This window comes from Rhamphochromis sp. 'chilingali' (assembly GCF_963969265.1).
Source record: "Rhamphochromis sp. 'chilingali' genome assembly, chromosome: 10".
Classification (NCBI taxonomy): domain Eukaryota; kingdom Metazoa; phylum Chordata; class Actinopteri; order Cichliformes; family Cichlidae; genus Rhamphochromis; species Rhamphochromis sp. 'chilingali'.
The window spans coordinates 38,442,549-38,514,418 of NC_137937.1; the positions used below are offsets into that span (position 1 = coordinate 38,442,549).

Sequence of the window (71,870 nt, forward strand, 5' to 3'; positions counted from 1 at the left end):
CTTGGCTGCTGCCTCAAAGCACATTGTGCGCTGTCTATCTTGCGTGCTGCACAATATCGTTTATTATTTAGTAACTATTGATATCTACTGCTAGCTAGTTTATTGTGATGGTGCTTTTTTTTTCTTATTATGTTGCTCTTTGTTGTTTGCTGTCTCCTCTGTTTTTTTTCTCCATACAGGTGACCCAGGTGTTTTGTTTTTTTTTCTCTCTTCCCCCCCTTCTCACCGTCTCTTCTCCCCTTTGGTTTTCTTTCTCTCCCTCTCTTTCTTTCATTCTTTCTCCCTGTCCTATCCCCCAGTCATGTCTGTCCCGTTTGTAGCAACTGAAAATAAAATAAATTCATAATTATAATAAAGGTCAATCAAATGGACCAATATGGCAAGGCCATGATGATCCACTTGGTAAAATAAATCTGCTTGGCATCTTTCTTGGCCTTAAGACAACAATTCTGATGGCTGTTTCAGAATAGAATTTCACTCACACATGTGCTGTACCAATGTACCTGCACATGTGATGTGACAATAAAAGTGATTTGATTTGATTTGATTTGATTTGATTTTGATTTGATTTTGATTTGGCTATAGATCCAAACGGGACAAAAAAAAAAACAAAACAAACAAGTATAACAGCATTTACTCATTTTTTATTATTTAAACTGATCACATATTGTAAAAAAAAATGCTTTAAAGCTGTTATTTACTCTTTGTTTATTAATTGTACAAGAAGAATTTTTGTTTCATAATTAATGGCATAACTAAGGTTGATTTTACTTGTAGTGTGGCTGTTGTTAAATGAAATAAACCATGTTAATCCACATTTGTGGACTCCACATGTGTTTCTTCATGTTACTAGGAGACACTGTCAAAGTGTAGCTTAGAATAATAACTCCATCTACACTGATGTATGTTTTCCTCTCCAGTAACATTACACAAAAACTTCAGTCAAGTTTCACAGAGCCTAGTGAAGAGCTCAGATATTCAAATAAGAAGACTAAGTCCATTATCAGTAGTATTGTAGTCTCTCTCTTTAAAATCAGAGCTCAGGTCTTGTTGGAAGATGTGTTCTTTGAGTGCCCTTCTGTTTTAACTAATGCAGCTCAATATATTTTACATTTCAACAAATCTATTTTGTCTGAAAATACTTTAAAAACTTTGTAGCCTGATGCTCTCAGTAATTTCTAATGTAATGGTTCAGGTCAGTACTATAACAGTGAACAGCTTTAGTGAGCATTAATGTGCCACTTTCCTGTACAGAAGCAGAACGACCAGGTTATCTTCCTTACCCGGCTCCACTTACCGTAACACTGGCAGTAGTGCTGGGTAATCACACAAAGGTTATTGCAACATAAAGGCTTTGTGCTGTAAAAGCATGTCACAGGGTGTTTCTAACCACCAGGGGGCGGTGTAGGAATATTGATATATAAACACCGACACTGAGTCCACCATTATCAATATGATATTCTCAAGGTCTAAAGTCCTTCTAGCAGCAAGTCCTGGCAGTCAGGTCCATCCCAAAAACCTCTGAGCACTTATTTTATGTAAATTGTGTTAAATTTCAATGATCATCACCTCCAGTTTCCTCTGTATGTTTAATGGTTATTTCAGCAACCTTAGCTCATTTATTTCAAGTAATTGTTATTTCTGTTAGTATCCAGCAGCAGGATTTTTGGTAAAATGTTCTTCTTTTATCCTCTCTCTTCTTTACTTCTCTGTCCTTCTGAATTATTTTGGTAGCCTTTTGTCTCTTGTGCTTTGTATTATATATTTTGTCTCAACTGCCATCATTAATTTCAGATGTGTCCCCCACCTGTTTCCTGCATTACCGCTTGTATCTATTGTCTCGGTCTCTTCTCGTCCTTCTAGCTCCAAGTTCCCCTGTGTTTGTAGTCTTTGTGTTTATCATTCTAAGCATTTACCTGAATTCCCTGTTTTCTGTCACTGGTTTTATATCACCTGGAAAATCAATATTAAAGCTTGCTTTGCATTCTACTCCTGTGTTTGTGCCCATAGGGCAATAAGACGATCTATACAGCTCACGGTGGTTATCTTGGCTAATGAAGAATTAACAATGGGTAGAGGGCTTTCAATGTCACGGTCCTGGGTCTGTGACCCAGTGTTTTCTGTTTTGTATTGTTAATCTTTGATTTCATGATGTATCTTTGTTTATTCTTGCGTTTTGGGCCTGTTATATTGTATCTCTAAGTTCAGTCTATGTATTGGGGTGTCTCGTGATGTCTGATTACTCCCAGCTGTGCTCTCCTTCTGTGTCTCATTTCCTCGTTGTCCCTCTTTGTATTTAAGCCTTGTGTTTTCCTCTGTTAGTTGCTGGTTTGTCTGCGTTATGGCTCTCCGGCATCTGTGGTCATTCCCTGCTTCATTCTGTGTCAACAGCCCACGTCTCCCTGCTTTGCCATTTCAGGTCTGTGTTTTGTTAGCTTTCTCCAGTTTAGGTTTTTATTAGTGTCCGTCTACTCCTTTCCCATTTCCGTTTGTATTCCACTTCATGAATAAACTCACTCGCATCTCAGCTGCCTGCATCTTGGGTCCTAATTCTCCAACCCCAAACGTCTGCCTCAGCGGACATGACATTGAAAGTGTACAGAGAATTGTTTCGAACTGTTTCAGTAAGACTCACCATTTTAAAAAGTAGATGCTAATTTTGGAGTGTTTTGGAAATATGAAATAAATTGATGTGCCCACAAAAAAGTTGTCTTTGTAGGTTCATTTTCAAAGGGGTCAAACAACAATACAGAGCACAGCAGCAGCCGTTTGGCATTTTACTTAGACAAATAACAAGCATAAAATCATTTATAGAGACAAGTTATCTACCTGCTATGGCCACAAAATTATGGCGTTATTTTTGTGCCACTATTCTGAGCGCACGTAAAAAACATTGTGAAGAAAGTGAAAAGAAATTTATTTTGAGCCAAGAAAAGCTAAATTTGAGTGAACAAAATTCATTGCTGCGTGCAAAAAATGGATTTCAGTGTTTGCTGTTATCCACACACACACACACACACACACACACACACACACTCGCTCAGTTCTTGCATTTGCGCTCGCTGTGTGTTGCTTGCGCTCTCAACATTTCTGCCTCTTTCTGTACACCGTTATATATATCAACTCCCGTCAGAGTGATCGCAGTGTGGTGGATTTACCCGAAACCAGACAAAACGTGTTCGCCTGAAAATGCGCTGCAGGTGGGTTCCTTCAAGCATTAAATGATCAGGTTAAAGAACAACTGGTGTCACGGGATGAGCCAGCTTCCTTCGAAGAACTGATCTCCCTCACTTTTCATATACTGACACACAGATGGGAGAGAGCGAGGCAGATAAAAGTTATAAATATCCCAAACCTTCTGCCAGAACAGATTCTGTCTCCCTGCCAACCCATGCTTCCCCCTCCACTGCCTCTGGCTTTGATGCCTCACACTCAAGGCGATAAAGGCATACTCCAGAGCAGAGAGAGAGTGGGGTGTTTTTACAGCGGTCGCTCAGGGCATTTCCTCACTACCTGCCAGGTGTCATTTTCCTGTGTCATTCAGTGGTGCATTTTGGTAATCTCAGTCTCTCACTGAGTGTTTCCCTGTGACTGGCAAGCATGTTATGGAGTGGGTGTGAGCTATTATCCACCATGATTCTTATCTTCAACCACATTCGCATTTCTGACACCACCTTAAGAGAGTCCAGCTCCGTCCCCACAACATCACTAGCCTTCTAGATCAGTTTATTGAGTCTGTTAGCATCTGCGACCCTCAGCCTGCTGCCCCAGCATGCATCAGCATAGAGGATAGCACTGACCACATCAGACTCTTAGATGGATGGATGTCACATCTCCGCATTTCAACCATCCAATCAAGTCGCTGACATTTAATTATCCCATATCCACCCGCACCTCATCTCTCCCTATCTGACTTACACTGTAAAAAATGTTTGTGAAATTAACAGTAAAATTTGGTGAAATCTTGTAATCAAAAAAGTGTAAATAGAAAAACAAAGCAATGTCTAATTTACATCAACATTTTCTAAATAATACATATTCGACTGTAAAGTACTGAACCAAAAAAGATGTTAATTTTACAAGTTTGTATTTGCACGTTTTTTCAGATAGCTTTGTGTTAGGACGTGTTAGGGTGGAACGTTAACTATTAATATTCAGTTATTCACAAATGTTTGAACACATGTAAATCTTCATCTGTAGATAATGCAACTGACATTTATCAAAATTTTACAACTAAAACGAACCTGCCAATACTGACACATGCACACTTAACAGTCACCACCTCCTCTGGAGAGCTCAGCTCACAGTTGTGATGGTAAATCTTTCTGAGTGAGAAGAAATAATAAATTTTCATTAAAAGAATGAAAGCTATCTTTGTGTTAGTTACTGAAAGGAAAAGAAAACAGACTTCATCTTGAAAAGGCGATGCACATCACACTGCAGGAGCATCAAAGACAGAAAACAGTCTGTCTGTCTCGTTTCCTGCCAGGCAGAATACCCTGCAACTGGCACCTTTTCAGCATCTTTCTCACAGTAATCTTTCCACCCACAGTTTCCTGTTTACCACAGGTATGCAGCTTCAGCTGTTCTCTGTTAAATCTGGGTCAGGCCATTCAAGAACAGTATAGAAAAAACATAAAACAAAGAAAACACAACATAAGAAATATTAGAAATTGAATTTTGAAAACCAAGTATTCAAAAAACAAATTTGTCACCACAATCACTGTGATTACTGTTACTCCCATCACAGTCTCAGAACAGAAAATAAAGATCTCATGAGCTCAGATTACTCAGTTTTTATTTGGTTTTGTAGTTTGTGTTGTTTTGGAGTCCTTTGGTTTGATTGGTATTTTGTTTTTTATCACCCAGGTCTCGTGACCATTGATTCACGGTAATGTACACAAACAGAATGTTTTCCAGGTTTCCATAGCAAAACTTTGCATTTGGTGCATTTGTCCTAACTCTATAATTTCCCTCCTGATTAATAGATTAAAAACAGAACCAGTTCAGATCTGTTCTTAGACGGTAGCAGCCTTACTTTTTTTTTTTTTTTTGTCCCGTTTGGATCTTTAGCATCAGAATTGTTGTCTTAAGGCCAAGAAAGATGCCAAGTGGATTTATTTTACCAAGTGGATCATCATGGCCTTGCCATATTGGTCCATTTGATTGACCTTTATTATAATTATGAATTTATTTTATTTTCAGTTGCTACAAACGGGACAGACATGACTGTGGGATAGGACAGGGAGAGAGAATGAAAGAAAGAGAGGGAGAGAAAGAAAACCAAAGGGGAGAAGAGACGGTGAGAAGGGGGGGAAGAGAGAAAAAACCCAAAAACACCTGGGTCACCTGTATGGAGAAAAAAAAACAGAAGAGAAAGCAAACAACAGCCTTACTGAGCACGCACCAGCATCAAGCCTCCTTCACTGTTGGCAGGAAGTCAAAACAGGGTTTTGTGGTTTTGAAAGAACGACGTCACAGGTAGAAGAAGCAGAAATGATCTTCCTCTGAGAAGTGTCTGTTCTCCCCAAAGCTTTGAATAAACTTTATTAAGTTGACATGTCTGGTAATTGGTGCCTGTGATGAAGATGATGTCCTTTGATTTATGTTTGTGGAAGCAGAATTTCCTTTTTTTTTCCCCCATAGTTTCTATCATCTTTCTCCACGTCCTCTCATTCAGCTGTCTTGTTCTGTGCGATGTCTTGATGTGCTGTTTGAAACCTCTCCATGTTGGCTTGAAAATTTAAGTTGAAAAATGAATAACTTGTTCACTTGAACAGTTTCAGATTTTGTGAGAAGCTCAGAATGTGACGTCTAAAATATATAACATTGAATGTGCATGTTAGGCAATAGTGTGCAATAAAAGGAAATACCAAGACCTATTCTGCTCTGCAGTGTGACAGCTACAGATAAAGTTTTGATATAATAGGTCTGTTGACTGACTCAGTGGATGTTTTTGTTTCCTGACTTCTTCCTGACTTTGAACAGGCCAAACTCTATTAATATTGTAGCTGTTTTTCAGTGTCACTGCCCATTTAAAGCTTTGAAGCATTTAAAGCTCACACTTTGATATAGTACTTTTAATACTAAACTACTGTACAAAGTAGAGATGGCACGATACCACTTTTTTATGTCCGATACCGATACCATAAATTTGGATATCTGCCGATACCGATATGAATCCGATATAGTGTTTTTTAATCAACAAAACTGTTTTTTAAATATCTTGCTGCATTTTGTATAAGTTCATACTCAAGTTTAAAACAACAACTACACTAAAGCTATTCTGTTATACCTGTATGCAAAAAAAATATTTCATAGTTCAGCAATACTGATCAATCTAATAAACTTAGACCTACACCATCCTCCCTATTCTGGTATTTTAAAGAGTACTTAGCGTAAATATTAAGCAACCTAACTAATAGGGTTCCAACTCCCAGCAACAACAAAAATAAATAAATAAAAAATAGGGAACCACCCCTCACGCTCCACCTCATGATGCTTAATCGACGTAATCAACCTTAATTTGATGCAGTGTGAAAAAAAATGCACAGAAATCAATTATTTTTCAAGAAATATTAAATAGATTCAACATCTTTCTTCAACAAAATTGCAGACTGCACAGATGGTACCTTCCCAAAGGAAAAAGTACTATAGCTTACTAGGGTATATATATTAGACTTAATAGTCACTATATACAGTAATGGACTTCTATACATTTTACATCAAATTAAAACTTTGGGTGTCAGATAATTATTTATTAAAAGCTCGACATTTTAAATGAGAATAAGAAAGAAAAGTATGTCTTTGTGCCCCTTTTCCCTGTTCATGCCCTATCGGCCCCCCTGGCTAAACTTTGCTAGATCCGCCCCTGCACAGTTACAGCCGTCAGCTACGTAGAAAAAGATCCTCGAGTAGAAAGTAATATTAAATAAATTCTAACAACAGCTTATCAAGCTTAAACGTGCTGCTGTTGTTCAGCCGCTGGTTTCCTCTTTCTGGTGCAAAGTGGGCCAAAAACAAACAAGAGAGACGATCAGCTGATCATTAAGCAGTTTCATGATTGAAGTAGCAGCAGGAGAGGCAGTCGCTTGTTAAGCTTAACGCAGGAATGCTTTACAAACATTCAGAGATGGACTTACACACTTGCTTTACTTCTCTCGGGATAACTTTGTCGGAGATGAAATGCCAGGTTGCTAGCGAAGCTCCAAATGCTATCCAGACCACCGACAGGTCCCGCATGCCACAGCCGCTCTATCACGTGATGCATACTGCTCCGACGTGCTAACGTTCTGAGGTGAGTTACGGCGTGCTGCAAGTTTTGTGAGGTGCTTTCGTGATATTTAATGGATCGGATTACATTTTTTATTTTTCTCCGATATCCGATCCAGTAATTTAGGTCAGTATCGGACCGATACCGATACGTAATATCGGATCGGTCCATCTCTAGTACAAAGCTTTTCCTCTCACACTGCTGATATATCTGCTGGAGCTGTGTTACTTTCATTCTTCATGTATGTGTGTAATCTCCTTATATTTTTCAGGAAAGATGTTGCTTCGTAGTACAAGGTGTCACGGGCTGTGGAGGCAGACTGTGTGTGGTTCAATGAGGACCCAGGTGCAGAAACAGGCGAGTAGACCAAAACTAACTTGAACAAAAAATGAGCCTTTATTAGGTGGCAAAAACAAAGCAGTAAGGACAGAGGCAAAGTTAAACTGGAACCTAAACTGAGAAAACTGAGTCTTAACTATGACAACTAGGAAGACAATGACAAGGAGACTGTGACAACTATGAACAGGACTTTGTGCAAGAACTATGAACCATATACATGATCAAGCAACACGAACTTGACCTGCACAGAGTCCTGAAGTACATAACCTGACGTGACATAAGGGAAGGTACACAGATGATGTGACACTGAACAAAAGAAGACGGAGGTCTTAAATACACATGAGGTGATCAGGGGAAGGGGACACACACGAGGAAACAGCTGACTAGAATGAACCTAATGACGCCACAGAGGAAGTGTAAACTAATCGCATAGATCATGGAAACAAGACTTTGAAAATAAACAGGGAACCTGATGGGGAACAAAAATGACCCGAACTTGACAACATGAACCATACAGAGAAAAAATAGGTAAGAGACACTAAGCAACAAGGAAGACTTAACACAGAGGAAAATCGCACAATCAATCTAAATGAACAAAGAACTATAACTAGGAAACCTAGGAGCTAAAGAAGACTAAATGAACCAAAACATAAACAATGAATATCAAAATGCAATGAAACACTAAAACACTGTGTCACACAACAATAATCCTGACACAAGGCCCAGTTCGGTGTATTTATAGTCCCATTTTCTCCTTGTTGAAGCTCCTCTGTATGTTTTCTGGTTTGTTCCCTGGAATTGGTTTGTTGGTTACTTATTTATTGTGAATCACTTGTACTTTTGACCTTTTGCATTCTCTTAAATACATTAAATAAGTATGTTTTCAGTCACGTCTGCGTGACTCCTGCATTTGTGTCCTGCAAAGTATATCAGGTGTTCTCTCTAAAGACTTGTCATATGTGAGTGCACTAACTCGGGTGAAGGTTTGGCTAAAAGAAAATTAGAGCTGTTAGTAATTCATTTTAAATTATGTATGTAATTATTGTGTTTTTGTTTAAGTTTTAAATCTTTAGTGTTGCGGTTTAGGGATAAACACTTTTCCAACTTGTCACTGAGCCACTAAGCACCGCTGTGTTAGAATGAAAATTGAACTGAACTAAATAAAAAGATATAGAACTGAGCATCCTTGATCAGGTCCTCAGAATATTCCTGCTGAGAGGCAACCACATTCCTGATCATCGACACCAGAATTCATTATACAAATATATATATGCACAGCGAGGCTGCTGGTCAGTACATGAAAGATTGGATGTGTAATTTAAAAGGTTTAATTTGATGGTGTGTTCAGTAATGTCAAGAAGCACATAAACACAGAGGTGAATGAAGATGTTTGACTACATCATAGTAACAGTAGAGAAAACTTTATTCATCATTTACAAAGATAATACAAAAAATTATATCTGAAAAAATGAGGACTCTGAGTTATGTAATTAATAAAAAGAATCATGAGACATTTCATGAAATAAAGAAAAATTTGGACATTACAGAAAAAAATGAATTTCTATTACAACTAATTTTTTACTGATAATTAAACATTTTAAAAATGGCACTTGTTCATTTATACATTTACAGTATAGGTTCAAAATATGCACAAAAATTAGGCTTATAAGAAGAGACAACTAAAAGGAAAATTATGTTAGAACTCAGGAACACAGAAGTGCATGTAACATGTAACAACAGCTAATTACTATACATGAGATGAATTAGTTTTACCAGTCAGAAGCATATTTAATGTTGGTGTAATGACCTGTAGTTTAATGATGACATTGCTGAGACTGATGATCACTAATCAGTTTCTGTGCTACTTCTAAATGACAGAAAGAGAAGAACATCTGACGTTTCATTTCATAAAATGCTGCAGGCTGATGAGCTGCTGATCTCTTCTCCCAAAATGTTTTTCATCAACTCATTTAGTTGATCTTTTTGTTTTTCCTGGAGGTCTTCTATGTCCTCCTCGGTCCGATTCTTCATTTGTTTTTCATGTGTTAGCATCAATTTCTTGATCCTATTCAAATTTTCAGTCTTTTTGGTCACACGTCTCACTAAGTCGTACATTTCCTTCTTATGTTCTTCCCTCTGAGCTGCTAAATCATCCATGTGTTTCTTCTGGGCTTGGTTGAACTCTTCAGCTTTCTTTCTGGCTTCCTCTTCATGTTTCTTCTTTAGATCATCCAGAGTTTTCTTATGAATTTCCTCCAATCCTTTTATTTCCTCTTCTCTTCTTCTTTGATCCTCTTCTTTTTTGGTTTTTTCACATTCCAGCTTTTCGTTATAATCTTCCTGTAGTTTTTCCATTTTTTCTTTCTCTTCCTCTCGTCTTTTGTCTTCGTCTTGTCGTTGTTTGTCCCACCATTCCTTCTGTTCTTTCTCCCACTCCTCTTGTTTTCTTCTCATCTCTTCTCTGGCTTCTTCCAGTTTTCTGTCCACATTTTCTTTTGCCTCTTTTTCTGACTGAATTTGTTTGTCCAGCTTTTCAAGTTCTGTTTCAAACTCTTGTCGACGTCTTTCTTCTTCAGCTTCCTTTTCCCTTTTCTCCTTTTCCCTGATTTCCTGTTCCTGCTTTCTCTTCTCTTCTTCTTCTCTAATTTTATTTCTCATTTTTTCGAGTTCTTTTTCTCTCTGTATTCTCTCCTTTTCTCTTTCTTCATCAATTCTTTTCTTCATAGCCTCCATTTCTTTTTTATATCTTCTTTCCATCTCTTCCTTTTCTTTCTGCATCTTTTCTTCCTTCTCCTTTAAAATCTTCTGCATCTCCTTCCTTATCGCAGTTTCAGACTCTTGCAGCATCTTGTTGGTAAAGCAGCGCCTTCCATTGTCCTTCATCATGGTGTCAATCTTTGCTATCAGCTCAATGACTTGTGTATGGTTTTGTTTGTCACGGTTATTGAACACATGGTATCTATCTCCACAGTCAGAGATCAGCTTCTTAAAGGAATCATCACAGTTGTTCTTGATGTAGTCCTCTATGGACTCTTTGTCATGCTCCAGTGTATCTCCTCCTGTTAAAAGAACGATGGTGAACTTTTGAGAATTCTTCCCAAAGAATTGCTTGATGAGTTTCAGTGTCTCCTTCTCCTCTGCTGTGAATCTGCCGATATGAATCACCACTAAGAATACATGTGGTCCTGGAGCCAGGAGACTGACACATTTCACCAGCTCCTCTTGAAGTCCTTCTGGTGACAAACTTGTGTCAAACAGACCAGGAGTGTCGACTACAAAAACAGGACGACCGTTCACCTCACCCTCTACTTTCTTACAACATTTGGTGACCGACATTTGACTTGATTTAGCTTTAAACTCGTCTCTTCCTAAAATGGTGTTTCCTGTAGAACTCTTTCCACAGCCGGTCTTCCCAAGCAGCACAATCCTGAGACAGTCTGAGTCCTGTTCTCCAACTTCATCGCCTAAAACATGAAAACAATCAGAGTTAACACTTGTATACTGGATTAAAACTCTGGGTCATTGGAAAATATCACAATCTAAACTGCTTACCAGTGACAAGTTTTAAGACTTTCTCCATTTGTGCGTGTAAAAATGTTGCAGTTGTATAACAGCACAGTTTTCCTGTAGGCTGACTAATTTTGTCCACAATCTCAAACATCTCTGGGATCTGCTGTTTGTTCTTGGTGTTGAGAACAACTGATCTTCCTCCAGCGCTCTCACAGAGCTCCTGGATGTCTTCATTGTCCTTTAGAAAGTTACCAACAGCTGGATCTGTAGGATCTGAGTCCACAGTGAACAGAATCATGGTGAAGTCATTGACTCGAGAGCCGAATGCATCCTGGATGGTCTCTAACTCTGCCTTGTCTTCATCAGTGAGGGGAGCCACAGGTAGGACCAGGATGAAGGCATGGACACCCTCAGGATCACAGAGGGAGATACACTTGAATGATTCCTCCATCACTGCCTCCTGAGGTTTTCCATACAAGGCAGGCAGCTCCACCAGGGAAACCCAACGTCCACACACCTCTCCCTGATGTTTAACACACTCTGATGAGTTGGAGGCTGGATGAAGCTCAGTCTGACCTAAAATGGCCTTGGCTGCTGAAGTCTTCCCTGCTCCTCTCCTCCCACACAGAACCAGGTTCAGACTGGACTTCAGATTGGGTTTAGCCTCTTCTTTTAGCATTAGATATTTTCCCCAGTTTTTACTCACTATCTCATTCATTTCTTCCATCAACTCTGAGGAATCTGAGAAGGAGTCTTTCCTGTCAAAATTAACGAAGTGCTGCCTTTGTTTGGATTCTTCAATGAGTTTATCCACTGAGTTATTCCCTTCCTCGTTATGCGTTCGGATGACGATGGCGTGATTAAAAGCATCTTGACCAAACAAGCTCAGGACCAAATTCAGAATTTTTCTGTTCTTCTCAGTGAAATCAGAAGGTTTGACTAACAGCAGCAGAACGTTTGGTCCAGGAGGACAGAGACTCACACAGCTCTTCATCACTTCAAACAATGTTTCAACAGGCAGACTGAAGATGTTGGGAGTCTTTACTACTGTCAACGGTTTCCCGTTCCACTCTCCAGAGGCAGCGCGACATTGCTTTCCTCCAAGGACTTTAGACACAATGGATCTTTTCTTCCCAACGATGATTTTTTCCAGGGCTGATTTCTTGTCATCACTTTTTCCAAACAGCATTATCCTGAGTTTATGTGCTGCAATACAAAAGGTTTTACAGTATTAACTTTTAAAAATTTTAAAAGCAGATATTTTCACTTCTCTCCGGGTACTCCGGCTTCCTCCCAGAGTCCAAAGAAACATGCAGTTAGTGGGGATAGGTTATTGGAAACTCTAAAATTGCCGATAGGTGTGAATGAGCGAGTGCAACTGGTTGTCTGTGTATATGTTTTAGCCCTGCGACACACTGGCGACCTGTCCAAGGTGTACCCTGCCTCTCGCCCTAAGACAGCTGGGATAGGCTCCAGCTCCCCCTGCAACCCTGGAAAAGGATAAGCGGAAGCGAATGGATGATTCCTAAGAAGAAGAACTCCAAACACAACTATGTCAGATATATGTATAGGGCTACCCACGGCCTTTCCCTGAGCCAGCCCCTGTGAAGCAGCTCATCAATCAGCACCTGGTGGATGGACCTTTACTCATGGGCCCTTGCTGTGCTCAGCCAGAATGCACCATATGTGACTGAACCTCTGTGGGCCCACCCCCTGCAGTTTTATTTGCACTATTTTTTTTTTTTTTTTTTTTTGAACATCAGTTGTAAGCATAAGGATGACTATGAGTCATTAGGTTAGGGTTGCAAGTCTGGGATCAGTTTTTGGAATCATAGGGGTTTCGAGTTTTCAGCTGCAAATAACTGCACTTAAAATAAAAACATCTTCACTGATCTCACATTTTATTTTATTCTTAATGATTATAGTTTTTCATAATAAATTGGATTTTTCACTGATACGTCCTTTTGTTTGTTTGTCCTTGTTTTTTGGCTGTTCGTATTAGGGGTCACCACAACAACATCTATTACTCTATCACTCCTCTTCTGTTACACAAATCCTCTGAATCCAATAATCTTTTCCGTGCTCTTCCTTTTTCACCTCTGCTGCCAGCTCCATCTTCATCATCTTTTGTCCAGCATATCCACTACCCCCTTCTTTACATGTCTAAACCATCTTACTTTGTATCCTAACTTCTCAATCTGAGCTAAGGGATATTTAAGTGCTACATCTGTTTTTATTGAAGGATTGTAGGTTTTGTAATTCTCTGATGAAAACACTAAACATAAAACTGATCATCACATTATATGCAAAAAAAAAAAATGTTGTTCCTGCACTTACCGCCCCTAACAGGATCCAAGCTGGGAGAGACTTTTTCTTTTGGGTAATTACTGGACAAAACAGATGTTTTGTTATTGAAAACATTACAGCTCACATGTTCTCCCATGCTCTTCTTCACCACTGTATCTACGGCTGCTAACAGCTGCTCTTGTTCCAGGTTCTTCTGCCACAACAATTTTTCTCTACATTTCTTGATAATCTCTCCTAACTGTGGATGCTGCTGATACTTTTCAGTGGAACTTGAACTCTTGTCTTTGGGCATTATCAGAGCCAGTGAACGATCAAATGATGGATCACCAAAGAGTTCAAGGACCATTTGTAGCCTCTGTCTGTGATCCTCAGTGAAGTCTGCAGGCTGGAGGACCAGCAGAAACACATGAGGTCCAGGAGCAGAGAGTCTCACACAGTTCTCAACTTGTTTCCTCAGATCTTCTGGGGAGATTTTAGCCGACAGCAGATCTGGAGTGTTGATGAGATCGATTTCTTTCCCCTTCAGCTCCCTTTTGACTCTCAGACAGAGGTCTGCTTTATCCTCAGAGCTGAACACAGTCACTCCCAGTATGAAGTTGCCCACTGAGCTCCTCTTAGACCAGCTGTTCCCCAGCAGAACGACCCTCAGCTCAGACACTGAAAAAAGTATAATTAGTTCAATTATTGAAAAACTAAGTTCATTTTCAATAGAAAATTATCAGTTATTATTCGTTTTTTGTAGTAGCTTTAGTCAAAAAAAAAAGTAAACAAAAAAAATAAAATGTACACTTTCGTTTAATCCCTTATTTCCATTTCATCTAATAAAGATTGTGACCTGTAACTAACAGGCTGATGAATGAGCAGGAAATCCAGGATTAGTAGAAGCTTCATCCATTTTTTTTAAATCCTAAACCTCTTGACACAACATTTGATGCATTAAATTAATTTTTTTTTTAAATTTTATTCATCATATATGAAATGCTGTTAGTTTAACTTACACTCCTCAAAGTCAGAGCTGCTGTGTTCTGGTTGATTGAAATCCTCATCTGCAAAAATATAGAAACAAATTCAGCATTCCAAATTTATTGAGAACTCTCAACCAATTAGAAAGAGAAAGGGGAAAAAAAGCATCCTCTTTATTTAGTCCACAATAACGTTTCAGCTTCCAACATTTAATTCTGAAGTTTTGCATTGAAAATTCAGTTTCAGGAATACCTGTAATTAAAATCAGTTATTCAAACTTAAAAGAACTGCCATTAGATTTGACCATTTAGCTTAAGTATAGGTTATGTTGAAACATGCAGGTCAACAGAAAACTATTCAGTCAGTTAAAAAAAAAAACACTGAAATTTTTAAAATGCTTTTACACTACAAAATTATTCATAAATCCCACCACTGGAAAAACTACCTAATACTGGATTTAGAGAATCTGATATATAAACACAAATCATCTGTGACACTTACTTTCATGCATGTGTACTGACGTGTGCACCTTTTTGTGTTTTTGATGCCCTTTCATTGTGTCTTACTGCAAAGCACTGATCACTTTCAGTCGTCACGAACTAATAGACATTGGCCTCAGCCCGAATTTTACTTCTGATTGAACCGACATTATCCCACCTGAGATTTAAGACTACTGGTCTCTCCGGGGGTTATTGTTGTGAACAGCAAGCGATGCAGACAGTGCAAGGAGAGGAAACAAAAGCGGGAATACAGAGTTTCAAAAACAACAACATAAACCCCTGCCGCCATCAATCTTCCTTACCAACATAAGATCCCTTGAAACAAAATGAAGGATCTACAATCAGAGATTTACTACAACTCCTTTGTCTGGGAGTGTTGTCTACTGACTGTAACTGAATCTTGGCTCCATGCAAATATCCCTGATATTCTACTCAGGCAAGTCTCTGAGGGTCATGTTTTTTTACTTTTCCAGTACTTTCAATACCATCAGGCCGACCCTCCTGGGTGATAAACTGACAGTGATGCAGGCGGATGCTTCTCTGGTGTTCTGGGTTGTTGATTACCTGACAGGAAGACCACAATATGTGCATCTTCCACAGTGTGTGTCTGACAAGGTAATCAGCAACACAGGGACACCACAAGGAACTGTCCTCTCCCCCTTCCTCTTCAACCTTTACTCCACATGGCCATGTTTTAATAATCATCTGGGTCATTAAAAAATGGCCAGATGATGCCTTCCTTCAGATACAGGTTTCAATCTGACAGACTGGTCCATTTTTGAACAGCAGGACCTGGAGACATTCACTCAGTCTGTCCTTTTCTATATTAAGTGCTGTGTAGACAACATGACAGTGGCATAAGCCATCTGGGTTTTTCCCAACTGATGATGTGTGAAGTCCAGGCTCTGATCAGAACTCGTAACTCAGCCTTCAGGCTGAGGGACAGTTCTCTGTACAGCACTGCCAGAGCCAACGTGGGGAGGGGCATCAAACAGGCCAAGGAGGCCTACAGGAGGAGGATAGAGGGCCTCCTCACTGACAAAAACCTCCAACAGCAGCCTCAAACTGGCAGAGGAGCTAATAATAAATAAATAAAGAATTGAATTGAATTGAATTGAGGCCACTCCTCCCCCACACCCCCGTACCCCACCTGCCTTCCAGCAATATGAGGCCAGGAGGAGACTGAGTGCGTTTAACCCCCAGGAGAGCTGCCGGTCCTGACGGCATCCCAAGGGCTGTGGTTAAAGCCTGCCTGGACTAACTGGAAGGGATCCAGGCTCCTTGACTCATGCCATGGTTCAGAATCAGAATCAGAATCAGAATCGTGTTTATTGGCCAAGTATATGTGCAGACACATACAGGGAATTTGGTTCCGGTAGATGGTGGCTCTCAAGCACAGCAATGTAAATCTCACACACACACACACACACACACACACACACACACACACACACACACACACACACACACACACACACACACACACACACACACACACACAAGTGTCTATATACACATTACACATACATACACAAAGCTGTGTAAACCAACTATAAATAACGAATCTAAACTTATATACATAAAATACAGAAATGAATGAGGTGGAATGAATACTACAAAATGTACATAAGGTGCAGTTGCAGTCTGGCAGTGTGGCAGGTCAACTGTTAAGAAGGGAGATGGCGAGGGGAAAGAAACTGTTCCTGTGTCGGGTGGTCCTGGTCTGCAGGCTTCTGTACCGTCTGCCAGAGGGCAGCAGATCAAAAAGTCTGTGTGCAGGGTGTGAGGGGTCTGTGATGATTTTCCCTGCCCGTTTCCTGGTTCTTGAGAGGTACAGATCCTGGATGGAGGGCAGGGGGGCGCCGATGATCCTTTCTGCTGCCCGTACAGTCCGCTGCAGTCTGCTCCTGTCCTGTTTAGTGGCTGCTCCATACCAGACTGTGATGGAGGAGCACAGGACAGACTCAATGACCAGTGTAGAACTGGATCAGCAGCTCCTGTGGAAGACTGTACTTCCCCAGTTGTCTCAGGAAGTACATCCTCTGCTGGGTCTTTTTGAGGATGGAGTTGATGTTGGTCTCCCACTTCAGGTCCTGTGAGATGGTGGTACCCAGGAACTTGAAGGTCTTCACAGTTGACACAGGGCTGTCTGATATGGTGAGGGGGAGCAGAGTTGAGGGATGTCTCCTGAAGTCCACTGTCATCTCTACAGTTTTAAGAGTGTTCAGCTCCAGATTGTGCTGACTGCACCAGAGTACCAGCCGCTCAACTTCCTGCCGGTATGCAGACTCATCACCATCTTGAATGAGGCCAATGACAGTGGTGTCATCTGCAAACTTTAGGAGTTTGACAGCCGAGTTCTTGGAGGTGCAGTCGTTAGTGTAGAGGGAGAACAGTAGTGGTGAGAGGACACATCCTTGAGGGGCACCAATACTGAGGGACCGGGTTTCAGAGGTGATCTCCCCCAGCCTCACTTGTTGCTTTCTGTCTGTCAGGAAGCTGGTGATCCACTGACAGGTAGCTGGTGACACGCTGAGCTGGGAGAGTTTGGAGGAGAGAAGTTCAGGCACAATGGTGTTAAAAGCCGAACTAAAGTCCACAAACAGGACCCTGGCATAAGTTCCCGGGCGGTCAAGGTGTTGCAGGATGTAATGCAGCCCCATGTTCACTGCATCATCCACCGACCTGTTTGCCCGGTAGGCAAACTGCAGAGGGTCCAGCTGGTGGCCTGTAATGTCTTTCAGATGGGCTAACACCAGTCGTTCGAAGGATTTCATGACCACAGACGTCAAGGCGACAGGTCTGTAGTCATTCAGTCCTGTGATGGTGGGTTTCTTGGGAACAGGGATGATGGTGGAGCGTTTGAAGCAGGAGGGAACTTCACACAGCTCCAGGGATCTGTTGAAGATGCGAGTAAAGATGGGAGCCAGCTGTTCAGCACAGGTTTTGAGGCAGGAGGGTGAGACGCCATCTGGTCCGGGGGCTTTCCTGGGCTTCTGTTTCTGGAATAGTCGGCTCACATCCTGAGTGTGTATTCTTAGTTTCAGGGAGGAGCTATTTTAACCCGTACAATAACCCACCCAGCCAATGTCATTGGCATACTTGACAATGACACCACCGGGGTTGGACAGCGTAAAGGGAAGAGGTAGAGATCTTGTCCTGCTGATTTTCAGAAAACAACCTGAAGCTGCCTGTACGTGTTCTCAGCAGAGCTAAAGATTCCCACATAATTCAATTCAGTTTTATTTAAACAGCGCCAAATCACAACAAGAGTCACCTCTGGCCGCTTTATATTTTAAAGTAGAGCCTACAATAATACAGACAGAGAAAAAGCCAACGATCTTATGACCCCCTATGAGCAAGCACTTTGGCCAAAGTGGGAAAGAAAAACTTCCTTTCAACAAGAAGAAACCTCCAACAGAATCAGCTCCTACCGCTATTCAGTGGAGATCATGCTCTCCCTAACCCCTGCCTGGGTGTTCGGTACTCAGGCCATGTCCACACTAATACGTTTTTGTTTGAAAACGCATCATTTTCTCTCCATTGTGGCATCCCGTCCACACCGAGATGGTGTTTTGGCTCTAGGAAAATGCAGCGTTTTGAAAGCGCTCTCCAAAGTGGATGCATTTGAAAATGCCGTTTTTGCAGCAGTGCAGAAAACTGAGCCTTTTCGAAAACGATGACGCATTTTAGTCATGTGAGTAAGTAATGGAGTGCTGGCTTCCACAGTCACCTGACCTAAACCCAATCAAGATGGTATCAGAATCAGAAGAATCAGAATCAGAATCAGAATCAGAATCAGAAAGGGTTTTATTGCCAAATGTTGAGCAGGTTTACAACATTAGGAAATTGCTGCGGTGCTTCAGTGCAAACATACTGTCATAAATTACGCTTAAATAGACATGAAAATAAAAATAAGAATAAGAATTAAAAGTGCTAAGTAGATAGATATATACATGATATATACATGAGTGCAGGTGGTGATCAGTGCCAAACATGGAATGATGCAGTGAACACAGCGTAGGGTCATGTGTTAGTGGTGGGAACAGTCATACGTTTATTGTTCATGTGTCCAACAGCAGAGGGGAAGAAACTGTTCTTATGGCGAGAGGTTCTGGTGCGAATGGACCGGAGCCTCCTGCCTGAGGGGAGCAGGTCAAACAGACTGTGTCCAGGGTGAGAAGGGTCAGCTGAGATCCGAGCTGCACGCCGCAATGTCCTGGAGGTGTACAGGTCCTGCAGAGATGGGAGTCTGCAGCCAATCACCTTCTCAGCAGAGCGCACAACACGCTGCAGTCTCTGTTTGTCCCTGATAGTGGCTCCAGCGTACCACACGGTGATGGAGGAGGTGAGGATGGACTCGATGATTGCAGTGTAGAATTGCATCATCGTCCGTGTTGGCAGGTTGAATTTCTTCAGCTGCCTCAGGAAGTACATCCTCTGCTGGGCTTTCTTAATGACGGAGGTGATGGTGGGCTCCCACTTCAGGTCCTGGGTGATGGTGGTACCCAGGAAGCGGAATGAGTCCACAGAGGTGATGGGGGTGTCAGTCAGGATGATGGGGGGGAGTGGGGCTGTGTGCTTCCTGAAGTCCACAATAATCTCCACTGTCTTCTGGGCATTCAGCACCAGGTTGTTGTGGCTGCACCAGGACACCAGACGTTCAACCTCCCTCCTGTAGGCAGACTCATCCCCGTCCGAGATGAGTCCAATAACGGTGGTGTCATCTGCAAACTTGATTAGCTTGACAGACTGGTGGGTGGAGGTGCAGCAGTTGGTGTACAGGGAGAAGAGCAGAGGAGAAAGAACACAGCCCTGAGGGGAGCCGGTGCTGATGGTCCGGGAGTCCGAGACATTCTTTCCCAGCCTCACATGCTGCTTCCTGTCCATCAGGAAGTCAGTGATCCACCGGCAGGTGGGATCAGGCACATTCATCTGGGAAAGCTTGCCTTGGAGATGGTCTGGAAGGATGGTGTTGAAGGCAGAGCTGAAGTCCACAAACAGGATCCTGGCGTAGGTTCCTGGGGAGTCCAGATGCTGCAGGATGAAGTGTAGGGCCATGTTGATGGCGTCGTCTACAGACCTGTTGGCTCTGTATGCAAACTGCAGGGGGTCCAGGAGGGGGGCCGTGAGGGTCCTGAGATGGGAGAGAACCAGGCGCTCAAATGACTTCATGACCACAGATGTCAGAGCCACGGGTCTGTAGTCATTTAGTCCAGTGATCCTAGGTTTCTTGGGGACAGGGATTATGGTAGAGGACTTGAAGCAGGCAGGCACATGACATGCCTGCAGTGAGGAGTTGAAAATGCCAGAAAACACTGGGGCCAGCTCGTTTGCACAGTGTCTGAGGGTGGCAGGAGACACGCCGTCTGGGCCGGGAGCTTTCCGAGCATTCAGGTTCTTAAACTGCTTCCTCACATCTGCTTCATGAATATGAAGAGTTGTGGTGGGAGGAGGTGGTGTGAAATCCTCTTTTGTGTGGGGTGAGGAGGGGGGTGTTGTAGGTGAACAGTTTGAAGGTGGTGATGGCTCTATGGAGGGGGGAGAGGTGGGGGAATGAGTGTCCAAAGTGTCTCTATTGTTGGGGTCGTTGGAGGTGTGAAGGCTGCCTGATGGCTCGTCAAAATGGCAGTAGAAGTCGTTAAGGGTGTTGGCTAAGAGCAAGTCATCAGTGGAGTGGGGGGTTTTAGGCTTGTAGTTTGTAATATTCCTAAAACCTTTCCACACAGAGGCCGAGTCATTCTCTGAGATCTGCTGCTGCATCTTCTCAGAGTGCTGATGTTTAGCAATGTCCACTTCTTTAGTGAACCTGTACTTGGCCTCTCTGTAGCAGTCCCTGTCTCCGCTTCTGAACGCCTTTCTCTTTTCCAGCCACAGCTTTTTGAGTTTAGGAGTAAACCAGGGTTTGTCATTGTTATAACTCACCCTGGTGCGTGATGGCACAATGCTGTCCTCACAGAAGTGGATATAGGAGGTGACAGTGTCCGTAAACTCGTCCAAGCTGTTAGAAGCAGCCTTCATTGTGTCCCAGTCTGTAGACTCCAAACACGTGCGAAGCTCCTCCACAGCCTCGTTGCTCCACAGTTTTTTGGTCCTCACGACAGGTTTGGAGAGCTTCAGCCTCTGTCTGTACGTGGGGATCAGGTGGATCATGACGTGGTCAGAAAGTCCGAGTGAAGCGCGGGGCACCGCGCGATAGGCCCCGCTGATCGTGCTGTAGCAGGTCCTCTCCTCTCTGGTCGGGCATTTAATATACTGCTTGTATTTGGGAAGCTCATGGCTCAGATTGGCTTTGTTAAAGTCCCCAAGAGCAATGATGAGAGAGTCCGGGAATGTCCGCTCCATGTGGAGAATCTGCTCTGCGAGTGCGCACTGAGCTGCCTGCACATCCGCATCTGGCGGGATGTAAACAGCGGCCAGGATGAATGAAGCAAACTCCCGCGGAGAATAAAACGGTTTGCAGTGAATAAAAAGATATTCCAGAGAGGAAGAGCAGTGCTGAGCAATCACTGTTACATCTGTGCACCAGCCACTATTAATGTAGAAGCAGACACCTCCACCTTTGGTCTTACCAGAGAGAGAGGCCTGCCGGTCCGCGCGCAGCAGATGAAAGCCCTCCAGCTTGAGCGCGCTGTCCGGGATGTCCTCACTGAGCCACGACTCCGTAAAACATAAGACACAGGAGGAGGCAACGTCTCTGTTCATGCTTCTCATCAGGGCCAGCTCATCTATCTTATTCCTGAGTGAGCGTACGTTGGAAAGGAAGATCCCAGGAAGAGCAGTTCGCAGTCCGCGTCTCCTCAGATGCACGAGTGCGCCGGCTCGCTTACCTCTCTTTCGACGTCTCACTTTCCTGATCAGAGTCAGCAGTAAATCTGCCGCAGATGCGACAAATATTGGAAGTAAATCCACAGGTGTTGTAGTCCTGTGGTTAAGAAGCTCTTCTCTGGTGTAAGAATATCCAGAGGAGTGCCCAGACACAGAAGTTATGCACAAAAACAAGACAGAAGTAACGCACTGAAGCACCAGGGCATCCATACACGGCACCATCTTGGAGAAGGTATGGGATAAGATGTCCCGCAGAGTGAAAACCAAAGGGCCAACAAGTGCTCAGCATCTCTGGGAACTCCTTCAAGACTGTTGGAAAACCATTTCAGGTGATGACCTCATGAAGCTCATGGAGAGAACGCCAAGAGTGTGCAAAGCAGGAATCAAAGCAAAGGGTGGTTATTTGAAGAATGTGTGTCCAAAACCTTTGACTGGTAGTGTATTTCCTCTTGATTGTATGTGTTGTATATTTTTCTCCTGTTTGTTATTTCCTCCTGCCTGGCTCAGAGTCTCCACTCTAATTCATCCCAGAGGTGTTCTGTCAGTTTGAGGTCTGGACTCTGTGAAGGCCAGTCAAGTTCTTCCACACCACACTGGCTCATACATGTCTTTAAGGACCTTACTTTATGAACTGGTGTGCAATCATGTTGGAACAGGAAGGTGACGTCCACGAACTGTTCCAACTGAATTGGGAGCATGAAGTTCTCCTAAATGTCTTGGTACGCTGAAGCATTAAGAGCTTTCACTGCTGGCGCCTGTTTAGATCTGAGATGAGGAGGGGCTAGAGGCATGAGAGCGGCCAACCCAGGTTTAAAACTGACCCATGGCCATTTGCCATGTCTTCCCTTCTCTCTCTCGACTCTGCAGAAAGTTGGCAGCCTCTGCATGTGCCTCAGCATCTGCTGACCCCACTCTGCAACTTTAAGCAGCCTAACACTTGCCATCATTTCCATTCACTTCTGCTACGCTGAGCATGAACAGAATACTCTGTTAGGGTTGAAAATTATATTTTTATTAAATGATTAAACAAAGCTTTTTTAATTATCTTTTATACACACTACAATTGCGCTTATATGAGTTGGCATTCCGTCTTTTGAAGGTTCAGAGCTTCATTCATTGATTGTCTGAGTTGATATATTGCAGGATGACGTAGAAGTGCAAAAAGATATGCAACATGCTTACACAAATCACAATTGATAATAAGTATCAGGATATTCTCTGGACAGGGAGTCCGAAAAAGATGTCCTGAGTGGAGCCTTAGAATCAGCAGCTAGCCAAGGCTACGTAGGGTGCGTTTTTGTTTTGTCTTTCCAATTCCAGGAAAGGAGCATATAGGAGGTCGAGGAGCCGAACGGACACGGGGGAGGATTTTGCAGAAGCCATCAGGATGGGTGTTTGAAGAAGATAGCCATAATCATTTGTTGTTGTTACTGTATAAAACCTGTGCAGCCATTTCAGGGCCAACCTTGGTGCGAGGCAGTATGCTGTATCATATTCACGGTCCATAGTGCTATGTCACACTTGTAATTTCAACTGCCCAGCAAATTAAATCTTTTTAAATGACACAACATTCCCCCGGATTCCTTCTTAAAAATTTGAAACAAGTAGTTTTCAAAGACGGGGTGATCGTGGCTCAAGAGTTAGCAGTTCGTCTTGTAATCGGAAGGTTGTCAGTTCGAGCCCCAGCTCCGACAGTCTCGGTCGTTGAGTCCTTGGGCAAGACACTTCACCCGTTGCCTACTGGTGGTGGTCAGAGGGCCCGGTGGCGCCAGTGTCCGGCACCCTCGCCTCTGTCAGTGCGCCCCAGGGTGGCTGTGGCTACAACGTAGCTGCCATCATGTGTGTGAATGTGTGGATGACTGGATGTGTAAAGCGCTTTGGGGTCCTTAGGAACCAAGTAAAGTGCAATACAAACACAGGCCATTTACCAAAGTTTATGTTGAAAAAGCATTGGAGTTTGGTTAAGTTTGTGCTGTAAAGATTTAACTTAGCAATTTCTACAGGAGTTATGCTACTCTAACGATACTTAAAACAATAGGAAACAATAAGTTACACAAATTTTTGTTGACATTTTTAATTTTAAAGTCTTTTTAAAATCTGTCAGCAAGTGACACGTTTAACTCAAATGAAAGGATTTATATGTTTATATATAAATCATTTAGATTATATAAATTTAAATGTGTTTTAAATTTCAAGCGTTTAATTGCTTGATTTTATATTTATCCAGTAATGTATCGAGACATCAAGGTGCTGCATCTTAAATCTGTAATAGTAAATAAGAATAATCGATACAATTGACTGAATGTACTAAGCAAAAACTTAAAGATCTGTCACTGGATTAAAAGGTAATAAGTACCTACTCATATATGACATTTTAAGTTTTTGACCATGTTTCATAAGGACCGAGTTCATTAGTTTCTGGATGATGACAAATTCTGAGTATTTTGCCTCTATGTACCACCATAGTGGATTGTAAAATCAAATAATTTAGATGTGATTAAAGTGCATTACATCTTATATCCCACAGAAAATACCTTCTGCTGCAGTTCTGAGATAACTAGAGTTAAAAAATGTACACGTGAGAATCTACTTTATTCCTCTCACCACATTTGGATATATAGCAGCTGAGTGAAACCGTACTCCATGTAAAAGTGGTTTTCAGTTGTTTTTCTTTGTAATGCAGCCCAAAATGGACCTCTTAGCCTGATTTTTAATTTTTGTCCTTGTTTTCCACAGCGTTTTTGGTTTTATTAAACTAACATAAGTCTATTAGCAGTGATGTCACGTTCTGTAAAGGACAAGATGGCACTAAGTGCAGGTAGAGGAGATAAAGGACATGCATTTAATAGGCACAGATACAGCATTCAACATTTTGTTTATTGTTTTCATTTTTCTGTTGTGTGTCTTCCAAGGATTTTTTGACTGTTCTTGCAGTGACAATTTTTACTAAATGTGATGTTTCACTTTAACCAAATAAAAACTTGTAATGAGAAAAATTTTCATTCAGGGCTGATTTATGGCATGAACATTTGCTCCTTTGTTAAGAAAGGAATTATTGAATACAAAATGAAAAAACAAAACAAAAACAATTGTTCTTCCTTTAACAATACAATTTTATTTATATAACACATTTAAGAAACCACAGGTATGCCAAAGTGCTTCACAGAATGAGTTAGGAGCAATAATAAATACAAATATAAAGCACAAAATACAAAATACTAATAAAATATACTAACAGGCGGGTGACATAACTAACCAATAATACACCAGGCATAGTAGGCACAACCCGAAAGGCTGAAGGTTAAAACATTATAAACATTAACAAAGTGATAAAGATAAGTTCCAGTACACTAAAAATGTGGGCTCTAGGAGGCGGGGAAAGCAAGGCTAAAAAAATAAGTTTTTAATCGAGATTTAAAAGACTGAATTGAATCAGACGCCCGAATAGCTAGAGGGAGGTTATTCCAGAAGCAGGGTGCGACAGCGGCGAATGCTCGGTCACCTCTGGTCTTGAGCTGAGATCTAGGTCGCATCAGGAGCATTTGGCCTGCTGATCTAAGCGCTCTCCCAGGGATATAAAAGCTGAGGAGATCCGTAACATAGCTGGGTGCGGTGTTATTTATGATTTTAAAAGTGAGCAATAAGAATTATTGAGACAGAGAATTATTTTATTTTCATATTTTTATTTCCAACACTGGAACCATTGCTTTGTCTTGAAATGATCAAAAACCAAAAAGTTTCAACCAGTTTTCACATTTCTGTCAGTTCACAGTGTATAACACGGAATCTGATCTCACCAGGCTACAGTGTGTTTAAACAGTGTGTTATCTAGACCAGTGAAGTCTGGCTGGACTCACCCGGTGCTGCTGCTGCTGCCATAATGTCACTCTGCTGAAAATCCTACAGACTGATTGAACTGGAGGAAAGAAAGAAAAAGATTTTAGTCTTTCTTGTTCTAAACCTGCTTTTAGAAACACATATTTCCAAAGACATAGGACATGCATTATAGTTTTGGACAAACAGCGAATACTCAATACTTTCTCTGTACTTTGTCCTCGGATCTCTGCAGATTAAGATGGTTTGCTCAGATGGCAATACAGAAATTATTTAGATAGCATTAGTGTGATCATTTTGATTTTTGTTCAGAAATTACACATTTCTTTGAGTTGTTCACAAATCTTTTGTTCAAAATAACATTTATTATTACCATATAACATTTGTGATGGACACTGTTGGAAAACTCATCTCTGACATCAGAATATCATAAACTGTGAGCGGCAGGAAGGATGGGACACAAATCCAGACTCGACAAGCAAGTAAAAAGTAAACTCAAAAAACAGCGAACACAAGGAAAACCAACATTAACTAAACTGAGAATACAAAAAAAAACAACTAGACATGCATGCAGGCTGGCAGACAGTAAGGTATGAGAGAGATGCTGGCATAAATGCACAAAAGGATAACGAGGGAAGTGAGAACACACGGGGAACACAGCTGACACGAATTAGCATGACGCCACCGGGGAAGCACACCGAACATGCAAACACAAGACTTTCACAATAAAACAGGAAACTGAGAAACATGTCAAGTGGACAAGAGGCAGATGAGAGGGAGCAAGGGTGAGAGAGAGACATGACAGACTGGGGAAACATGAATTAACAAGACAAGCAGGGGGGGAAACATCGAATGACACAGAACTCCTTTTTGTACAAACATAATTTAAAAAGTCATAAAAACTTTATGGCACCCTTAAACTTTTTTCTTTTTTTGCTTTTATTTGTGAAAAGCCAGTTGGTACAGTTATTCGACACTTTGGTTGAATCAGTGGAAATAAACTAAACAGACCTAAAACTTTGGAAGAAGAGCTGACAAACGACACAACTGGAATCCCTCAAATTTAATGAGATAGGAAGAAGAGAGAAAGTACAACAACAATACAGTAAGAGTAAAGTTACACTGACATCCGTTTGTAAAACATTCTGGATGAATAAAGTACAGGTCAACATTTAAAAGACAAAATCTGTGTTTTGTGAATACAGAATTTTGGCAGAGATCTTTAGAGATCTAAAGCTTACCAGAAGTATGTTTTTACCTGACTTCTCAAAGAGAGATGAACGGTGTCTTTTTGACTGATTGAAAAAAATTCTCTTGGTGTTCAGTTTGGTTAAAAGCACAAAGGACATCACTTCCATCTCAGTAAACTCCTCACATAAAGAGAACATTCAAACCCAGACCTTGATGTGTGGCATCACAGGTTACCAGTACCAACAGAAAGTCTTTACTAAATGTTTCAACTTCCAGTTTACATGTAAATTTAAGAATCTCTTTGTTGCTGAAGTGGATTATTTTACCCTACTTAGATGGTGCCACTCATTTAAGTCAGTTATTCCATAAAAGTACACAAAACTGATCAAAAACAGCTTAAGCTTTAATACACAGTAGCCTTCAGGGGTGTAAAGCTAAGCCTGTAAGTAGCAGAGTGCACCGATCATGCAGGCGGGTGTCAGAGTGCAGTGAGGAGAGCTGTAAGAACAGCCGTGCCCACACCTTTCAGTCACAAAACTGATACTTTACTTTTTAGTAAATCGTGACATTAGCTTTTGAAAGCCAAACAAAAGTTTTGCACTGGTTTAAAAAACGTAGCATATCTGCTCCTAAAAATTGGTTTGACACTTTTAACAGTTTGTCTTTGGCTCTCTTACATGGATTAAAGTTAGTGAAGACTAAACTTCAATCAGATAATGTTAAATGTAAATTAGACAAAAAAGTGTCAGAGTGTCATCCCAGTGCGAGGTTGGTGTAGGTCAGACATGAACAGCATACTGACTGATCTGTACAAGTTTAAGCAGGTTATAGTTCGAGTGATTCCTTTGCAGCAGCAGGTGTTTGTGTGTGTTACCTGTTTGCTTTGCTTTGAGTTCGCAGCTGAACACCTCTGCACGCTCGGACAGACAGCACTGCTTCTTCCTTTGTCTGTTTGTGTCTCTGATCATGTTGGTGGGTGAGAGAGTGGGACACTTTGTAGGTGGGCTGTAAGCTGCCTGCCCAATCAGAACTTACACTCCCTAAATGAACAAAAAATAACAACTTTTCATTGAGTGGGTTTGATGTTCAGTGTGGGTGGTGTTAGCCTGCCCCTGCACATGACTACAGCAAGAAAAGTCATAAACAGGAAGTTTGCTGAAAGATCTTTGAAGAAGAAGCTTTAAATGATAATGATTTTCTTTATTATGGGAAAGCAGAAAAATTGGTCTGTAAGTGGATCACAGATGATTATCTCCCCTTTTATATATACTGCATCTAATTATCCTCTTCAGAGCTTTGTTAATTCAGTTCAATTCAATTTTATTTATACAGCGCGAAATCACAACAACAGTCACCTCAAAGTGCTTTATATTGTAAGGTAGACCCTATACTTATTTGTATAGTTTGTATTGTTTTTATTACAAAGTATTGTTCATTTTAAAGCCTCGTGTGCTTTGCTAGAATCATCATTCATTTAAACTGTAAGGAGCCAGATAGCCTGAAGGAGGTGGGCAGGGAGAGGGAGGTCTGGGCTCCTTGTCCCGGCCCCGGGTAAGAATAAGGACCCAAACAATGCAGCAAAAACTAACTAAAGGTCACAGGCAGAGAGTAACAAACTCCAATCAGAATCAGGGAAGTCATTACGGCTGGAAAACAAGACACAGCTGAATCAAACTATCACAGAACACTAAGGCACGGGAAACAAATAAATTAAAACAGGAAGTTAAAAAAAACAGAACGCTTACACAGAGGAACACTGCGAAGTGTTAGGACAACAAACCGAATTACCAGGGATTAAATAGAAACAACAGGGTGTTAGGGGGAATTGTTACATGTTGTCATTTTTGCGCTTACAACTGTGGATCTTGTTTCAAACTGTATGATCAAAGACCTTCTTTTGTTCCTATCCGCCTCCCCGGCCTGTTGAGTGGTGGGGGAGGTTAGAGTGTTTAATTGCAGGCACATCTTATGTGAGGTTTCTTTTTCCTTGTTTAGTAAACGTCCTGCCGTTTATGGCCTCACCTGTGTTTGTGTACGGTGGACCGTTAGAGGGGTTAAACTGTATGTAGGGGTGGGGTGAGATGACACTTTTTTTATGACCAAGAATGGTAAATGGCTTGTATTTATATAGCGCTTTACTAGTCCCTAAGGACCCCAAAGCGCTTCACACTACATCCAGTCATCCACCCATTCACACACTGGTGATGGCAGCTACATTGTAGCCACAGCCACCCTGGGGCGCACTGACAGAGGCGAGTATGTAGTTATCTTGCTGTAGCAATTGATTGTTTGTATCTTCCTTTAAATGCCAATTTTTTTTTGCAATGCTCCTTTCAAAACACTGCAAATTGTCACGTTTATGAATAAGTAGATTGGGTGAAAAACTACAGTTTTCTTGCTGTAGTCATGTTAAGAATGTAGTTAATACTGTTGTAACCAGGAAGTCACGCACACAGAGACACTCACACGTGCATACACACCCACGCACACACGCTCGCACACACACGGTGCCTGACACACCACGTGGGTTTTTTCCATGGGTGGTGCTTGTGTAAACTATAACTGTATTTAACAAAAAGGCTGCAGAGGGAGCCAAGGTCAGAGCCGTTTGAGGTCGAGGGCAGAGTGCTGCTCTGAAAATCCGACCAGGCTTCCCTTGTGCACGTTAAAACCGATCGATCGCTGTTCTGTCTTGCTTTGATCATGGGAATAAGTCTCTGAGTCAGCGAGGTCTATAAGTTTAGACCTAACACAGGGTCTAATCAAATAACTCAAAAAATGCAATACAGACAGAACCTGCAACTAAGAGCTAATGGCTCAAGATACTAAGGAAAAGAACCAGACCACAAACACAAGGACTTGGAAAAGTTCATTTATAAGTAGAGCCGCTATTATTTTGCTCTCTGTGTTTTATGAAGCTTATGCACAAGTTCAGTAGTGAATGTCTGTAATCGGTCATCTGCCTGCTTTCCTGAGTGTTTGTCTGCTTTTCTGTTCTTTACACTGCTATCACTTTTCCATGCTGTCAATCGTTACTCTAGTCCAATCATTTTCTTTCCTGCCTTCTTTGGGCCAATCAGCCTCCATGTTGCATAGTTTAAATCTGTGCTCTCCATCATCCTCATTTTCAAACTCTCATTTTTGCCACTCACCTTCTCCCCATCTCCACATCACAGACTCCTCAGTCAGACCTCCATCCAAGCCTCAGTTTTCATCTTCATCACCACCGGCGCCTAGACTCTGGGTTGGTCCTGTCCTAAATCACCACCAGGATTCTGTTCTGCCACAATGGGTCATCAGAGTCTAATCACCAAATACACTCAACAAAAATATAAAGGCAACACCTTTGTTACTGCTCCCATTCCCCATGGGATGGACGTAGAGACCTAAAATTCATTCCAGATACACAATATAACCATCCCTCCCAAACAGTGGTCACAAATCAGTCCAAATGTGTGGTAGTGGGCACATCTGCTATATCGAGATAATCCATCCCACCTCACAGGTGTGCCACATCAGGATGCTGATCTGACATCATGAGTAGTGCACAGGTGTACCTCAGACTGCCCACAACAAAAGGCCACCCTGGAATGTGCAGTTTTGTCTCACAGCAAAATGCCACAGATGCCACAAGCAATGAGGGAGCGTGCAATTGGCATGCTGACAGCAGGAATGTCAACCAGATCTGTCGCCCGTGCATTGAATGTTCATTTCTCAACCAAAGCCGTCTCCACAGGCGTTTCAGAGAATATGGCAGCACATCCAACCGGCCTCACAACCGCAGACCTCGTGTAACCACACCAGCCCAGGACCTCCACATCCAGCAGGTTCACCTCCAAGATCGTCTGAGACCAGCCACCCAGACAGCTGCTGGAACAATTGGTTTGCACAACCAAACAATTTCTGCGCAAACTGTCAGAAACCGTCTCAGGGACGCTCAACTGCATGCCCGTCGTCCTCATCGGGGTCTTGACCTGACTCCAGCTCGTCGCCGTAACAGACTTGTGTGGGCAAATGCTCACATTCGATGGCGTCTGGCACGTTGGAGAGGTGTGCGCTTCACGGATGAATCATGGTTCACATTGTTCAGGGCAGATGGCAGCTGAGAATGTCCCAGTTCTTGCATGGCCAGCATACTCACCGGACATGTCACCCATTGAGCATGTTCGGGATGTGCTTGACCGGCGTATACGACAGCGTGTACCAGTTCCCACGAATATCCAACAACCTCGCACAGCCATTGAAGTGGAGTGGACCAACATTCCACAGGCCACAATTGACAATCTGATAGACTCCATGCGACGATGTGTTGCACTGCATGAGGCAAATGGTGGTCACACCAGATACTGACCGGTTCTGGGTCCCCAGACCCCCAATAGCGCAAAAAACTGCACATTCCAGGGTGGCCTTTTGTTGTGGGCAGTCTGAGGTACACCTGTGCACTACTCATGATGTCAGATCAGCATCCTGATGTGGCACACCTGTGAGGTGGGATGGATTATCTCAATATGGCAGATGTGCCCACTACCACACATTTGGACTGATTTGTGACCACTGTTTGGGAGGGATGGTTATATTGTGTATCTGGAATGAATTTTAGGTCTCTACGTCCATCCCATGGGGAATGGGAGCAGTAACAAAGGTGTTGCGTTTATATTTTTGTTGAGTGTACATTCATTTCTCTGTCTCAGTTAATCATGTTCACTACTTCCTGTGAACATGATTATATTGAACTCTACATGTAGCTGAATCAGATGTTAATCAGTTTGGTTTAAGAACTACAGAAAAGGGCTTTCCTGTACACTGTATTAATAAAATCATTGGTCCCTTTGTGTGGATTTACCAAGTCAGTATAAAAATTACTACACATTGTTTTCACCTTGTTTTTATTTGCTTTGTCAAACATACCAATCAATTTGTTACTGAGTGGATCAGTGAAGCTACCTGGCGTTCTAGATACACAACTAAAAAGATATACTTGATCTTTCTCATCAACAGTTTCTACAGTTAAAAACATATTTTCTGTGCTTTCCACCAACAGACAGGGAAACTGCTTCTCCATTTCTATTGGTCCTTTTAACTTTAAACTAGTCACATCATAGTCTTTGTTATTAGTCTCAGATACAGAAAAAACATTAAACTCTATGAACTGATATAAATATTCCTGTTTTGTGCAGTTTCTGCATCCTTCTACTGTTGGTGTGTATGACTGATAGAGCACCTGCCATTTCCACATTACTGTTGAAAAGCTCATCTGAGTAATACTCACAGTAATGTTTCATGTTGTTGTGGCTTTCTAAATCTGTGTATGAATCAAAATTTATTCAAGTTGTGCACATTTGTGTCCTAATAGTTTCATGTTTGTGTGAAGTGGAACATGGATTTGTGAGTATTCATTTACATACAGTTTTTCTTATTCCTCCACTGATCATGCAATACACATTTACAACTATTTTAAAGTCAGTTCTCTCCATTCTGTACAGTTGAAAATGTTAAAATGATCCAGCTTAACTAACACTAAAACACAGTGCTGTTGAATCTTGTTTATTTAAATCTATCTAGAAAAGAAAGTGCACATCACACAGAATGAGCCAGAAACAGAAACAGAATTTTTAAAAGCTAGACTGCTTGCTTCAACCACCGTTCCCACGTCTGACTATGTCTCATTTCCTGCCGGCAGCACACTCTGCAGACAGAATATAATACATGCGGTACATAGATACAGTAATCTTTCCACCCACAGCTTCCTGTTTACCACAGGTGGGCAACATCTATGTATATGTATTCTAACTATGTATACAGACGTGAACAAAATTGTTGGTACCCTTCGGTCAATGAAAGAAAAACCCACAATGGTCACAGAAATAACTTTCATCTGACAAAAGCTTTTCAACCATGCTTCAACTGAATTATTTTAAAAATAAATGCATGAAACAGGCCTGTTTCATGCATCAAGAACAGTATCTTGAATCTTATTCCACTTCCTCTCATTTGGCTGTGTTGTTCTGTATGATGTCTTGATGTGTTGCTCAAATGTTACTCAAAATTTGGAGATTTTTGTTAAAAAACTAAAAAGCTTGTTCACTTTACTTGGATGCAACATGTATGTGTGATTTTGTTAGAAGTGAGACTCTTCCCCTTTGCAAAATATGACATGAGCATATCAGGCAATACAATCTTCAATAAATCAAACAGAATGCCAGGGCTGTACATTGTACACCTGTAGATGGGCACACAACATGTGTACTGCTTGGAAGCGATAAAGACTGAAGGTCAAAACATCCAAAAACCAACCTGGAATAATAAGTTCTGGTGGTGGTCACAGAAATGTTTTATATGATATCCATCCAGGCAATTTCTTCCACTTGTCCACTTCAACGTCATGGGGATGGGCCATAATGTGAGCTGGAGCCTATCCCAGACACATAGAGACAGACAACCATTCACACTCACATTCACAAGCATGTCTTTGGTGTGTATGAATATCCCAGCATACCTAGAGAGAACCTACGTAGAATTGGGCAGAATATGCAAACTCCAAACAAAAAGGCCCACACTGGCTTCAAACCAAGGACATTCTTCTTCTTCTTGCCAAAAACGATACTCATAACCATCTCACAGATGAAACATTATGTACAGCTACCTTCAAAACTATTAATATTTCCTTTGGCTCTTTCTCTTTAATTGATCTTTCTGAGTTAGCTTCAGTAATGACTTCCTCCGAACCATCAATGTGACTTTTAGACCCCATCCCTTCAAGACTCCTCAAAGAAGTCCTGCCATTAATTAATTAATTAATTAATTAATTAATCTATGTCTATTAATGGACTACATACTACATAATTTTAAGGTGGAAGTTATAATTATCCATTATTTTCACATGATGGCAGAGCTACTGGGACCCGCCCATTTGGCGGGCAAAAACAGTAATGTGGCCATTTGCTCTCCAGCCTTCCTTTAAACATCTTTTAGTTTAACTTCCAGAAACCTGTTGTGCTCTTAGTTGCGTTTGTTTACAGGTGACAGAAGAGCTCAGAGTAAGGCACCAACATGTGAACACACCTTTCCTAACCCTGGCTTACAGGCCAAATCACACCAGTTGCCCCTTTTATCATGTAGTATTTGTCCAAATCAACATAGTTCAAGAATTACTTATGGTAGTTTGTTCAAGCTAGCTACCGTTGTTTTAACTATTCTTGTTCTTCTTGTTTCCATCCAGATGTAAAACAAATGTAGCTGTCCGTACTAGGTAAGCTCTCATGCTGGCAGCAGTGTAAAGTGAGCGATTCTCTACAAGATACATGTAGATGTCACTGAACTGGAGCTCTGGGAGAGACGTCACCACTTTAAGGCTTTTTTTAGAAAGCCCTGCATGAAATAGGGGCCACAGGCAGAGCAAGAGTAACAATGCCACAAATGGTGTTGAATAGCACCTTAGGATTACCTCTGCTCTTTGTAACCAAGTGTGAGAAATAGGCAGCCCTCACATCTCTGATCACATTATTAAAAGAAGCTAAAAGGTCCTTTAGGTAGAGGAGATGAACATTTAGGTGAGTTTTCCTCCACCTGCGCTCTGCTTTACGACAATCATGTTTTAGACAACGAATACTGTCATTTAGCCAAGGAGGAGATTTGCAAGCAGAAACTTTCCTCGTTTTAACCGGATAAATTTCAGCTAAAATAGAAAGGCAATAATTATTCAAAAGATTGGTTGAATGATCAAAAACTCTAGGCTGGGTAATAAAAGTATAGCCATCCGGGCAGAGTTCAACAAATGACGAATAGTCTACGTCCCACTGCCAGGTCTCAGTTAGGAATAAAAGAATCCAGTTTTTTAGATAATATAAAATCATTCAACAAGAATGATTTATTAGACAGAGATCGAGGTTAAAAAAGCGCCATATTCAGCGAAGTAGAAGCCTCCGTATTTGCGGAGGCTCAAGTTAAAGGACGTAGATACTCAGGGTTTGAACCATCTTGCTCATAGAATCCGAGGGAAGAAAAAGCCAGCCAGCAGAAGAGTCTGGATAAACCCTCCCCAGGCAGGCCAGTCTCAAAGAGCCGGGCCCAGCGTATCCAAACAGGGACGTGGAAAACAAGTCCACCTCCATGGAGCTTCTCTGAGCACAGGAGACAAGGCACGCTCGGTGTCACTTCCCAGCCGAACCCCGCAGCCAGTAAAGCCTGAGCTTTACCTGAAAGCCTCCTCTTCTCACTCTCCTTCTCCGTGGTCTAGAGGATCCGCCGAAATCACCTGACGAGGATCCAGCTGATGGAAGAGGGTGGAAAATGCCGAAGGAGGACGAAGAGACATCATGAGGCATCATAAAAGATGGGATAGATAGCAAAGCCAGACGATCATACACCAACGCAGCCAATACATCGTTAAAACTAAATGAGAACAGCAAAGCAGAAAAAAAATAACACAAAAGTAGTGGAGCAAACTGCACCCGGCAGCGGCAGAGCCAAACACATGCGCCACCATACCCTTCATCATGATACCATAGCACAATAGTGCCATGATGAAGGGTATGGTGGAACAGCTGCATCTGGGATGCTGCAATCTAGTGATTGCGCTTCTGGCTGAGCCGCTGTCCACATTGGATGGGAGGAAAGCATGGAAGGAGGCGTTGGATTCGGGCAAGGGAGGGTGGTGGTGTGGGTGTATCAGTATCAGTGTACATGTGTGTTGGAATGTATATCTTGTGTTCAGCCTGAGAGAGTGTCCTTTTGCCTATTAGTCAAAGATCAACAGTCCACAGCCTACGCAGGTGTGGGGGTAGCCGCATGAGAGATGCTGTAAATGTTGTTTTGGGACAAACAAACTGCATCAGTTTTACAGTTATTCTTAATGTCATCACTGGTCTCCTGTTGTATCATCTGTTTAAGAGCCGTGAGCTCGTCCAAGATGTTTTCCATATTGCGTTCAGTAAGAACAGTCTGAGTACTCACAGCTCTTCCCACATTTTCGATCATACCTGCCAGCTTTGTGGCGGTTTGAACAGCAGTCACCGCTTTCTCCAATTTCAGATAAGCCAGGGCCGAGCCAGCTACGATCAGCAAGAGCCCCGTTATTATGGTTCCAAATAGGTAGATGTTCTCAATGTCCTCAGTAGACAGTCCTGCCAGGCACACAACGTGGCACTTCTGCCACCCATCCATTGTGTATCCAGCAGGGAACGTCCCTCCAAGACACTCTCCCAAACCTCGGCTTCTCGTCAAGAATAGAGTGTCAATTGCATTAAGGGACCAGTTGATCAAATCCATAACTCTTCTTTAGGTTTCAGAGAACAAGAGGGAGATAGAGGCTTTCTCGGGGTTAGAGTCAGACGAGACCAGATAAGGAGATAGAAGCAGCAAGCAGGGAAGATAAGGGAAGGAGAGGGTGAAAGATGTGTCCGCCTCCTCCGAGAGCCAAGAGACTATTTAAGTCTCACCCGTCTTTCTGTCTCCTTTCACTTTTTCCATGTTAGAAAAAATATTTTGCCCTGCCATGCTGTTAATTGATGTGGTAGATAAATAATTTATGAAAATATCACTAAATCTGTCATTTATTATTTTTAATATTGAGTAATGATCATATCTCACCTCTAGTCTTCTCTGTCTTGATTTCAGGTTTCCACCATGTGCTGTAGATAGATCAGGAGGTTAACTCGACCAAGCAGTCAGAATACCGGAATAGGGAGGATGGTGTAGGTTTGAGTTTATTAGATTGATACATATATACCAACAACACAGTGTACATCACTGTCAGTATCCTTAAATTCAGAGCAGTTTTAGAGCAGTTTCTGAAAGTCAACAACTTTAATGGAATATATTCCCGACTGTAGTGTAAGCACAGCAAGTGCAGAAAGAGTGCAATGATAATTGAATTGGGGGAGGGGCGACCTGTTATCAGGTTACACATGCAAAGGGAGTTAACTTTTAGATTATAATACACCAACAAAGGAATCCATCTGTGGCCTTCCTCATTATCCATCCTCATCATTCCTATGAAAATACCCAACAAAGGTGTCAAAACACAAATAGTCATAGCCAAAAGTGTACAGCAGCTTGTAAGACTTATTTCTTTCAGTATGATTGGGCCTAAGGACTTTGGTAATAATCAAAGACTCACATAAATATGATGAAGATCAAGACACTGAATGAAATTATAGTTTCAAAAAGATTTAAAATATCACACACAAGTCAATGTCAGTGTTTATATTAATATACCTGCACAACCTCTATGTGTTATATAGACCTTGCCATTGCACAGCTCATAGCCTTAATGCTTCCTCTATGTGACCATCTAGCACTACTGCCAGCATAGACTAAGTGGAGAGCTGCTCACGCATTTAGTGCTGAGTTGAGAGCATCAGGCTGCAAATGCAGCTACACATTCAAAGGATTTCAAATTGTTTTAGGTCTTAAACTGGCTTTGTAACTCTTCAAAAATAAAAAATAAAAAAATCCACTCAAAAAGCACATTTCCCACCAAGTCCAGAGCACCGGTTACAAATTCTAAAGTTTTATGGATCTGTGATAACTGCAATCTTCCTTTCTCTTCCTGTTCTGCACTACGTTCCATGCTAATGCTGCTGACAGACAGAAATTAAACTGCTGCAAAACACGTGTCAGAGTGGGTGTGGGGATTAGGAAGCTCAGTTTGATTTGACAGGATCTTCAATGAAATTAAAGAAAACATGAAATCAAAATCTGAATGAAGATGCTTTGTTTCATCATTTAAGTACCATCCACACGAATCACAGGGAAACACTCAGTATTTGGAAAATCAACAGATGCATAAAATACTGTTATTCTTCGTTATGTCACTAATTATGAAGCAAAGAATTTATATTTGACATTTATCAAAATAAAGTCAAATATTATCTACTGTATCTGATTATTTTCAATGATAATTGAGTAAATGTTGTTATAATTAGATATTGCAGAGGCATAAATAATATCTAAACTTTACGGTCATATATCTGACTATTTAATAAAAAATAATGAGATTTTATAATAAAACTCGATAATTACTGATTACACAACATGTATGAAAAAACCCAAAACAAATAAACGCAATAAAAATAGAACTATTCCCAATAAAATACAATAAATCAAATCACACACTCTCCAGATTTTTACCAAACATTACAGAAAACAACAAATCAGAAAAGATTAAAATGACTGATTCAACTTACAGTGCAGTACAGAGCAAAACTAACAACTTAAATGAAAATCCTGGTACTTAAAGAGCTCAGCCCAGGAAAAATTATTTGATTCATAACTTCAAAAAAAGACAAGAATAAAGGTACCTGATCACCAAATGTGTCATCTTTCTTTGTGATCAAACATTTAATACCCCCACCCACACAAACACACACACAATGATAACATTAGAATGACAAAGTCACACTGATAACTGTTCTGTTCTTTACTTATTTGAAAATAATTTGTTTTTCCTGCATCATTGCAACTTATCCTCTGTTTCTATTTTGAAGTAAATTATGATAAAAACATTTATTTGCTGGAAAAACACTGACCATAGCTTCCACTCTGCCAGGTGGGAGATTAATGAGCTGAGACAGAGTGGAACATGCTGGTTCCACGTGGGTCTTTTAGCAACTAATACCTATTCAGTCTTTGGAGTTAGTTTAACCAGTCAGAAGCTTTGGTAATGTTGGGATAGTGACTTGTGGTTTAATGGTGAGACTGGAGTCCGACACTGTGTTTAAGGCAGGTTCGATGACACCCAGTCAGAATTATTTGCTGTTGCGAGGAAATCCCAAACATTTAAAACGTGCAGAACAACAAATCGGTGCTTCTTTAACGTTTTTTCCCAGTACAAATGAAAGAAAAACAACTGAAATCATTCATTTCTCGTCATAAAATGCTGCAGCCTGATGCTTCACTGACCTCATCACTTAAGATTTTTTGCATCAATTCACTTAATTGTTGTTCATGTACTTCCTGTAGTTCGTCCTTGTCCTCCTCAGTTTTTGCGTTCCTCATTTGTTTTTCATGTTTTTCCACTAGATTCTTGATCTTTCTCAGGTTTTCGCTCTTCTTGGTCACACGTTTGACTAAGTCGTTCATTTCCTTCACGTGTTCTTCCCGCTGAGCATTTAATTCATCCATGTGTTTCTTTTGGGATTCGTTGAACTCTTCTGCTTTCTGTCTGGCTTTTCTTTCATAGCTCTTCTTTAGGTCCTCCAGTGTTTTCTGATGATTGTTCTCTGTTATTTCCATTTCTCTTCTTATTTGTTCCTCTTGTAATTTGTTGTTTTCGTATTTTATTTTTTCTTGTTTGTAACTTTCCAGCAGTTTGTCTATTCTTTCTTCCTCCTCCTGTCGTCTCTTTTCATCTTCTTGTCTTTGTTTCTCTCGCTCTTCTCTTCGTTCTTTCTCCCAGGCTTCTTGTTTTCGTTGCATCTCTTCTCTGGTCTCTTCCAGCTGTCTGTCGACACTTTCCTTTGCCTCTTTTTCCAAATGAATTTGTCTGTCCAACTTTTCAAGTTCTTCTTTGAATTGTTGTCGATATCTTTCTTCTCCAGTGTCCTTTTCCTTTTCCTCCTTTTCTCTCATTTCTTCTTCTTTTTTCTTCTTCTCTTGTTCTTCCTTAATTTTGTTCATCATTTCCTCGAGTTCTTCAGCTTTCTGTTTTCCCTCCTTTTCTGATTTTTCTCTCTCTTCTGCCATTCTTATTTTCATTGCTTTCATTTCTTGCTTATGTTTTCTTTCAATCTCTTCCTTTTCCTTCTGCATCTCTTCTTCCTTCTCCTTCAGGATCCTCAGCGTTTCCTTCTTTATTGCTGCTTCAGCCTCTTGCAGCATCTCATTGGTGTAGAAGCTTCCTCCATTGTTCTTCACCATGGTGTCAATCTTTTTTATCAGCTCACTGACTTGTGTGCAGTTTTGTTTGTCAGAGTTATTGAACACATGGTATCTTCCTCCACAGTTAGAGATCAGCTTCTTAAAGGAATCATGACATTTGTTCTTGATGTAATCATCAATAGACTCTCCCTGACGCTCCAGATCATCTCCTCTGGTAAAAAGGATGATGGTGAACTTTTCTGAATTCTTCCCAAAGAATCTTTTAGTGAGCCTGATCGTTTCTCTCTCCTCTGCTGTGAATCTACCAACCCCTATCACCACCAAGAAGACATGCGGTCCTGGAGCCAGCTGGCTGATACATTTCACCAGCTCTTCTTGAACTTCTTCATTGGACAAACTTGTGTCAAACAGACCAGGAGTGTCGACCACAACAACAGGACGACCGTCCACCTCACCCTGTGCCTTCTTACAATATGTTGTGACCGACATTTGACTTGATGCAGCTATAAACTTGTCGTTTCCTAAAATCGTGTTTCCTGTAGAGCTCTTTCCACAGCCGGTCTTCCCAATCAGCACAATCCTGAGACAATCTGAGTCTTTTCCTTCAACTTCATCACCTAAAACATGAAAACAATCAGAGTTAAAACTTGTATACTGCTGGATTAAAACTCTTTGGGTCACTGAACACATAAAAATATTAAAATCTAAACTACTTACAAGTCATCATGTTCGTCTTCAGCTTCTCAAGTTCATCATGTTGCATCTGTATGGATTTATCTTGTTGTAAGACTTTGTCCATCTGTGCATGTAGAAATGTTGTCTTTGTATAACAGTGTGGTTTGTTTGTGGCATCACTAATTTTGTCCACAACCTCAAACATCTTTGTAATCTGCTGTTTGTCTTTGATGTTGAGAACCACATGTCTTTGTCCGAACGTCTGAAGAAGCTTCTGGATGTCTTTGTCTATACTTAATATATTTTCAGCAGCTGGATCTGTAGGATCTGAGCCCACAGTGAACAGAATCATGGTGAAGTCATTGACTCGAGAGCCGAATGCATCCTGGATGGTCTCTAACTCTCCCTTGTCTTCATCAGTGAGGGGAGCCACAGGTAGGACCAGGATGAAGGCATGGACACCCTCAGGATCACAGAGGGAGATACACCTGAATGATTCCTCCATCACTGCCTCCTGAGGTTTTCCATACAAGGCAGGCAGCTCCACCAGGGAAACCCAACGTCCACACACCTCTCCCTGATGTTTAACACACTCTGATGAGTTGGAGGCTGAATGAAGCTCAGTCTGACCTAAAATGGCCTTGGCTGCTGACGTCTTCCCTGCTCCTCTCCTCCCAAACAGAACCAGGTTCAGACTGGACTTCAGATTGGGTTTAGCCTCTTCTTTTAATATGAGATATTTTCCCCAGTTTTTACTCACTATCTCATTCATTTCTTCCATCAACTCTGAGGAATCTGAGAAGGAGTCTTTTCTGTCAAAATTAATGTAGTGCTGCTTTTGTTTGGATTCTTCAATGAGTTTATCCACTGACTTATTCCCTTCCTGATTATGCGTTCGGATGACGATGGAGTGATTAAAAGCATCTCGACCAAACAAGCTCAGGACCAAATTCAGAGTCTGTCTGTTCTCCTCAGTGAAATCAGAAGGTTTGACTAACAGCAGCAGAACGTTTGGTCCAGGAGGACAGAGACTCACACAGCTCTTCATCTCTTTAAACAGCTCATTCACAGGCAGACTGAAGATGTCGGGAGTTTTTACAACTGTGGGAGGTTTCCTGTTCCTCTCTCCAGAGGCAGCACCAGATTGCTTTCCTCCAAAACCTTTAGACTCTTTTTTCCCAACGAGGAGCTTTTCCAGGGCTGATTTCTTGTCATTACTTTTTCCAAACAGCATTATCCTGAGTTCACGTGCTGCAAAAAACAATGTAAATTGCCTCAAAAATTATGAAACACATATTTATGTCACATTCTATTAAATAGTTTGTAATTGTTAATCATTTCACTTGAGAAATAATCACTTACAAATTTGTCTTAAAACAGGTTGCTTAGTGATAGCGCTGGCAGTTACACTTTCCGATATGGTTTCTTGATTAGTTGAAAAGCCATATCAGCTCTCTATTTAGGAGGATAAGCTCATGCAGATGTTTTAAAGGCACTACCGTGATTTTGTTGGGCAGAGGTGGCAAAAGTACAAACTTGATTTACTTAAGTAGAAGAAATGAAACAACTTATTTACTCAAAAGTGGAAATGTACAGGATGTCAACGCTAGCCCTTTATATTATAACATATGATAACCTTTCTTTGGGGCCTCTGAAATACACCCAGAAACTACAAGTGGCTCAGTCAATAGGGGACCTACCATTAACAGGTGGGACTGATGACTTGACCTACAAGGCTATTCAGGTTTGGTTTATCTTATCAGGGTTACGAGGAAAGACACCTGGACAATTTCTAGGTAGTTAGTACTCCAGCTGGTGCAGGGGTGCAGCTGGGTAAGACCCATAGGACCAGAGATTAGGACCTTTTTATCAGAGAACCCTCCCCCCAAAAAAAGGTTCCTCTCCAAGGGTTGTTGGCCCGCAGATTGGCACCGGACTGTCCTTTGTCACTGATTCTGTTTATAATTTTTTGGACAGAATATTTAGGTGCATTCAAGGGCTACACACTTATTAGGTGCTGGGATCAATGGTCTCAGGGTATAATCTCTGATTTTACCTCTGATCTTACCGAATTTCCCAGAGTAATCCACCCGAGGGATTAATAAACTTTTATCTTATCTGATTTTTGATTTTGTTGATTTTGCAAGGGACTGACTTCCAGTTTGCACTAGTGTGGTGTGACACAATTAGGATGACAATTAGCACTTCCAAGTTTGAAATGTCAAGAATGTCACAAGACATAAAGATTGGGATGGCCACTAACTTTTTGTCATGGTCCGTGGGAGTGCCTGGAGGGGGTTTTCCTTGTGTGGCTGCTGAGCCATCCCTTTGGGGCAGGGACTTCAGTGCTTCAAGTGAGCCTCAGCTGCGAGCAATCAGCGGGAGACCTACTTCAGCTGACTCAACCGGCCCCTCCTTGCCAGTTTGTTCTACTCTTCTTGGTGGTAAATTACGTTTCCCTTTGTGGTTTTCCTTGTGTGATTTATCTGTTGGAGTAATTCCTGTCTTCCCTTCATTCAGCGGAGTTTCAACCCTGGCTTCACCTTACTGGGACAGTCCCTGTCTCCCAGCCGGCTCGCCTGCCTGCCCTCTAACCTCCACGCTTCAGCTTGAGACCCTCCAGAAGCTTCCCACGGACCTCTCTCCCCTCCCCTCAGTGAAACGAACCATGACTGGCACAGTAAGGCGAACTATTCTCCAGTTTCTAGTTATCAAGCTCTAGTTTTCTCTTTCGATTTTAACTACCTCTCCATCTGTTACAGAATATCCCCTCGCCTCTCTGACCTCTTCCGCGTTCCTGCCACTAGCCTTTTGGGCCCCTCGTCACTTTTGGCCACCTTTTCAAATAAATATCACTGTAAGCATTCCACGCCCATGTTTGTCTGTGTTTTTGGGTCCACTTTCCTGGGCAAAGCTGTTGGTTCATGATACTTTCTGCTTCTTAATTCAGATCAAACTGAGGTTATTGTACTCGGCCCTGAAAAGCTTAGAAATATGGTATCTAAGCAGATTCTTACTCTGGATGGCATTACCTTGGCCTCCAGTAACGCTGTGAGGAACCTTGGAGTCATTTTTGACCAGGACATGTCCTTCAACGCACATATTAAACAAATATGTAAGACTGCTTTCTTCCATTTGTGCAACATCTCTAAAATTAGAAATATCCTGTCTCAGAGTGACGCTGAAAAACTAGTTCATGCATTTATTACTTCCAGGCTGGACGACTGTAATTCATTATTATCAGGAAGTCCAAAAAACTCCCTGAAAAGCCTTCAGCTGATCCAAAATGCTGCAGCAAGAGTCCTGACAGGGACTAGAAAGAGAGAGTAGATTTCTCCTGTTTTGGCTTCCTGTTAAATCCAGAATTCAAAATCCTGCTCCTCACATACAAGGTCTTAAATAATCAGGCCCCATCTTATCTTAATGACCTTGTAGTACCATATCACCCTATTAGAGCACTTCGCTCTCGCTCTGCAGGCCTACTTGTTGTTCCTAGAGTATTTAAAAGTAGAATGGGAGGCAGAGCCTTCAGTTTTCAGGTCATATGATTGTTGGGTTTTTCTCTGTATCTACTGTACAATATAAAGCGCCTTGAGGCGACTGTTGTTGACTGTTGTTCTTACCAGAGTAAGAATCTGGTTAGATACCATATTTCTAAGATTTTCAGATTAAAATCTGGTTGGCTGATGCCTGACAACACAGGAGGGGAATGTCATTGTAGGATTAGTAGAGCTTTATCCCTCCCTTCCTAAATTATATAGCTTTTGGCATTATAACTAATACTTTAAATGAAATGATTTTTATTTTACTCATGATACATCAATGTTGTTAGTTCAACTTACAGTCCTTGATGTCATAGCTGCTATCTTCTGGTTTTTGGAAATCCTCTGCAAAAATATAAAGAACTCAAGTTATCCTTCAACACTTAAATGTGGAAAATCTCTTGGTGTTACAGGAATGTGTCATGAGGTCTCTACTTCTGATATGCCAAGTAATTAGTGTACTTGACTGAAAACAATTCATACCATCTCAATTAAGTTTAAAGATTGGACCCTGAGCCGGTGAGAAAAGACTAGAAGCAGAGATTTTATCCCAAGTTGTTTTTGGTTGTTTTTTTTATCGTATCAACTTGACCCCAATTTTATAAAGTTCTGATCATCTTCAAAGATGGAGCATTATTTCACAGATAACATCTTTTTTCTGCACATCCCAGTATCACTAACAATACCATGAATCTATTTCTTGTTCCTAAGTGGTCACTGGAGAAACTAAAGAAATCCGAATTTGGATTTCAAAACAAACCAAGAAAGTATCTCAGCATATCACTGTCTCTGAGTGAAGTATTTACAAGCATGGCTTCCTTAATCCGGCTTCTTTGTGTTTCTTGTTGTGGGCAAGAAGCCATTTTGTCAGGGGTTTTTGTTATCCTGCTTTGTTTTCGTACTTCGTGTGGGTGGACTAATTATACAATTCACCCTGGAGTGTGTGTCTGTGATAATCCACCTGTTCCTGATTGCCTGGTAGATCAGGGAGCTATTTAAGGTGCCTTCAAGCAGCTTTCAGTTATTTATTTTTTATTTACATTCATTCTTTCAGCAAGTGAAGCGACTGGAAATGAACGAGTAACTATATTGGCAGAACAGGGCGACATGTACTGTGAGCATGTTGGATATGTTTATCAGCCAACGTTGCTTCTAAAACCTGCAGCACAGTGTGATCATGGCAGTTGGATCCTGCTCCACCCTGCTGCTGCACCTGTTTGTTGTGTGCTTTCACTTCCAATACCTGAACAGATGTTACAGTTACTCTCTAAATCTACTCTCTGTGGACGGTGTGAGTGCAAAATCCTCACTGCTGATCAATAACATGTGAGTGGACTCACCAGCTGTTTTGGTTGCCATGATGTCGATTTTCTGAAAAGACCTGGGGATAAACTGGAAGGAAAAAATAATAATTTAAGGTTCTTTGAATCACACGACATGTGATGGTAGGTGGACAAAGGGCTGTAAGCATGAATGGTTCTAATGGAACGGCACAAAAAAGAGAGAAGTTGTTATTGTGATATTGTTTTATGCAGTACTTCAGTTGGTCTCCGGTTGGTCACCATGTAGATAATGTTTTATACAAACTGGGGGGTCAAGTGTAACCAATTACATTTAGACGATTAAGACATCATGAGTAACTGCAGAAAGAAGGTTTACATCTTTCACTTTCAATTTCAGTTTTCAAAGAAAAGTCTTTGTATATGTGGCGAGACGAGGTTGGGATATAAAGTAAATACTCTTTGCAGTTTTAAAAAGACAACGCCACCCTGGGAATTTCACCCAGAGAATACTGAAAGTAACACTAAATCACCAGAAAGGCACTTAGGTTCGCTATACTCAGTCCAGAGACGAGGTTCAATGATCAACAAATTCACAATTTATTAATAATTATTTAAAACACCGAATAAAAACATAATCATAAATATTCAAATACAAATATGCTTAAAAAGGTATTCAGAGCTGAGGCTTACCAGTGGAGGGGCAGGGATGCCACACACAAACTAAAGAAAGAAAACACACCCAAAACACAAGTGCAACACACTATCACACACTCACACTAATAAACTAAACAAGGCAGGTGTGTACACTCAAGGGATCCCACCACCAAGGCACCCTAGTCTCCTCCACGTCGGCACTCCGCATCTGAATAAAAGAAACAAAGAAAATTTTAATATATTACAACAAACTAAGGTGTAGCACCGGGGGATAACCCAACTGCAAGACCACACTGGTGATCTACAGCTAGAAAAAGGGCCTCCCACCAGTGGTGTAACAAAAATCCAAACTACAAATCAAAAGCAATAAAACAACATACAATCTGGATAAAACTCTAAAATCTGGAGCAAACGGAATCACCGTACTGCTCCAACTTGCCGTCCACACGACGATAAGTTAACAGTCAATCAATATGCACGCCAGCTGACTCCGATAACCGGCATGCATATGGCCGTTGTCCACGCCGACGTCCACCGTGAAAGCTGACAGCAGCAGGGAAAGAATTCTCACAACGGGAACAGACGGTAAAAGCACAGCAAGGCAAAACAGCAGCACTTCAGTTCGCGTAGCTTGGCGCAAAACTAAGGTCCACACTTCCAAGTAAGCCGGGTCATAGAATGTAAGCAGAATAGCTCAGAGGAGGCTTCTATAGCTACGACCAGCCGCGATGGAGACTTTAGAGGAGTAACCCACAAACGATCTCTACCACACCGAGGAAGTCAGGTGACCAAAAAGGAGATCACAGGCAAGCAATGCAGAGACACTCAAATGGCCACTATTTATACCAGCGCCCCCTAATGGGCCAGGCTGAAAGTGGGTTGGACCGAGGGATAACATTCATCCTGCCACATATAGACTGATCAACCAGATTTATCCTGAGCAAAAGATTGAAGAATCAGGGGACCTCAGTCTGAACACATGTAGAAGTGTTTTATACACATGGATGATTTATTTCACGTTCTCAACCTCAGAGATCATTTATGCTTTCAGGAAGCCTACTGTGCACAAGAAGATATTACTTGAATGAGTTTTAATTAAAGAATATTATGATGGATCCATTTGATCCACTCATGTGTGCTGCATTCAAGTGCATAATTGGACTAAGATTATTCCAAACAGTCGGACAGAAACGACCAACTATAGACCACATCACCTGGATCATAATCACATTCACATCTTACTACAAGGATTAATTTAGCAAACGCTTCTGAGAACGATGATTAGATGAGATCACGAGAGTCTAAAAACTCCAGTAAGTGAAACACGATCTGAGTGTGGGCGGTACAACCTGCAACAAAGAGAATACCAGGACCTGTTCCAGCCCGCTGGGTACAGGTGAGCAGCTGCAAAAAAGGTGTGTGTGTGTGTGTGTGTGTGTGTGTGTGTGTGTGTGTGTGTGTGTGTGTGTGTGTGTGTGTGTGTGTGTGTGTGTGGGGGGAGTTGTGGCAGTTTCAGAAGAGAGATTCAAAGTTTCATATAGATAAAATATTAAAATATTCCTCTTCACTCAACTGTCTCACCCTCCAGTTTATATGCAATCTTTCTGTCTACTCAGAAGAAATCATTGATGTCATCATAGGTTATATAACAAATAACCTAAGTTTCATGTTTCTGCTCATTCTGTGCAGTAATTTGATAAAAGCACAAAACAAATATTAGCAATTATAGTTCTGCATCATATCACACAGGTTCACTCTCTGCAGCCATAAAGAAAAGATGTAAATGAGGAAAAATCAAAAGTATATTAAAGGCAGTAACGATCAAAGTGAAACTATCATTAACAAAGAATCACGACGCACCTCACAGCACAAACACAGCTAACAAAGGTGCAGCAGACCTGCAGAGAATCCAAAGCATGAGAAAACATTTAGTGATGAGTTTAACTGTTCAGAAAAAACAGCAGATAAATTTGTGCTTTACCTGTTTGTCGTCCTCCCAGTTCACAGGTGAGACATGGCGCCTGCTTCTTTGTTTGGTTTCACCTCTGACGACGGTATGAAGGCGGGCTTAACGCTGCCCACCCAATCAGAAGTTAGAAACACTGCTCATGTTTTCTCTGAGCCTTCTTTTCTTCACTTTTGATTGGGTGGGAACAACCACCCACCCATACTCTGTGTGCTGGTGTTTGGGTGGGGTGAGTCTACTCGACACAAATTTATGCCTTATATTTGTATATTTGTACAGATTTGTGTCGACGTTCAGAGGCTGGATCCATGCAGAACAGATGACAAAACATCTGCATCGGTGCGCCTTCATGTTTGTCGTCTGGTTGCACCGATGTTCTGTACGACATCCTGATGTGTTGTCGGTCTGATGTTCGTTGTTTAAAGTTTAAAAGAATACATTTGCCCTCTGTCACTTTAATGCAGCGTGCATTGTGGTTGTGTGAGAAGCCGAGAGCATGAAATTTAATAACTCCACAGACTACAGCTAATCTGTCAGAAAGCAAAAGGAATGCAGGGCCTGTTCCAGCCTGCTGTGTTAGGAACGACGGTTACAAATAAAAGTGCGAGACAAAGATCGTCACAACAAAAATGTGAGTGTGCGTGCCTGTTACTGTTGCTCCTGCTTTTTCTCTTCAGCTTAACTTTTACTTACTCATTTCTTTGTCTTTTGCTTTATAGTTGGAGTGTTGAACTCTTTATATTGAATTATTTAAATTGTTTAGTCTGTTACTGTCTAGGTGCAACTGTGATCCATATAATTTCCTTTGGGATTAATAAAGTATTCTGATTCTGAAACACACAAAACAAAATCATCAAACAACACTCACACACAACCCTTGACACTCATGCCCATGGAGAGTGGATGGCAACTTCTGACCACGGTCTGTGGATATCAGCTGATACAGTGGCTTGCAAAAGTATTTGACCCCCTTGAACTTTCCCACATTTGGTCACATTACAGCCACAAACATGAATCAATGTTATTGGACTTCCAGGTGAAAGACCAACACAAAGTGGTGCACACGTGAGAAGTGGAACGAAAATCAGACATGATTCCAAACATTTTTACAAATAAATAACTGCAGCTGGGTTAGCCTCACGTTAACTCAATGCGTGCACGGCTGCAATGAACAAAACACAGTCCAGCAGCTTCACGCCGAAACTTTACGTGTCATGTCACTAACTTACTGACACAGTGACTTATCTTTCCGAGAAGTCAAAACACACTTACTGATGCTACATAAAAACAAGCTAACTTCTCCGGATGCTCCGTGTAACTCACGCGCCACCGCCCTCTCTCCTCGCGCTCTCTTTTTTCTCTTTTTCCTTCTCCACCCTGTGTTACCTTCACAGACCATATCCCCGTAGGAAATTACAGTTCTTCTTCTTCTTCGGTCAAGTTTAACGGCAGCTTGCATCCAAAACTGTTGCATTACTGCCATCTCCTGGCTGTCAACCGTCCGTCACTCCTGAATCCTCAGATCCTCTTGATGAGACCAGTATTTCTCAAAAAACGAAAAACCACCACCTTCCCTTCACCATGACTTAACTTATTAACCACTTGTTCCAATGTAAGTTCCCTTCCACCACTCATTTCACCCCACATCACCCTCCTGTGACTTGCATACTTCCTACAAGGAGTACATGCTCAACCGTCTCCATATCAGTGCACCCATCACACAACCCAGTCGGATGTTTCCCTATCCTAAAGAGAGTACCATTTAAAAAGCAGCGGCCCGTTCGAATTCGACTGATAACAACCTCCTGGAAATTACAGTTCTCACAAGCAAGCCACAATAAAACAAAGATAACTTATTTTAAACAATGCAAACATGTTTTTAATCATTTGACATGAACTTTGATCTTTTTAATACACAAGAATTTTAATTTAAATAAATGAACTCTTTGATATTAATATTCTCAGACTTCACTTATCTTTTACTATTTATGCATCTTTTTAACCCGGGTTACAAATATAAAGTGCCTTGAGGTGACTTCTGTTGTGATTTGGTGCTGTGTAAATAAAATTGAATTGTATTAAAATTGAATTAATTATTTTTCCTTGGTTGTGTGAAATCCGAGAAAAACATCTCTATACAAGGTCTATTAGTTTATGTTGTGAGGTTGGGTGTTGATTCTGGAGTGCAAAATTACTGATGGAAGATGGACAAGAAAAGGTCAAACAAGAAACAAGATCACATTCATTAGCAGGGATAGTAAAAACTTCTGTTTACCTTTGCTATGATAGTAAACAGTAGACACTGATGTGGGTCATTGAATCTTTTGGACTGTGTTCAGCACAATATTAATTAAGCCATTAATTGAAAGAGGTGTATGCTTGCCCAGGACACCAACAAGGCCAGGACTGCCCCTGCTAGCAATCGCAGCCTGGGTCCTTCATGTGTCAAACTAATGATTAATGCCCCCCCGTCAAATGATTTATGACTTAGGACGTAATAAAATAAGTAATAAAAGTTAATGTCAGTCATAGAACTATGATATTTCATAACTAAATAATAATCAAATGCCCCAAAAAATATGGTCATATAGAAAATATAGAATAGATTAGAATGCCTTTATTTTCACTATACAGTTGTACAATGAGATACAGATCATCTCCAACACAGTGTAAACGTGTGTGTGTTTGTGCGTGGTGGGGGGTTTGCACAGTTTTGCAGCTCTATATACATAAGAAAAGTATTAACAGAAGAAAATGTATAAAATGTACAAATATACAATCCAGTGTAAAAAAGTAAATATGTAAATAAATAGTGTTATGTATATACAGTTTGGGTTATTGCACATAGAATTTGTATTGTACAGTGGTGGTTGATAGAGGGAAATGGGAAAAATGATGGGGTGGGACTGTGTTATTGGTGCCGGTTCGAGCTCACGGTGGTTATCAATCAATTTATTTATAAGCACTTTTAAAAACAACACAGGTTGACCAAAGTGCTGTACATAGTAAAAAAGTAAAAAGTAGATAAAAAGGCTATGGCCTTTAGGAAGAAACTGCTCTTGAGTCTGTGGGTCTTTGTGCTGATGCACCTGTTTATTTAATCTTATATTTTTGTACTTTATTGTTATTGAATAAAACTTAGACACTGATAAACACAGATGACTGAAAGAAATATTTGATGGAAAAAGGAAACACAGTGTTGTGCTGCTAAACTTTGAGATTCCAACATTTAAATAAGAAAATGCCAAGAGGAGACTTGGAGCCCCGAGTCTGTATGTAAAACATGAAAACTCTACAGCAATGATACTTGTTCTTACATAGGTGCACTTACTCTTCATTATGGTACTTCACAGTTCCAGTGAAACAAGATGCTCAAATTTTAAAGTACATTTTTTGCCATCCTGTGATCTCATTTGCCAAATTCTCTTAATATCGTAGAGCTATTTTCATGGGCATGAATGTTGATGTTAGATTCAGTTTTAAATCTGGTTGTGATCTTAAACTCTCACAGCACTGATTTTAGAGTAATGTGCAACAACTGTAATGTCATTTATATTTGCAACCTGCTTTTTCTCCAGTCAGGGTTGTGGTTAAATTTAAGTTGTTCTTTTGTGTGATTGCACACTGCGCATCGCAGGACCCCTGAGCACGCTGTACAGCAGACGTTTCAGATCAGTTTTATCTACAAACCACCAAATTACAACAACAGTCACCTGGTAGTGAGACTGTTAGGCACACAAATGGTGGAAAAAGTAATTTTCAAATTTAGGAAACATTAAATGATTCGATTAACATTTATGGTTTTATTTATTATTACACCCTTTTCCAGTCCTTTTACATCTATGACAAAATGTGTACAGACTTTACGGAGGGCCGTACTTTAAATTTTTAACCTTTACTTTTTAAACACATGATGTCTGTGAATTACTTGCATAATATCAACATATCAAGGAGTCTGTTTTTCTTTACTCAAAGAAAAGACTCAAGAGTCAAAAAACGTCACAATATGTCAAATTAAAGCACAATTTCTCCAAATGTGCACTTCTTTTTCAGTCAGGGTGGATTTACAGCATCCACATCAGCTCAGGTAATAAAAATACAATCGTGAGAAGAAGTGAACTTTAACATTGGAGCTTCCGTTCGAGTCTTGCTTAGATGATGTGAAGCATCTCATGGATCTTCTTTCTTGTTTTATGCATCAGCCTTGTGTACTTTATTTGAACAAATGTAGGGAGAAGCAGCTCCTTTTTAGCTTCTGTGATGCATTTACTTCTCACACCCTAAACTAGATGTGATTTTCCAAATGTGTGTGGAGCAAAATGACTTTTCACTGATGATGTAAATGTCCTGACCAAGAATCATTCAGGATTAACAACACAAACTGTTCTGATAGCAGAAACACTGTCTGTCTGTCTTATACTTCTCAGAGGTTACTGTTAGTTTTACAAACACATTTTTTTCATGTCTGTTTATGTGGTTTTCATGGGTAAAGTGATTATCTAACTTTTCTTTGCTCTCCAGTATATATGGGGAAACTTGCAGGCTTTATTAAAACTGTCACAACATATTATCTGATGCCGCCTCAGGGCTTATACTATATCCAGATGCCACTCTATACGACACAAATGTCTAAATGATTTCCATTTCTGTACCTTATGACAGCTGAACCAACCATAGACAAACAGGTCTGACAGCTTGCGCTATAAAGAAATAAATGCACGTAACACACACTGCACAAGTTTTCATTGTGGACATTTCTGGCATCAAACAAAATGTATTTGTTGAAACTCTTCCCCAAACAGTGCTGGAATTTTTGCAGTAACAGCTGGATAACTGAAATTCCAGAGAAGGTTTTATTGTTGATTTATACATTTACAGCACTTCAGGAAAGCAGTAGTCATAGTAACACATCTGTCATTGTTCTCTGTGCAAGTTCATCTGTTTTAATTGTACATTGTTTCTAAATGCTGTCTTCATTTTAATACACTTTGATCTTTGACTCCAAAATACAAAGTCCTACAGCTGAACTGACGGGACTGAAGAATGACGTAAATGGAAGAAACCACAATGTTGGAATTATTTTTGTTTGTAACTCAGTTATGCAGAAAAATATGTGGACACCACCTTTGAATGCTAGTTAGAAGTTGGTTACAGAGTTATTTAAGATATGAGGAACAGCAGGTGAGTGGTGCTTTCTTTATCAAACGGCACCAAGAGCAGAAATTTCACAGACAACATGATGAGAGTTCAACTATATTTAAAAGAATATATTTACGTCTCTATATCTAGATATCTTTATACACACACATATTAAAAAAATAAATAAATAAAAAGAATTCCCTTCTCATCCCTGCAGTGGGTCTTGTCTACTCCCCACTGCTGTGTAATCAATTATTGTAAATGTAAATGTTATCAGGAAATGATCAGACAGGAGAGAGTTTTCAGGAAACACTGTTAAATGTGTAGTTTCTATGCCATATGTTAAAACAAGATCTAGAGTGTTAAGGTTCAATGCAGGGGATTCAAACGCAGGACTCCTGAATCAGCTGAAAATGGTCTGTATTTGTATGGCGCTTTACTTGATCCTAAGGACCCCAAAGCTCTTTACACTATACACAATCATCCACCCATTTACACACACATTCACACACTGGTGATGGCAAGCTACAGTGTAGCCACAGCCGCCCTGGGGCGCACTGACAGAGGTGAACACAAGGATTTATTTACAGAGTTCACCAAAGTGTATATACAGAGAGTGCGGGGTAGTGCTACATGTGAGGGACGGGCTCCAGGGAAATCCAAGGTGGGAATAACTCGCTCTCCAACTCACGACAGCAGTCCTCTTCTTTCACACTTGACACACAGATTCACACGCGAAGGGTAATCCAGGGGGTCTGTAGATAAGGAGAGAGGAATGAGAACGATATTCACAGAAAGCACTTGACTTTCACTAACGTGTGGTAGACAACAATCCAGCGAAGACCAGCAGTCACCTCCTGGCTTAAATGCCGTTCACCTTGATGGGCATCAGATGTGTTCTTTTCCGTGGGCGTGGGCAGAGGGCGTGAACCCACAGTGACTTCCACCCCGGCGACAGAGAGCACGAGAGAGAAAAAAAAAGACAGAAACGGCCGATCAGCGTGACATAGAGTGTGATTAAAGTGGTGGGTGGGTTCTTTTACATTTTGAGAGAAACCAATTGAGTCTAATAACAGATTAAATGCCATGTTGAGGCTGTCATTTTTAGCATCTACATGGATGTTAAAATCACCCACAATAATTATTTTATCTGAGCTCAGAACTAAATTAGATATAAAGTCTGAGAAATCAGACAGAAACTCTGTGTAAGGCCCAGGTGGACGATAGATGATAACAAGTAAGACTGGTTTCTGAGTTTCACAGCTGGGGTGGACAATGTTAAGCATCAGGCTTTCAAATGAATTAAAAGTCTGTCTTGGTCTTTCATTAATTAATAGGCTGGTGTGAAAAATTGCTGCCACACCTCCCCCTCGGCCTGTGCTTCGAGATTTCTGGTAGTTAGAATTAGAGATGGACCGATCCGATATTACGTATCGTATCGGTCCGATACTGACCTAAATTACTGGATCGGATATCGGCGAGAAATAAAAAATGTAATCCGATCCATTAAATATCAAAAAAGCACCTCACAAAACTTGCGACATGGCGTAACTCGTCTCATAACCGTAGCACGTCGGAGCAGTATGCATCACGTGATAGAGCAGCTGTGTGTATTTGTAGTCTCGCTACCAAACCAGCATTTCATCTCCGAGGAAGTTATCCCAGAGAGAAGTAAAGCAAGTGTGTAAGTTCCTCTCTGAATGTTTGTAAAGCATTCCCGCGTTAAGCTTAACAACTGATATATGGAGCAAGTGCCTCTCTCTCTCTCTCTCTCTCTCCTGCCGCTACTTCATGAAACTGATCAATGATCAGCTGATCGTCTCTCTTGTTTGCTTTTGGCCCACTTTGCACCAGAAAGAGGAAACCAGCGGCTGAACAACAGCAGCACGTTTAAGCTTGATCAGCTGTTGTTAGAATGTATTTAATATTACTTTCTACACCAGGATCTTTTTCTACGTAGCTGACGCTGGTAACTGTGCAGGGGCGGATCTAGCAAAGTTTAGCCAAGGGGGCCGATAGGGCATTAACAGGGAAAAGGGGGCACAAAGACATACTTTTCTTTCTTATTCTCATTTAAAATGTCGAGCTTTTAATAAATAATTATCTGAATCTTACACCCAAAGTTTTAATCTGATGTAAAATGTATAGAAGTCCATTACTGTATATAGTAACTGTTAAGTCTAATATACCCTAGTAAGCTATAGTACTTTTTCCTTTGGGAAAGTACCATCTGTGCAGTCTGCAATTTTGTTGAAGAAAGATGTTGAATCTATTTAATATTTCTTGAAAAAATAATTTATTTCTGTGCATTTTTTTTTCACACTGCATCAAATTAAAGTTGATTACGTCGATTAAGCATCACAAAGTGGAGGGTGGAGGGTGGTTCCCTATTTTTTATTTTTTTTTGCTGGTAGTTTGCAACCCTATTAGTTAGGTTGCTTAATATTTCTGCTAAGTACTCTTTAAAATACCAGAATAGGGAGGATGGAGCAGGTTTAAGTTTATTAGATTGATCAGTGTTGCTGAACTATGAAATATTTTGGGCGCAGTGTACTTTTTACACACAGGTATAACAGAATAGCTTTAGTGCTGTTGTTTATTTAAACTTGACTATGAACTTATACAAAATGCAGCAAGATATTAAAAAACAGTTTTATTGATTAAAAAACACTATATCGGATTCATATCGGTATCGGCAGATATCCAAATTCATGATATCGGTATCGGTCATAAAAAAGTGGTATCGTGCCATCTCTAGTTAGAATGACTCGGGGGTGTTGATTCATTTATACTAACATAATCATCCTGCTGCAACCAGGTTTCTGTAAGGCAGAGTAAATCAATTTGTTGATCAATTATTAAGTCATGTACTAACACAGACTTGGAGGAGAGAGACCTAATATTTAATAATCCACATTTCACTGTTTTACTCTTTGGTTCAGATGTGGATACTGTATTGTTCTTTCTTTGTGATTGTTTATGTTTAAGTTGTTTGTTGCTGGTTTTTAGTTTGTTTTTTGTCTTTTTGGAAGCTGACACAGTCTCAAAGGAGATGGGTTTTTGGGGGGGTAGCAGGAGGAGAGAAGCTGCAGAGAGGCGTGTAAGACTGTAACTCTGCTTCCTGGTCCCAACTCTGGATAGTCATATTTTGGGGGGTTTAATAAATTTGTCCATATTTCTCGAAATGAGAGCTGCTCCATCCAAAGTGGGATGGATGCCGTCTCTCCTAACAAGAAGCAAGGCAAGTTTATTTATATAGCACAATTCAACAACAAGGTGCTTTACAGAGACATTAAAAACAAAAACAAATAGAAAGCATGATTTAAAATTTATTTTAAAAAACAGTAGATAAAATCAGAACAATAGATAAAATCAGTAATTAAAATGTAAGTTTTAAAATTTAAGCTTAAAAGTGTGGATTTCGTGTTTTCCTCGAATGCAGCTGAGAACAGGTGAGTCTTCAAAACGGACTTAAATAAACTGAGTGTTTCAGCTGATCTGAGGCTTTCTGGGAGTTTGTTCCAGATATAAGGAGCATAAAAGCTGAATGCAGCTTCTCCGTGTCTGGTTCTGACTCTGGGAACTGATAAAAGACCGGATCCAGATGACCTGAGGGATCTGGAAGGTTCATACTGGGTCAGGAGGCCACTGATGTATTTTGGTCCTAAACCATTCAGAGCTTTATAAACCAGCATCAGAACGTTAGAGTCCATCCTCTGATGGACAGGCAGCCAGTGTAAAGACCTCAGAGCTGGACTGATGTGGTCCACTTTTTTGGTCTTAGTGAGGACTCGAGCAGCAGAGTTCTGAATGAGCTGTAGTTGTCTGACTGATTTTTTGGGTAGACCTGTAAAGATGCTGTTACAGTAATCAGTTTTTCTTTGGCACCAAAGACTATTACTTCAGTTTTGTTTCTGTTTAGCTGGAGAAAATTGTGGCACAACCAGTCATTAATTTCCTCAATGCATTTACCAAGAGCCTGTACAGGGCCTCATCTCCGGGTGACATTGTGATATATATTTGTGTGTCATCTGCATAGCTGTGATCGTTTATTTTGTTGTTCTTTATAGTCTGTGCCAGTGGGAGCATGTAAATGTTAAACAGAAGAGGTCCCAAGATAGAACCTTGGGGAACTCCACATGTGATACTTGTCTGCTCAGATGTGAAGTTACCTATTGATAAAAAGTATTTCCTGTTTTCTAAGTATGTTTCCTCCAGAAGGTTTGCCAATTATCTATGAAGCCCACATCGTTTCTGGGACACCACTCAGACAGCCAGCAATTTAAGGAGACCATGCGGCTAAACATGTCACTCCTGGTCTGATTGGGGAGGGGACCAGAGAAAACTACAGAGTCCGACATTGTTTTGGCAAAGTTACACAATTCAATATTGATTTTAGTGACCTCCGATTGGCGTAACCGGGTGTCATTACTGCTGATGTGAATTATGATTTACTGAATTTACGTTTACCCTTAGCCAGTAGTTTTAAATTTCCCTCAATGTCACCTGCTCTGGCCCCAGGAAGACAATTGACTATGGTTGCCGGTGTCTCTAGCTTCACATGTCTGAGAACAGAATCACCGGTTAGACACATGAACGGGTTGGTGGTGTACCTGGGGCTTCTGTTTAAGACTATGCTTCCTCCTCAACGTCACCCAGCTGCCCTCTTTCCCCAGCTGCTTGGGGTCTGCCGGGGAACAGCTAGCGGGGCCTACGCTATCTTCGGCTGCACCAGCTACAGGGGCCTGGCTAGCTACGGGTGAATGAAGGGTGCGAAGCCGAGTCTCCAATTCAGTAATCCTGGCCTCCAGAGCTGCAAATATGGTACAATTGTTACAGGTATCATTACTGCTAAAGGAGGCCGAGGAGTAACTAAACATCTGACACAATGAGCAAGAAAGTGCAGGAGGGACAGGTGAAGTAGCCATGGTGCTAACGAGTCGGCTACGAGCTAAGCTAAGCTAGTGAAACAGTAAAAACACAGTGAGTGAATACTTTGGCTATAAGTTCGGTAGTGAGTACACAGAAAGTGTGTTTTGGATGAAGCACGTGAAGATTATACTATGAAAAAAAGAATGTATTTAACAGTTTTCAATTAAATTGCTAAGCAGATAAGCTACTCAGAAACACCACTTGGAACAGGAACAGGAAGTGATACTGTACCGCAGAGACAGCGAACACAAACTGACAGCGCCTCATTTTTCCAAACTCGTAATATAGGGATGTTGTCATGATGGGCTGTGTGGCAGGCAGGCCACAAAGGTGGACCCAAGAGCAAGACTCAAAACCAGGAGGGTTAAACTTAAGGTGCAGCTTTTATTGCTGGAAAAACACTTCTCATAGATAAACTCACAAAAACAAAACTCAACACCGAACAGCGACGCTGGAAGACAGGCCCACTAGACCATGCCAAACAAACAGCACGTAGAGGACACAACACTACAAAGGCAAACACAGGGCTTAAATACACAGTTGAGTAATCACGGAATGGAAAACAGGAGGGAGACACAGCTCGGAGAAATTAGGGCTAACGAGACGGCTAAGTAAAACTGAATACACTGACATAGGACTGGAACTATCAAAATAAAACAGGAAACAATTTACAAAGACAGATTTGACAGAAAATATAACCCATAATACAAAATCAAACCAGCACAAGTCAAGAATCAGAACATAAATCATAATCTAGAAAACCACCAAAATATAAGAAACAGAAACAGAAAAAAGCAGACGTGTTGGGTAACATACTGAAGATTTGTCACCTAGTATAAATTGTTACATTTTGGGAGTGAGAACGTGTTGAGTAATGACAGTAAAGTCTTTGAACCAAAACTAACAGCCCCCACTGATACACATGATACGTCATAACCCTGATTCCAAAGCAATAACCATGGAATCTGATTCTTCACCTACGCTCTAGTGTTCAGTCAGTCACCCTGCTGTTCAAAAATTATGTTCAGTATTTACAAATCACACTTGTGGTGTCTAATAGACTCCAATTTGTTCATCAAGATTGAGAGTCATCTTGAGAAAAAGTTAAGCTGAAGAGAAAAAGCAGGAGCAACAGTAACAGGCACGCACACTCACATTTTTGTTGTGACGATCTTTGTCTCACACTTTTAATTGTAACCGTCGTTCCTAACACAGCAGGCTGGAACAGGCCCTGCGTTCCTTTTGCTTTCTGACAGATTAGCTGTAGTCTGTGGAGTTATTAAATTTCATGCTCTCGGCTTCTCACACAACCACAATGCACGCTGCATTAAAGTGACAGAGGGCAAATATATTCTTTTAAACTTTAAACAACGAACATCAGACCGACAACACATCAGGATGTCGTACAGAACATCGGTGCAACCAGACGACAAACATGAAGGCGCACCGATGCAGATGTTTTGTCATCTGTTCTGCATGGATCCAGCCTCTGAACGTCGACACAAATCTGTACAAATATACAAATATAAGGCATAAATTTGTGTCGAGTAGACTCACCCCACCCAAACACCAGCACACAGAGTATGGGTGGGTGGTTGTTCCCACCCAATCAAAAGTGAAGAAAAGAAGGCTCAGAGAAAACATGAGCAGTGTTTCTAACTTCTGATTGGGTGGGCAGCGTTAAGCCCGCCTTCATACCGTCGTCAGAGGTGAAACCAAACAAAGAAGCAGGCGCCATGTCTCACCTGTGAACTGGGAGGACGACAAACAGGTAAAGCACAAATTTATCTGCTGTTTTTTCTGAACAGTTAAACTCATCACTAAATGTTTTCTCATGCTTTGGATTCTCTGCAGGTCTGCTGCACCTTTGTTAGCTGTGTTTGTGCTGTGAGGTGCGTCGTGATTCTTTGTTAATGATAGTTTCACTTTGATCGTTACTGCCTTTAATATACTTTTGATTTTTCCTCATTTACATCTTTTCTTTATGGCTGCAGAGAGTGAACCTGTGTGATATGATGCAGAACTATAATTCCTAATATTTGTTTTGTGCTTTTATCAAATTACTGCACAGAATGAGCAGAAACATGAAACTTGGGTTATTTGTTATATAACATATGATGACATCAATGATTTCCTCTGAGTAGACAGAAAGATTGCATATAAACTGGAGGGTGAGACAGTTGAGTGAAGAGGAATATTTTAATATTTTATCTATATGAAACTTTTAATCTCTACTGAAACTGCCACAACTCCCCCCTCACTCACACACACACACACACACACACACACACACACACACACACACACACACACAGACACACAGACACACACACCTTTTTTGCAGCTGCTCACTTATACCCAGCGGGCTGGAACAGGTCCTGGTATTCTCTTTGTTGCAGATGTACCGCCCACACTCAGATCGTGTTTCACTTACTGGAGTTTTTAGACTCTCGTGATCTCATCTAATCATCGTTCTCAGAAGCGTTTGCTAAATTAATCCTTGTAGTAAGATGTGAATGTGATTATGATCCAGGTGATGTGGTCTATAGTTGGTCGTTTCTGTCCGACTGTTTGGAATAATCTTAGTCCAATTATGCACTTGAATGCAGCACACATGAGTGGATCAAATGGATCCATCATAATATTCTTTAATTAAATCTCATTCAAGTAATATCTTCTTGTGCACAGTAGGCTTCCTGAAAGCATAAATGATCTCTGAGGTTGAGAACGTGAAATAAATCATCCATGTGTATAAAACACTTCTACATGTGTTCAGACTGAGGTCCCCTGATTCTTCAATCTGGTTGATCAGTCTTGGCCTTTAAAAAGACTTCAATTTCACTTACCGTATTTTCACGACCATAAGGCGCACTTAAAAGTCTTAGATTTTCTTCAAAAAGTGCGGCGCGCCCTATGTGTTGTAAGGAGGACGTAGTAGAGAACACCATGAGAACGTTAAAGGGTGAAGTGTGGGCTTTGATCGTATATACCGGGACAATTGCATATACCTGTATAAAAGAACAGGTATGTGCATTATGCAGGACATCGTTGTTTTAACAACCCTGAAAATGGCAAAGAGACACGCTTACGAAGCACAGTTTAAACTGAAGGCCATCAGCTACGCGGAGGAACATGGAAATCGAGCAGCGGCGAGAGAATTTAAGATTAACGAATCGATGGTTCGCAAATGGAGGAAGCTGGAAAACGAGCTCCGGCAGGTCAAGAAAACGCAGCTGAGTTTCCGCGGACATAAGGCGAGGTGGCTCGAGTTGGAGGAAAGACTCGAGCGGTGGATCATCGAGCAAAGAGCGAGCGGGAGAAGCGTTTCGACGGTCACCATTCGGTGAGTCACACTGTGGAGAAGAAGGGGACCAGCACGGTAGCGATACGCACAACGGGGTATGAAAAGTCTTCTTTTACTGTTGTGCTTGGCTGCCATGCTAATGGACAGAAACTGCCGCCTATGGTGATTTTTAAGCGAAAGACTTTGCCTAAAGAGAAGTTTCCAGCAGAAATCATCATTAAGGCAAATGAAAAGGGCTGGATGGATGAGGAAATGATGAAAGACTGGCTGAGGGAGGTGTATGTAAGGAGACCAGGTGGTTTTTTCCACGCATCACCATCGCTGTTGATCTGTGACTCTATGCGTGCCCATCTCACAGCCGATGTGAAAAAACTTGTGAAGCAAATGAACTGTGAGCTTGCTGTCATTCCGGGAGGCCTGACAAAGGAACTCCAACCGCTGGACATCGGTGTGAACCGCCCGTTCAAAGTAAGGCTGCGAGCGGCCTGGGAGCGATGGATGACCGATGGAGACCACAGTTTCAGTAAGAGTGGAAGGCAGCGCCGGGCGAGTTACGCCACAATTTGCCAATGGATTGTAGATGCTTGGGCTAACATGTCTGCTGGCACTGTTGTTCGAGCTTTCGCAAAAGCCGGCATCATTTCCGAGGAGCCGCACGGCACGGAAAGTGACTCTGACAGTGAAGACAGTGAACCTGGCATGTTTGATGGAGATTTAGCGCAGCTGTTCAATTCAGACACAGAGGATGAGGACTTCGATGGGTTTGATTGATGATAAAAATGTGAGTACCAAACTTTGTTTTGCTCCTGCTTTATTTTTAAACACACACACTTGTATGCTTGTGTGTTGTTGATGATGACGATTACCGGCAATAGAAATGTGAGTAAGGTACCGAACTCAGGTTTGCTCCCGCTTTATTTTTAAATACGCATACGGTACTTGTATGCGCCCTATGGTCCAGTGCGCCTTATGTGTGTGTTAAATACAGTAAGGGCACACATAACTGAGACTGCGCCTTTTAGCACAGTGCGCCTTATGGTCGTGAAAATACGGTATTAATGGTGAAAGATATGATCCCTCTTTCAGCCGTTACTCATGATGTGGGCGACCGTGGCTCAAGAGTTGGCAGTTCGTCTTGTAATCGGAAGGTTGTCGGTTTAAGCCGGGGCTCGACCCGACGGTCTCGGTCGTTGTGTCCTTGGGCAAGACGCTTCACCCGTTGCCTACTGGTGGTGGTCAGAGGGCCCGGTGACGCCAGTGGCCCCAGGGCAGCTGTGGCTACAATGTAGCTGCCATCATCTGTGTGTGAATGACTGAATGTAGCATAAAGCACTTTGGGGTCCTCGGGGACTAAGTAAAGCGCTATACAAATACTATTTACCATGGCTAAATGTAACTTGTGTTACACTCTTTTTTTCTGCCGTTCCATTCGAACCATTCATGCTTACAGCCCCTTTGTCCACCTACCATCACATGTGGTGTGATTCAAAGAACCTAAAATACTTTTTTTTCCTTCCAGTTCATCCCCAGGTCTTTTCAGAAAATCGACATCATGGCAACCAAAACAGCTGGTGAGTCCACTCACATGTTATTGATCAGCAGTGAGGATTTTGCACTCACACCGTCCACAGAGAGTAGATTTAGAGAGTAACTGTGACATCTGTTCAGGTATTGGAAGTGAAAGCACACAACAAACAGGTGCAGCAGCAGGGTGGAGCAGGATCCAACTGCCATGATCACACTGTGCTGCTGGTTTTAGGAGCAACGTTGGCTGATAAACATATCCAACATGCTCACAGTACATGTCGCCCTGTTCTGCCAACAACAACAATTTACAAGATAATCCAGTGTAACACTATCTGTACTTACCAAAGGTTTAATGCTTGGAAATCAGGATTGTTGACCTTCACTAAGCATCAGTATCAACAGTTTGACCACAATGCCTAGGCCCAAAAATCACACAGTTGGAATCAGGTTGCAAGAATTGAAATGTGTCCCAAATATCTGGATCCCATCAGAGGCTAGTTTCATAAAGGAGACTGGCAATAGAATAGAATAGAATAGAATAGAATAGAATAGAATAGAATAATCCTTTAATGGTCCCACAGGGCGGAATTTGGTTCTAACAGCAGCAAAAAAAAAACCCACACATACAAACAAAACAGGACACAGTACAGAAACACACAAACTATATTAAAAAATATATTAGCTCAGTAGGTAGAGTGGTCCATGATTCCATGATCAGAAGTTCGGGGGTTCGATTCCCCTGAACAGCTACCCTGAGGTACCCCTGAGCAAGGTACAATCCCTACACACTGCTCCCCGGGCGCCCAATCGCTGCCCACTGCTTCACTGAGTGAATGGGTTAAATGCAGAGAGGAATTTCCCCACGGGGATCAATAAAGTACTCTTTCTTTCTTTCTTAAGCAGAATCAGCATACTTTATTAATCCCTAAGGTAATTATGTGGGTTACAGTTGCTCCAGTACAGTAACAGAAACAGACTAGACTATTTAAGAATACAATATGTTAAATATTGCTGCTGTTTTAATTCCCCGCGGATGTTGGGTCAAACATCGCACTGCTGCTCAGCACTGTCGCATGTTTAACTCCTCCACTGCTGAGCAGTTTTCAACAGTTTAGTTAAAACTAAAACTTTAAAATCCCGGAGTGTTCATGCACACAGACTGAGAACCTGAGCTCATGGTTTTATTCCACTTGTCGGACTGCTTTGGACACTGTGGCTCCATTAAAAACCAGACTGCCTAAAACTAAATCTAAGTCCTGGCTGAACAGCACAACCCGAGCTGTCAGAAAACACTTATCTGACATTATTCTGTCAAACTGTCACAACCCGCTTGTTTTATTTAAAACCATTAACTCTGTTCTTGGTGCACCACATACTGAATGTATCGAGCCCTCGTCTGTAGCCTGTGAAATTTTTTTCCCCTTTTTATTGAGGTCTCCTCCACCAGGGCTCACATGTCTCCTTGTGCTCGTGACCTCTCAGTCACTTTAAAGAAGACTGTTGGTTGTTTTAAGCTTGCAGGGCAAATGATGCCGTCCCTCCTCGACTCTTAAAAGAGGTGTTACCTACAGTTGGGCCTTTGGTTCTTGAGCTGGTAAACCAGTTTGATGTCAGGTGTAGTCCCTAAAGATTTGCAACATGCAGTAGTCAAACCCCTGATTAAAAACCCTGCTCTTGATCCTACAGTTCTTGTAAATTACAGGCCTATCTCCAAATTACATTTTCTTTCCAAAATTCTTCAAAAGATGGTTCACAGCCAATTAATGACCTTCCTGGAAAAGCAAAATGTTTTAGAGGTTTTCCAATCTGGTTTTAAATCCTTTCATACAGTGGGGCAAAAAAGTATTTAGTCAGCCACCGATTGTGCAAGTTCCCCCACCTAAAATGATGACAGAGGTCAGTAATTTGCACCAGAGGTACACTTCAACTGTGAGAGACAGAATGTGAAAAAAAAATCCATGAATCCACATGGTAGGATTTGTAAAGAATTTATTGGTAAATCAGGGTGGAAAATAAGTATTTGGTCAATAACAAAAATACAACTCAATACTTTGTAACATAACCTTTGTTGGCAATAACAGAGGTCAAACGTTTACTATAGGTCTTTACCAGGTTTGCACACACAGTAGCTGGTATTTTGGCCCATTCCTCCATGCAGATCTTCTCGAGAGCAGTGATGTTTTGGGGCTGTCGCCGAGCAACACGGACTTTCAACTCCCGCCACAGATTTTCTATGGGGTTGAGGTCTGGAGACTGGCTAGGCCACTCCAGGACTTTCAAATGCTTCTTACGGAGCCACTCCTTTGTTGCCCGGGCGGTGTGTTTTGGATCATTGTCATGTTGGAAGACCCAGCCTCGTTTCATCTTCAAAGTTCTCACTGATGGAAGGAGGTTTTGGCTCAAAATCTCACGATACATGGCCCCATTCATTCTGTCCTTAACACGGATCAGTCGTCCTGTCCCCTTGGCAGAAAAACAGCCCCATAGCATGATGTTTGCACCCCCATGCTTCACAGTAGGTATGGTGTTCTTGGGATGCAACTCAGTATTCTTCTTCCTCCAAACACGACGAGTTGAGTTTATACCAAAAAGTTCTACTTTGGTTTCATCTGACCACATGACATTCTCCCAATCCTCTGCTGTATCATCCATGTGCTCTCTGGCAAACTTCAGACGGGCCTGGACATGCACTGGCTTCAGCAGCGGAACACGTCTGGCACTGCGGGATTTGATTCCCTGCCGTTGTAGTGTGTTACTGATGGTGACCTTTGTTACTTTGGTCCCAGCTCTCTGCAGGTCATTCACCAGGTCCCCCCGTGTGGTTCTGGGATCTTTGCTCACCGTTCTCATGATCATTTTGACCCCACGGGATGAGATCTTGCGTGGAGCCCCAGATCGAGGGAGATTATCAGTGGTCTTGTATGTCTTCCATTTTCTGATGATTGCTCCCACAGTTGATTTTTTCACACCAAGCTGCTTGCCTATTGTAGATTCACTCTTCCCAGTCTGGTGCAGGTCTACAATACTTTTCCTGGTGTCCTTCGAAAGCTCTTTGGTCTTGGCCATGGCGAAGTTTGGAGTCTGACTGTTTGAGGCTGTGGACAGGTGTCTTTTATACAGATGATGAGTTCAAACAGGTGCCATTCATACAGGTAACGAGTGGGGGACAGAAAAGCTTCTTACAGAAGACGTTACAGGTCTGTGAGAGCCAGAGATTTTCCTTGTTTGAGGTGACCAAATACTTATTTTCCACCCTGATTTACGAATAAATTCTTTACAAATCCTACCATGTGGATTCATGGATTTTTTTTTTCACATTCTGTCTCTCACAGTTGAAGTGTACCTCTGGTGCAAATTACTGACCTCTGTCATCATTTTAAGTGGGGGAACTTGCACAATCGGTGGCTGACTAAATACTTTTTTGCCCCACTGTAGCTCTGAATCAGCACTTTTAAAGGTTTTGGGTGGGCATTAGGGGCACAGCACTGGAGTGGTTCAGGTCCTACTTGGAGGGGCGAACATGTGTCGTCCTCCGCTCCTCTCTTGTGTGGTGTCCCACAGGGCTCAGTTCTAGGCCCCCTCCTCTTATCTTTATACTGCTTCCTCTTGGTTCTATACTGAGAAAACACGGCATTGCATTTCAATCAATCAATCAATCAATCAATCAATCAATCAAGGCTTTATTCGCCACATGCAGGTTGCCCTGCAGTGAAATGGGACCCCCCCCCCCACACACCCCCCACACCCCCCCACACTCTACACACACAACACAGACATTACACATAAATGTCCACAGCACAACATTATGGACGTGACAAGCCGCAGGGTTGGGTAGGGGGTGAGGAGTAGCCCGAAGCAAACACAGCGGCCATCCTTTTCCCTTTTATGCTGATGACTGTCAGATCTATGTCCCTCTAAAGGAAAAAGGCACATACTCCACACAGCCATTACTTCAGTGTCTTGATGACATTAAGGCTTGGATGTCTGTTAACTTTTTAAAATTCAATGATAAAAAGACAGAGGTGATGTGTTTTGGTAGCTCCACTGAGACCCCCAATGTGTATTTAGATACCTTGGCCCAATATGTTAAACGAGCTGTCACAAACCTGGGGGTGAAAGTGGACTGTGATCTGAAGCTTGACAGATAGATTAACTCAGCTAACTAAAATAAAGCCAATTCTTTCACAGCAGCACTTTGAGACAGTGATCCACGCCTTTGTTAGCGCCAAGTTGGATTACTGTAATGCACTTTATATTGGGGTCAGCGCATCATATATTACCCATCTACAGAGGGTGCAAAATGCTGCAGCTCATCTTTTAACTGGCACTTGAACGTTTCAGCACATTTCCCCTAATTTAGCTTCACTTCACTGGCTGCCCATTCATTTTAGGATTCATTTTAAAATTGTTTTATTTCCTTTTAAAGCTCTCCATGGCCTAGCACGATCTCATCTCTCTGGGCTGCTACAGCTTTACACACCTATCCACTCTGTCAGGTCAGCTGATCAGCTGCGCCTGAATGTACCCAGGACTGGACGTAAACTTAGAGGAGATCGTGCTTTTGCTGTAGCAGCTCCAGAACTGTGGACCGATCTGGAGCAGACTCCCCATACTCCATGTTCACAAAACACATCTAGACTGGTTTTGCAAACTCCCATGCACCTTGAAGTGTCCTCTAGAGGGTAAAGAGCTGGTCCAGTGCTCATAATTTGCGTTTAAGCTGATGATTCATTAACTAAATTCCAACTTTATCCCAACTCTATACTGTCTAGTGTAAAGACAGTATAAACAGTTTAGTATCAGTGTAGAGGATGGACATCAGTCAAGAAAATCTACTGAAGCTCATATTAAAGATTTTTGTGAGTTGTGATATTTTTCCCTCTTAGGGTTTCCCACCCGCCAATATAACCCTTGACTGTACTCATTTCACTGTTACCATTTACAAGAGGCAACAGAAAATAGTTATTTTTTTAAAGCTATCATTCAATGCAGGTGTCCGAGATAACAGATTCAAACTGAGTACATTCATTAGAATTTAGATTTATGCACTAACATTATTTCATTGTTATATTAGTTTAGCACAAGGTTCAGTTACCTTTGTATGAAAATTGTTCATAGAAATGTTCTTCAACAAGTTACTTTTTACTTTCTTACACTGAGTACATTTCAGAGCCTGTACTTTTGGACTTTTACTTGAGTAAAGAAGTTGCTTCATTTCTTCTACTTAAGTAAAGAAAGTTTGCACCTTTGCCACCTCTGTCCAACAATATCAGGCCAGTGCCTTTAAAACCTGCCCAGAAGCCTATCCTCCTTAATAGAGGGCTGACATGGCTGTTCAAACTTAGCCCGGCCCGTCATCAAGAAACCATATTTGAAAGTGAAACTGCCAGCGCTATCACTAAGCAACCTGTTTTAAGACAAAGTTGTAAGTGATTATTTCTCAAGTGATATGATTAACAATTGCAAACTATGTAATGGAATGTGACGTAAATATGTGTTTCATAATTTTTGATGTAAAATAACTTTTTTCTAATTGCAGCACGTGAACTCAGGATAATGCTGTTTGGAAAAAGTAATGACAAGAAATCAGCGCTGGAAAAGCTCCTCGTTGGGAAAAAAGAGTCTAAAGGTTTTGGAGGAAAGCAATCTGGTGCTGCTTCTGGAGAGAGGAACAGGAAACCTCCCACAGTTGTAAAAACACCCAACATCTTCAGTCTGCCTGTGAATGAGCTGTTTAAAGTGATGAAGAGCTGTGTGAGTCTCTGTCCTCCTGGACCAAACGTTCTGCTGCTGTTAGTCAAACCTTCTGATTTCACTGAGGAGAACAGACAGACTCTGAATTTGGTCCTGAGCTTGTTTGGTCAAGATGCTTTTAATCACTCCATCGTCATCCGAACGCATAACGAGGAAGGGAATAACTCAGTGGATAAACTCATTGAAGAATCCAAACAAAGGCAGCACTTCGTTAATTTTGACAGGAAAGAGTCCTTCTCAGATTCCTCAGAGTTGATGGAAGAAATGAATGAGATGGTGAGTGAAAACTGGGGAAAATATCTAATGCTAAAAGAAGAGGCTAAACCCAATCTGAAGTCCAGTCTGAACCTGGTTCTGTGTGGGAGGAGAGGAGCAGGGAAGACGTCAGCAGCCAAGGCCATTTTAGGTCAGACTGAGCTTCATTCAGCCTCCAACTCATCAGAGTGTGTTAAACATCAGGGAGAGGTGTGTGGACGTTGGGTTTCCCTGGTGGAGCTGCCTGCCTTGTATGGAAAACCTCAGGAGGCAGTGATGGAGGAATCATTCAGGTGTATCTCCCTCTGTGATCCTGAGGGTGTCCATGCCTTCATCCTGGTCCTACCTGTGGCTCCCCTCACTAATGAAGACAAGGGAGAGTTAGAGACCATCCAGGATGCATTCGGCTCTCGAGTCAATGACTTCACCATGATTCTGTTCACTGTCAAGTCAGATCCGACAGATCCAACTGTTTTAAGCTTTCTAAAGGAAGACAAGGACATCCAGGAGCTCTGTGAGAGCTGTGGAGGAAGATCAGTTGTTCTCAACACCAAGAAAAAACAGCAGATCCCAGAGATGTTTGAGATTGTGGACAAAATTAGTCAGCCTACAGGAAAACTGTGCTGTTATACAACTGCAACATTTTTACACGCACAAATGGAGAAAGTCTTAAAACTTGTCACTGGTAAGTAATTTAGATTTTCTATTTCCAATGACCCACTGAGTCCTGATCTAACTCTAAGTTAAATGCAACTGTTTTCATGTTTTAGGTGGTGAAGTTGGAGAACAGGACTCAGACTGTCTCAGGATTGTGCTGATTGGGAAGACCGGCTGTGGAAAGAGCTCTACAGGAAACACCATTTTAGGAAGAGATGAGTTTAAAGCTGAATCAAGTCAAATATCAGTCACACAATGTTGTAGGAAAGTACACGGTGAGGTGGACGGTCGTCCCGTTCTTGTGGTCGACACTCCTGGTCTGTTTGACACAAGTTTGTCCAATGAGGAGGTTCTAGAAGAGCTGGTGAAATGTGTCAGTCTCCTGGCTCCAGGACCGCATGTCTTCCTGTTGGTGATTCATATCGGCAGATTCACAGCAGAGGAGAAGGAGACACTGAAACTCATCAAGCAATTCTTTGGGAAGAATTCTGAAAAGTTCACCATCGTTCTTTTAACCAGAGGTGATGAACTGGAGCGTAGCAGATTGTCCTCAGAGGACTACATCAAAAACAACTGTGATCCTTCCTTTAAGAAGCTGATCTCTGACTGTGGAGGAAGATACCATGTGTTCAATAACAATGACAAACAAAATAAAAAACAAGTCAGTGAGCTGATAGCAAAGATTGACACCACGATGAAGAACAATGGAAGGCGCTGCTTTACCAACAAGATGCTGCAAGAGGCTGAAACTGCGATAAGGAAGGAGATGCAGAAGATTTTAAAGGAGAAGGAAGAAGAGATGCAGAAAGAAAAGGAAGAAATTGAAAGAAGATATAAAAAAGAAATGGAGGCCATGGAGAAAAGAATTGATGAAGAAAGAGAAAAGGAGAGAATACAGAGAGAAAAAGAACTCGAAAAAATGAGAAATAAAATTAGAGAAGAAGAAGAGAAGAGAAAGCAGGAACAGGAAATCAGGGAAAAGGAGAAAAGGGAAAAGGAAGCTGAAGAAGAAAGACGTCGACAAGAGTTTGAAACAGAACTTGAAAAGCTGGACAAACAAATTCAGTCAGAAAAAGAGGCAAAAGAAAATGTGGACAGAAAACTGGAAGAAGCCAGAGAAGAGATGAGAAGAAAACAAGAGGAGTGGGAGAAAGAACAGAAAGAATGGTGGGACAAACAACGACAAGACGAAGACAAAAGACGAGAGGAAGAGAAAGAAAAAATGGAAAAACTACAGGAAGATTATAACGAAAAGCTGGAATGTGAAAAAACCAATAAAGAAGAGGATCAAAGAAGAAGAGAAGAGGAAATAAAAGGATTGGAGGAAATTCATAAGAACACTCTGGATGATCTAAAGAAGAAACATGAAGAGGAAGCCAGAAAGAAAGCTGAAGAGTTCAACCAAGCCCAGAAGAAACACGTGGATGAATTAGCAAAACAGAGGGAAGAACATAAGAAGGAAATGTACGACTTAGTGAGACGTGTGACCAAAAAGACTGAAAACTTGAACAAGATCAAGAATTTAATGCATAAACATGAAAGACAAATGAAGAATCAAACTAATGAGGAGGACATAGAAGACCTCCAGGAAAAACAAAAAGATCAACTAAATGAGTTGATGAAAAATATTTTGGGAGAAGAGCTCAGCAGCTCATCAGCCTGCAGCATTTTATGAAATGAAACGTCAGATGTTCTTCTCTTTCTGTCATTTAGATAAGAGAATCTTTAAAGTAGCACAGAAACTGATTAGTGATCATCAGTCTCAGCAATGTCATCATTAAACTACAGGTCATTACACCAACATTAAATATGCTTCTGACTGGTAAAACTAATTCATCTCATGTATAGTAATTAGCTGTTGTTACATGTTACATGCACTTCTGTGTTCCTGAGTTCTAACATTGATTTACTTTTAACCGTCCACTCAGGCTGCTCTGTGGTTTTAGTTCGACTTGATTTGACCTCTGCTTTCGATACGGTTGATCACCACATTTTATTATCGAGGCTAGAACATGCTGTTGGTCTCAAAGGCATAGTCCTATCTTAGTTTAAATCAGATCTCTCAGAGAGGACTTTCTCCGTTGCTATGGGACAATACTTTTCCTCTTCTGCCCATATCTACTGTGGTGTGCCCCAGGGGGCTGTTCTTGGTCCTACTTTGTTCTTCCTGTATATGCTGCCTTTGGACTCTACTTTCGAAAAATATTAACGTCTCTTTCCACTTCAATGAACTCACCCGAAACTCTGGCTGATTGGGACCCACACCCAGTTTCACACCTTGGCTCAGGCGATTAGAGGATCATCAGGGGTCCTTTTGTCCCTCTGTGGGGGGAAACTCCCACTAGGTTTATATCTGGGACTCCCCACCATTTGACCTTAGAACTGAAGAAGCTTCTCGGATGAGAGGTGAAACGTCTTCAAGTAACTTAAAGAAGTCCAGACGCTTTTCTTTTCAAGCTCCTTTGACTGTTCACTTTACAAACACGTCAGATCAGATACAAGGAGCTGAATTCACGACACAAAGAGAAAAAAAGTGGCTCGTTTATTTCACTGAAATGTCATGTGACCAACTCAAAACGGTTCTCTGTCATTTGTTTGGCCCCCACGTGATGGTGTGT

At 41.4% G+C, this 71,870-nt stretch overlaps 3 protein-coding genes across 15 annotated transcripts in view; 1 reads left to right on the top strand and 2 right to left on the bottom strand.

The window, feature by feature from the left end:
* Positions 1-7,724: 7,724 nt before the first annotated feature.
* On the bottom strand, positions 7,725-27,702 carry LOC308404203 (GTPase IMAP family member 8-like). The gene is made up of 6 exons (XM_080894115.1): positions 27,620-27,702; positions 25,578-25,636; positions 14,428-14,475; positions 13,460-14,086; positions 11,165-12,328; positions 7,725-11,076 (listed from the first exon to the last, which is right to left on the bottom strand). The coding sequence occupies exons 2-6, from the start codon at positions 25,597-25,599 to the stop codon at positions 9,518-9,520; spliced, it is 3,420 nt and encodes a 1,139-aa protein (XP_080750241.1). The 5' UTR covers positions 25,600-25,636; positions 27,620-27,702; the 3' UTR covers positions 7,725-9,517.
* An 8,710-nt stretch (positions 27,703-36,412) lies between these two features.
* Positions 36,413-49,067, bottom strand: LOC308404206 (GTPase IMAP family member 8-like). 12 transcript variants are annotated; one of them, XM_080894125.1, is made up of 7 exons: positions 47,700-49,067; positions 47,579-47,616; positions 45,755-45,926; positions 45,122-45,173; positions 44,082-44,126; positions 40,282-41,490; positions 36,413-40,181 (listed from the first exon to the last, which is right to left on the bottom strand). In XM_080894125.1, exons 4-7 carry the CDS (start codon positions 45,138-45,140, stop codon positions 38,614-38,616), a joined length of 2,841 nt encoding a protein of 946 aa, XP_080750251.1. In that variant the 5' UTR covers positions 45,141-45,173; positions 45,755-45,926; positions 47,579-47,616; positions 47,700-49,067; the 3' UTR covers positions 36,413-38,613. The 12 variants fall into 12 exon arrangements, with proteins under 12 accessions (XP_080750251.1, XP_080750250.1, XP_080750255.1 ...); XM_080894124.1 differs by lacking the exon at positions 45,755-45,926; XM_080894129.1 differs by lacking the exon at positions 47,700-49,067 and having other exon boundaries at positions 47,579-47,693.
* Positions 49,068-59,111: 10,044 nt separating this feature from the next.
* Positions 59,112-71,870, top strand: part of LOC308404885 (GTPase IMAP family member 8-like) — a 14,339-nt gene continuing 1,580 nt past the window's right edge. The window contains exons 1-5 of one of the 2 annotated variants that reach the window (XM_080895166.1): positions 59,112-59,526; positions 59,610-59,647; positions 62,579-62,630; positions 68,126-69,280; positions 69,366-71,870. The exon at positions 69,366-71,870 is cut by the window's right edge and continues 1,580 nt beyond it. In XM_080895166.1, coding sequence (XP_080751292.1) covers positions 62,612-62,630; positions 68,126-69,280; positions 69,366-70,927 — 2,736 coding nt within the window. In that variant the 5' untranslated portion in view covers positions 59,112-59,526; positions 59,610-59,647; positions 62,579-62,611 and the 3' untranslated portion in view covers positions 70,928-71,870. The remainder of the gene's footprint in view (positions 59,527-59,609; positions 59,648-62,578; positions 62,631-68,125; positions 69,281-69,365) is intronic. The other variant, XM_080895165.1, reaches the window with a different exon arrangement.

What these genes read in the sequence shown, in the direction of transcription:
- LOC308404203 (XM_080894115.1), bottom strand. Translation starts at nt 25,599, where the DNA reads ATGGCAGCAGCAGCAGCACCGG. An exon ending in GGCAGCAGCAGCAGCACCGG is followed by an intron (nt 14,476 to 25,577) that starts GTGAGTCCAGCC and finishes ATATTTTTGCAG; the next exon opens with ATGAGGATTTCAATCAACCA. An exon ending in CAGCTCTGACTTTGAGGAGT is followed by an intron (nt 14,087 to 14,427) that starts GTAAGTTAAACT and finishes TACTTTTTTCAG; the next exon opens with TGTCTGAGCTGAGGGTCGTT.
- LOC308404206 (XM_080894128.1), bottom strand. An exon ending in CAGCTATGACATCAAGGACT is followed by an intron (nt 41,491 to 44,081) that starts GTAAGTTGAACT and finishes TGTTTTTTGCAG; the next exon opens with CACGTGAACTCAGGATAATG. An exon ending in GAAGACGAACATGATGACTT is followed by an intron (nt 40,182 to 40,281) that starts GTAAGTAGTTTA and finishes TTCATGTTTTAG; the next exon opens with GTGATGAAGTTGAAGGAAAA.